The following is a 72,089-nucleotide window of genomic DNA, read 5'->3' as shown; positions in this document are numbered from 1 at the left end:
CGGGGTTTTATTAATGTGGAGATTCTTCTAGAATTTTATTGTGTACTTTTGCACATATTTATTTATTGGATGATCCTCTGGTGATGCATGTCAAGCAAGGAATTCCACAGCTATTGTAAGCGAGCCCAGGTTGTTGGACAGAATCTGAAATTTGAGGTTGATTTTGTTGATGGCGATGTACTGCTGGACGGTACAGCGATGTGAGTAAAGCAGGTGAAGTTATTCACCAAGTCTGCCCAGAGTCCGTCATTTGTGGAGAAGCTTTCTGAGAAGCCATTGCTTCGTGTATATATGCAGTGTGTGGAACAGAAGAGTAATCCAACCGAATTCACAGAGACTGTCCAACACCTTGACACCTTGAAGGATGCCCTTCCTTGGCACAAACAGCATATGGCTCGTTGCTTTTATTACCGTCTCCGCCATGCCTGTGGCTTTTACTCTGAGGTCCATCCATGGTACGACCCTGAACATGTCCAGGGTGTCATGGGAAATGCTGCTTTCAAACTTCTGTGGAATAGGCCCATATACAGCCTCAGAAGAATTCCTGCCAACAAACCTGATCTTGTCCTTTTTGACAATGAATTTATTTATATCATTGAATTTTCTGTCCCCTTTGACAGCAACGTGATTGGCAAGATTCAGGAAAGACATGCTAAATATGCGGACCTCGCCTTTGTAATGTCTCGCTTGCATCCCAAGTACACTGTCGTCAGACACCCTACTGTTCTCGGTGCTCTTGGCGTAGATCAGAAGAGAGTGTCCGGGTTCTCCACCGGGAGCACAACCCTTCTGACACTCTGGGTAATGCAGAAGGCCGCAGTGTTGGGAAGCCTACATATTCTCCGAAAGGTTCTTGGTGGGTTCGACTAGGCAGTGTTTCCTGGGAGAAGTCCTATTCACTGTCTGGGCTGCGTGTAGAGGGGCAAAGGCCCTGAGGTGACGATGAGCCTTACCAGCCTGACTGTGCCAGGATCACCCGAACCCTCTCTGCTGCTTACTATTTTTAATCTGTAAACCATAATAGTCCATTTATCATGCGTATTTCTTCATGCACAATGCATGCTCGAAGCATCCAAACAATCTGATTATTATTACCCCGGATAACCCAAGCTGCCTGTGAAGCGATAGAAGGTTAATGGTTGCATGATTTATCCCACCGGGTACCCATTTTCTGCTGGCTGAACAGACGCAATTTTGAACAAACTCTCTTGCCTAAGGTGAAACCACATGTCGCCACTTACATTCGCGGTAGGATATACCTTGCAATTTGAGAACGTGTGGAACACATTTCTGATGTCCATTGTCTTGAATTTGCTAACATTGCTTCAGTGAACGAATGACCATGCTCACTGCACCGGCAATATTCATTTGGACGATTAGTTAACGCCATTTAGCATTAAACTATATATGCTGCATGCTTATCACGATAATGATATGGTTTAATGTATCAGCTCAGTAACAATGGTGATAATTTGAGACATTTTCCAACGAAAAGAAGATTCAGATGCGAAGTGTTTGTTTGTCGCCATTGTGTCACGTTAACTCCAGACGACATGTAAACGTGACAATGGTGATAATCTGAGACACTTTCCAAACGAAAGAAGATTCAGATGCGAAGTGTTTGTTTGTCGCCATTGTGTCACGTTAACTCCAGACGACATGTAAAAGTACAAACACATAAAGCCAGCTTTTGTTTATTTTTTCTAGAAGAATTCAATGATGAAAGACAATCACACTTATCTGATTCTGAATTCAATATAAGCATTAAAGTACGATACCTGGTCGTGTTTTATGGATGAAGACAACGTCTCTCTATTGACAGATATAGCGTGTTAGGGAACATGCTCACGCTAAGCTGGAACTTTCATTATGCAAATCGTAAAGCACAATATTATTAATTCACTGAAGATGAACGCAATTACTTCATATAAATAGCAATTGGTTTGGTTGCTTTCATTTGAAATTCAGATAAAGGTCAATAAAAGTGAATGGATATGAAATAACACCTCGTGGGGGGTGGAAATAATGGACACTGGAAGAGGCACTAACGGGTCACGCTTGAAAGACTTTATGGAGAAGCAGCCAGGTCATGTTGCCATTCCCACTTTCAGAGGACCATGGGGATCTAGGGGCCTTTGCTTGACCCGTGTCCACACGGAGGTACTAAATTAATCAGCTCTTGAGCCAGTGGGCATATTGTTCCTGTTAAATATTTATCTCTGCCAATTTGTAAAGGTAGAGCTATGCCTGTGGTCTTGCAAGTCGATGCATATCCCGCACATCACTCATGTAAGGATTTGAATGTTTGCTTGAGGTTCGTTAACATTATTTCAGGTATATCGATGCTTTTCAGCTCATTGAAAACGACAAAAAATCTTAAGCTTTAATACCTTGGTGAAACCCACGATATGAGAGTGAGTGAGTATGGTTTTACGTTGCTTTTAGCAATATTCTAGCAATATCACGGCGTGGGACACCATAAATGGACTTCACATATTGTACGCATGTGGGGAATCGAACCCGGGTCTTCAGCGTGACGATCGATCGCTTTAACCACGAGGCTACACCACCGCCCCCTCACGATATGGTGTTGGCAAGGGTGACTACTAACAGGTAGATTCTGTGAGGTTCTTGAACCAAACTTCAGGTATATCGGTGCTTTTCAGCTTATTCGGAGAAGATGAAAACAACACAAATCTTAGGCTTTAAAACCTTATGAAACTCGTCACATGGTGTTGGCAAGTATAAATATTTTCGGGGAGAATGCGAGGTTCGAACCGCGATTGTTATATCCCTTGTGTCTAAGACTCGCCACTGTCCACATTTAAGACTGAAAAACAGCTTTCAGTATTCACCCTTTAAATGGTACCACCAGTGGCTATGTCGTTGGAGACGTTGCAAATTGTTGTGACGAAAGTCGTTTAGTAGTGACAGAAAGCTATGATAGGAATTGTTTCATTGTGTTTTAAATACAGAGCAAAACCTCCACGATATTAATCTCAGAAAATGTTTCGTCTCATTATCCAGATATAGATGTTCTTCACATGAGCTCATAATCGAAAAGGGCATAAATTATAACATTCAAAGAGAAAACAGATAGTGTACATTTTGTACATTAAATGTAATCGAAGATGAGTTCCACGTTTTGCTGGCATGTCCTTACTACACTGATTTAAGGACAACATATCTACCGCAATATTACCATACATATCCTACTGCATATAAATTTTATTTGTTCATGAACTCTAATAATAGAACTTATATTTTCTCAAACATGGTATGCATATCCACCATGCTTTAGTACATAGAAAACAACGCCTGCAAACATTGTAATTGTATGCCATTATTGCTAGCTGACATTGTACCATAGGCCTGTGGCCTCTTCTGTATTGGAATAAAAGACATTTGATTGTATTTCTGTTTTTGGCAGCGACATGCTCGTAGGTGAATGGTAATCCTGGAACACATGCCACACTTGGATGGATTCTCTCACTGTCTGTTGCGCAACGCCATCATGTCACTGCAATATTGATCAACACAGCACGTACCTAGTTCACGCTCTCATTCCAATATTAAGGAAACGGAGTGTCGTGAATTGAATTCTACCCTTCCCTTTCGAAAGCGCATCAAAGATCATAGAAGATCTGTATCGGACAAAACACGGTTGCTCATGTACAACTCCTGATCAATATATTGGTAGTATTCTTTGCTGTTTGTTTACTCTCATGTCGCAGAGATACGAATGTGATTTCCCAAAGGCATTGGCGGTCAATAGAATTAGGGTACCTTCCGTCTGATCTGGATGTTCCCTTTATATGTGACAGATGCGGATAGCTAGCCTTGGCCAAATAACAAAGCTTCAGTATAATACCATTGCTTCTTTGAAATGGGTTTAGACGTGGGAGTGCTAATGACGGATAAAGGTATATGGACTATATATCATCACTTGTTGGTAAAGTAATTAGAGCCTACACCAAAATGTCGCTCTTGTTGTAAAGAAGTTGTTCATCCATATATTGTTGTTCTTCCTCAATATGTCATTGCTAAATGGAGGGCGGTGAGGTAGCCTAGTGGTTAAAGCGCCACTCGTCACGCCCCAAACCCGGGTTCGATTCCCCACATAGGTACAATGTGTGAAGCCCATTTCCCAGTCCCCCCGCTGTGATATAGCTGGAATATTGCTAAACGCGGCGTAAAACTCACTCACGGGAAATTCAGTTTCATGGAGATGACATCCATAAAAATCATTTTGCACATAGTCGACAATCAATGCGTTGGCCTCAGACATGGTAACCCATGAAGATCCGGGTTAGAATTGATCTTCAGTAACCCATGCTTGTCGTAAGAAGCCACTAATGGGATCGGGTTGTCAGAGTCGCTGACTTGGTTGACATATGCCATCGGTTCCCAATTGCGCAGATCGATGCTCATGCCGTAGATCACTGGATTGTCTGGTCCAGACTCGATTATTTACAGACTGCCGCCATATAACTGGAATATGGCTGAGTAAGGCGTAAAACTAAACTCACTCACTCAGACATTGTCTTGTTACCATTATTATCCGGCAAACCCGTATGTTCATTACAATTTATGAATATCATTGTTATATCTTGTTTACAATTTAGCTCAAGAGGCAGGTTTCCATAGAATCGCGTTTAATAATGCAAAGTAATGTAACCCACTTGACTACGTTTATTACAAGGTTGAACTACTGCCGTGTAGCTCGGAACCTTTGATCAACATTTCATGTTGACTGTAGTAACAAGGGACACTAAATGGCTAGATCGAGTCAACCTGACATTTTGAACGGATCATTCAACCAAGCCATAACTGACTCAATTTTAGCACCAATCCAGGAGGGGTCCAGACAATTACATAGTCTTCATTTTCCCTGACTTCCTTCAGATATTCTGGGTCGTTCCATGGTAAAAAAACACAAGCAGGATGAAGACGATAATATAAGCATGGAGCCATTCCATCATGTCGCTAAAGGTGATGTGGTTTATGCAGACGCTAGACACGTTTTTTGGACAGCCATTAATCCATTGTATAATCTACATAGCATGTCTATAGTTTGATGCAAACATACGCAATATATCCTCGGCGTCATTAATGAAAGGTCTATCTATTGGTAACGCTATTTCTTAAAAGTTGTAAAATCTTCGTTTTTGTTTGAAATATATACAACGGAATGTTTTACAAACTTTCTTAACAGTTTGGAAAAACACATCAGGCCGTTGAAATGTCATTATTACGTTCTTAACGTCCGATACATTCTGTTACAAATGGCACGTTTTATTCAGATTGTCAATATGGAAATCCACCTGCCACTTAATGTCAATGATATGTACCTGCAAGTCTTTCGATCCATGGAAAGTGGAGGACAATACACAAGCATTGATGCTTTTTCACTGTCGTTCACTGTTCAGGTACCTGTTTGAAATCGCAGCTTAAAATGAGACGTTTTTGACACTTGCTGAAAGGGGTCAGGCTTTAGGCCTTTTGAAACTCAGCGGCAGGTTGCTGTCCTCTTTAATGTGAGTCAGAGTGCTGTTGGTAAACTGTGGCAGAGATTTTAAGCCAATGGGTCCGTGAAATATGCACGTCGGCCAGGTCGTCCCAGAGTCACAGTCTGAGATGATAGGCACATGATTGAACTGCGTTACGTAACAGATTCCTTAACGCAGAAGATCTTCAGACAGAACACTTCAATGTTAACAATGTAAGGATATCCAGGAGCACCGTTCGTGGAAGATTAGGGGCAGCCGGACTCCGCTGTAGGCGACCTGCTGCTCGTCCGCCACTAACACCACGTCACAGGCAGGCGCGTTTGTGATCGAGCAGACATCATGGCCGCTGGAATCAACGTCAATGGTCTAGTGTGGTTGAAGGGGTCGTTGTCGGCACGGGTACTACAGATATGTACCCCAGGTAAGTTTCTGTATAAAGAAACGTACGTTGGGCATAATGAGAATACAGTAACCTACCCTAGGACGATTCCATTCCCATTGTGTCGTATTGCGTGGGCTTTCTTGGATACATTTGCTTCAGAGTCTGTATGACAGACTAGGGTACCGGGTACGTTTCTGTATTTTGACTTTGTTTAGGGTACATATCTGTATACAGAAACGTACCTGGGGTACATATCTGTAGTACTTGTGACGACAACGACCCCTTAAGCTCTAGTGTGCTCTTCACAGATGAAAGCAGATTCAGTTTGTCCTTCCATGATGGTCGGCAGGGGTTTTATCGTCGCAATGGAGAGCGAATTACAGATGCGGCTGTGGCCACACATAACCGATTTGGCGGGGGATCGGTCATAGATTGGGCAGGGATAACTCCTCCTGGACGTAATCCAACGCACGTGATCGACGGTAATCTTACCGGGACAGCGTTATCGGGACGAGATTCTGGCTCCTATAACAACACCATTCCTGCAATCTATGCATGGTTTTTATGGTCGACCCTATTTACTGCAAGGCCTCATACCTAATTCCTTAGGTAGCAGGGCGTAGAGCAGATGGAGTGGCCAGCATGCTTTTCAGACCTCAACTCAACGAAATTGAGCATGCTTGGAATGAACTCGGTCGACGTGAGTACAAACGTCACCCAGTAGATTCCACCAGCTTTCGTTATGAACTTGATACGGAGCATGAGAACAAGGTGCACCTGTGTTTTCGACGCGCGAGGAGGGTACACAAGCTACTGAATGGCCGCGTGCTTTATGTTGTCATTTCATTTCATGTGTGTGTGTGCGTGTGTGTGTGCGTGTGCGTGTGTGCGCGCGTGTGTGTGTGTGTGCGTGTGTGTGTGTGTGTGTGTGTGTGTGTGTGTGTGTGTGTGTGTGTGTGTGCGCGTGCGTGATAGAAATAAGAATCGGAAGAAAACTCAAAATCTTCCACATCTGGTAAAAGCAGAGTCGATTGAACAACTCCGACTATATCATGAGCATGTGTTTGTTTGTTGTTTAACGCCTCTTTAAGTAATATGACAACTGTCTGTAGGTGGTCTGTAAGTAATACAGTCTGGACCAGACAATCCAATTGTTGATTGTAACTTAAGTTATAACACGTTTCTAAATTTGTTGATAATATGCAAATTTGTGTTAGTTTTACCTGTAAAATGGTATTTTGGATGATGATTAGAGGACCATATTAATAGGATTAGTTGGGAAAAACATAGTTATTTTAATATTTGTTAAAACTGCCTATTTTAATGAAGTAATAAACAAATAAACGCCCCAAACCATTATATTTCTATTTCTGTCAATGATTGTCGTAAGAGGCGACTGACACGATTGGGTGGTCAGGCTCGCTCACTTGGTTGACACATGTCATCGTATACCAATTGCGTAGATCGATGCTCATACTGTTGATCACTGGATTGTCTGGTCCAGACTCGATTATTATTTACAGACCGCCACCATATAGCTGGAATATTGTTGTGTGCGGCGTAAAACTAAACCCACTCACTCACTCACCCACTCATTGTTTACTGTTCAAAGCCGGACTCTAAATGGCGATGTTCTATAAATAATCGATTCTGGACCATGAGGATCGATCTACGCCATTGGGATGCGATGAGATGCATCAACCAAGTGCGGCGTAAAACTAAACTCACTCACTAAACACCGATTTACCTGTAAACATACATGTAGTTAGAAGGTAATTATTGTTATCATCTGAAAAGATAGGTGTATATAGTGTGAAAAGCAATGGATGAATCGCGTGATGAATATGGCCATTAAGTTCATGGACGTCCTTGTCAACACCATCAACCGACTGGTTCAATCACCTAATCGCGGGGGATATTAATAGTTAATCAATGATTCCTACAACACAAACAATGCCTTTAGTGATGAATTGTCGACAGTTTTCGGATAATAAAAGCATCTATATCGCCACACAGGATCTGTGTTGCGTGCAAACAACGACAAGAACAGTCACGTTCTTAGAAATAAAATCGTTCGCGCCCCAGAATATTATCGGTCTGGAATGTATGACGAAACATATTCCATGGAACATATGGGAAAAAACACATTTAAGGGGAATTATATGAATGGATCTATGCAAATCACTGATTAAACCTTTGGTAATGATTATTATTAGGATGAGAAAGCCACAGGGCGTCATGGAAAATGATGCTTTCAAACTTCTGTGGAATAGGCCCATATACAGCCTCAGAAGAATTCCTGCCAACAAACCTGATCTTGTTCTTTTTGATAAAGCCAATGAATTTATTTATATCATTGAATCTTCTGTCCCTTTTGACAACAATGTGATTGGCAAGATTCAGGAAAAGCATGATAAATATGCAGACCTCGCCTTTGAAATGTCTCGCTTGCATTCCAAGTACACTGTCGTCAGGCTCCCCATTGTTCTCGGTGCCCTTGGTTTGGTACCTCCTGATCTCTTGGCGTAGATCAGGAGAGTGCCCGGGTTCTCCACCGGAAGCACAACCCTTCTGACACTCTGGGTAATGCAGAAGGCTGCAGTGTTGGGGAGCCTTCATATTCTCCGGAAAGGTGGGTTCGACTAGGCAGTGTTTCCTGGGAGAAGTCCCATTCGCTGTCTGAGCTGCGTGTAGAGGGGGCAATGGCCCAGAGCTGACGATGAGCCTTACCAGCCTGACTGTGCCAGGATTACCCGAACCCTCTCTGCTGCATACTATCTTTAATCTGTAAAACATAATTATGAAAACTATGCTAATGCAATTGATCATTGGATTGACTGGTCCAGACTCGTCTATTTACACACCTCCGCCGTATAGTTGGATTATTCCTGAGTGGGGCGTTAAACGACAAACAAATAGTAAACTATGCCTTCATAACTACGTAGAAAAACATTATATTTAACATGACAAGGAAATGTTTGTTGTTTTAATGGACTTAAAATTTGGATGTGTTATTCTGTTGTAAAAACATATAGTTTTAATTTGTTAAGTATTACCTGGTTCTATTTCAAGGAATTCCTGGCGTGCCTCCTGTTGATATTGAGGCGATGACACTAAGCTTTATTATCGAATTGGTCAAGTGGCACGAACAAAGCATATGACTAAACATTAAAACAATGCACATGGTTTAAAATTCTTGTCTATAACCCTTTGCTTGCGGGTTAGGTTCATCCTAAATTAGGTAACTGTTTTTCGTAGATATTGACCCATGAATATCCGGATTAGAATTGATCTTCAGGAGCCCATGCTTGTCGTAAGAGGCGACCTACACGATCGGGTAGTCAGGCTCGCTGACTTGGTTGACACACGTCATTGTATCCCAATTTAGTAGATCGATGCTCATGTTGTTGATCACTGGATTTCACTGGATTGTCGATTATTTACAGACCGCCGCCATATAGCTGGAATATTGCTGAGTGTGGCGTAAAACTAAACTCACTCACTCGTAGATATTGTGAACTGCTGTTCGTTATAACCGTATTTCGTTGTACGTATTTTAACTGAAATATACATCAAGAGGCCGGGACTATACAGTTCGTTATATCCGTCATTTCGGTATAAACGTAGTTTACAGTAAAGGCGACAAACATCTTTCCATATTCATAACAAATCTCTCCTGAAAGCACGGTCGTTCGTACAGTTCGGATTAAGAGGTGCCTCGCTGGTTCAGATCCTTGTTTATTCAGTTAAGATCGTTGTTTATTATTTCATGCAATGTTATTTTCTGCTGAATGTGTCTATGCTGATACACCATTCAGAATATCTTATTTTGTCACTATAGTTGTTTTGTATTGTTTTGTTTTGTTTTCGTATTTGTTTTTGGTTTTTGTTGTTGTATTGTTGCTCTTCTGTTTGTTAAGTTTCGGTTTTATGTTTTTGTTTTTTTTGGTTTGGTTGGTTAATGTTGGTGTTTTTGGTGGGGGAATGATGGGGATTTTTTTTCTTTGTGGGGATTAAATGATAATTTCAATTGACAGTGTTACTTTCAGGTCTGTTTGTAATATTTTTCTAGAAAATATATGGGACTTACCTGTAATTAAATATAAAGCACATGCATACTGTTATTCTGTTTCTACTGGAGCTGTATTAAATATAATCCATCTTTAAAGAATGTTTACCGAGATCATGGTATCTACGTGCCAGTTCGTTTCAAGAATTAGTTCATGTACTACGGCCATTTACTATGGATATATCATGTTCACCAAACTCATTCTGTAAAGAGAGTGATGCATAGTAGTCAAACAGGTGTAAAACAAGGAATGGCTTGAGACCAGTGTTGTTCATATTGTTTAATTCATGCCTGTGTTGATTAAACCTAAAGTGATGGGGAAGAAAGACAGACAGAAAGAAAAGGTAAAGACAAGACAGAGTGTGTGTGTTGTGTGGTTTAAGGGGATGCAGAATACCCACAACTAAATATATTTTATTTATCCAGACTGCTATATTTACAGGCCGCTGTTGAATATTGCCGAGAGCGGCGTTACACAACAAGGTGATATAACAGCTACCACAATCGATGATGTGGTTTTAAAATATTTATTTCCATAAATTGTGTTGAGTAAAACTTTCGAGAAAAAATGTTTTATTGTAATTTTAATCCGTTTACCATTTTAGTGAAGATATACTGAGTTCCCGCCGTGTTGATACAATAAGATTTTCTTGTTTTATACGAAGCTAAGTTACGGCTGACGTCTTGGCTAAATACCCCTCACACTTACCCACTCAGTCTTCGACACTTTGGTGCTGCTGTGCGTCTATTGTACCCAATGTTTGTTTTGTCCTGATCGATATCGTTGTACTAGTTTTAGAAACAGGTCAAATCCAACAGTAACACTCCAAGTATAAAGACTTGCACTAGGGGCACCTGCGCTGCGTTCATGCTAACATTGATTTTCAGTTATATGTGGTATCCTCGCGCGAAACAAAACATGTACACAACAGAATACGGTATGTTCTTAAAGTTTTTTGTAATTTATTGAAATAAAGTATGACACACTTACGTTGATCGACTAAAGCATTAAAGGGTTTATCTCCATGGATTGACAATACACTAACGATTTAATGGTGAAAAGAGGATGTATTGATGTATTGTTGTTATGGACATGGCTGTATTGTCGATGCCAATGGGGATTCAAGATGACAGTCGGTCCACTGCATCCTGTGGTATTTGTAAGAGGCGATTACATGGACCGGTGAACAGCGTGGATTGGTTGACTGCACATCAACGTAGGAGAGGGAAGACAGAGGGACAAAGACTGAACGACAGAGGGAGAGAGAGAGAGAGTGAGAACGAGACAGAACGAGAGAGAGAGAGAGGGGGGGGGGAGGGTAGAGGGAGAGTGAGGGAACCCAAAGCAACACTATAAAATAATTAGCGTTAAATAACCTTACGAATTGTTCTTCCAAGGGGGGTGAAAATACGCATCTCATTCGGTCATTTATTACCTGGAAAATGAGTGAGTATGGTTTTACGCCGCTTTTAGCAATGTTCCAGCAATATAACGGCGGGTGACACCAGAAATGGGCTTCACACATTGTGTCCATGTGGGGAATCGAACCAGGTCTTTAGCGCGGTGTACATGTATATATATATATATATATTTGAATATCTCCTGGAGTTAAAGGTAATATAATCACCGATAGGAGTGTGGTCCATATATTTTATTGTTTGAAATCAGAACAAAATGAAACATTGCAGTTGATACTCTCTTAGTATTACATGAGTATTTGTGATAACAAAAAGGCAAATATAATTTTCTTTTGTGTTCTGTGTATCAAATGTGCTTGAATTTTATAATGGGCCATGTCGAAGCATCGAACCCAACTTATACATATATTTAGATATAGATCTTGCCGTGCATTCTGTAGTGGCCACTATTTACGATAAAGCGTTAACGTTTGTGTTCGAACTCTTGAATCAATTGAGGTTGTCAAGGAGACAAATATTGACATCTCATATACCCGTAGCAATACTCAAAATACGCGCTAGCAAATCGATCAAGTTAACAGTGAAGCACAATGCATACTTTAGGGATATATTCAGGGGCTTATTGAGACGTGTGTTTCTTCTTTAAAATACGAAACCGTGTCTTCAGTGAATAGAAAAAAGAGGAGATGTTGATTTTTTCAAAATGTTTTATTTCACAGTGCATGATTTCAAAAATAACATCTTTCGTGACTCGCTCATTCAATAGTGTTATACTGCGTAACGTTTGTTTAATAATTAAATTGATGTTTATAGTGTTAAACATTTTTAAGTTGTTTAACTCAATCTCCAACTCAGTTGAGTGAATATAGTTTTGCGCGTTTAGTAATAGGGTCTATTCCAGCAATGTCAGGACGGGTGACACCAAAAATTAACTTCACACGTTACACTACGAGGGGAATCGAACCCTTGACGTCGTTGCGATGATCGAACGTCTTAACCACAAGACTACTTCATTGAGGACCGATTCGCAAAGATAGCTTGGCGCTGTTCCGTTGACACATTGGTAGAATAAGGTATGACTTAACTCCAGCACTATTACCTGAGCAGATAATATTCAATTTAAATTGTTTTAGCAAATGATATAATAATACTAAGTAAGGTTGCAAACAGAAATTGTCTTCCTGTGAAGATCCCGGTTAGAATTGATCTTCAGTAACCCATGATTGTCGTAAGAGGCGACTAACGGGATCGGGTGGTCAGGCTCGTTGACTTGGTTGACACATGTCATCGGTTCCCAGTTGCGTAGATCGATGCCCATGCTGTTGATTACTGTCTGTTCCCGACTCGATTATTTACCGACCACCGCCATATAGATGGAATATTGCGTTAAACATCAAATGAACCAACAAAACATAAATTGCCGATTTTAGTTTTTGACTTCCCCTTCCAGTTAACGCTTTATCCCATCTGGGGCGGTGGAGTAGCCTGGTGGTCAAAGCGTTCGCTCTTCATTTCTGGTGTCCCCCGCCGTGATATTGCTGGGATATTGCTAAAAGTGGCGTAAAACTAAACTCACTCACTTTACCCCGTCTGCACTGAGGCGAACGCCGGAAGGACCTGTCGCAACTTGAAATGTTCTTAATAACACACGAATTCAAAGGTTCTCAGTGAAGCTTCATCAAGAATATATACTCATGACGTCGATGGCGTTTCTAACAAAAGAAACTCTGACCAATAATTAATAAGTCATGAATGTGACTGCCAATGCGAATAGTCATGAATTCTTTTCACAGAACGTCGTTATGTATTATTCAGAACCAAGGGTGACAAGTGCACGTATATGTGATGAGTATGTAGGAGTGCGTGAGTGAGTGAGTGAATTGGTGAATTGGATTTTACGCCGCTTGTTGCAGTATTCCAGCAAATATCACGGCGGTTGACACATGTCATCGGATCCCAATTGCGCAGATCGATGCTCATGCTGTTGATCACTGGATTGTCTGGTCCAGACTCGATTATTTACAGACCGCCGCCATATAGCTGTAATATTGCTGAGTGCGGCGTAAAACTCAACTCACTCACTCACTACACGTATATTTCGGTACGCATGCTGATGTGTAAGTTTTAAATTTTTTATTAAATGTACTTGGCTTTTTAAGCATACACATTTTTTTACACGGACAAATTGTTTGTACTTCAACGGTAAATAGCAAAACCTCATGTCAATTTTGTTGATCGCTGATCAGGAATAAATATGTGTCAAATGGATAGCGGTTAAAAGGACAGATTCTGTTGTAACACACCCGTCTCCAAATGTCACATTTCACAACAATGAACCGATAACGTACGCTACAAAAATATTTATGAAAATATATATACATCATTTTCTTTCAATATTGTTAAGATAGCTCTGTCAATACTCCAGGTAATGCATAGATATGTAAGTAATTCTTTAAAATACAATTCCTCCCGAATTTCACAAACGGGAAATGATAATACACGCTACAAACTTACAATTTTAAGAAAGTTTGCATCAATTACTAAAGAAAGAAATTCTGAAAGAAAGAAAATACATTTTATTTTTAATCTTATCACAATTGCTGATCCGTGATTATGGGAAGAAATTATGTTTTCGTTTTCATGTCATGTCATGTCATGTCATGTTAGTTACTTACGTTACGTTACGTTATATTACATCATATATTGAGTTATGCTATGTCACGTTATGTTACGTTACGTTACATTACATCATATATTGAGTTATGTTATGTTACGTTTCATTATATTACATCATATATTGAGTTATGTTATGTTATGTTACGTTACATTATATTACATCTTATATTGAGTTATGTTATATTACGTTATGTTACGTTACGTTACATTATATTACATCATATATTGAGTTATGTTATATTACGTTATGTTACGTTCGTTACATTATATTACATCATATATTGAGTTATGTTATATTACGTTAGGATACTCATATGATCAAGCTGACAACTACAACTTTTAAGGTGACTATGTTTGATATGTTATTTGGACAATATATCATGATGTATATAACTTGTATTCATATCCTTATGGCGCTATCCTTTCTGACATGTGAGAGGTGTTTTACATGGTTCGGACTAAAACTTTGTCACTTCCGGTTGACGTCATTGCTCTACAGGAGCACTGGTTGTCTGCAGATAACATAGACAACTTAACAACATTTCATGACACTAAACTAATGGCATACAAAGCTGTTCCTCGTCATCTTTTATGTTCTAGGGGTTCAGGTGGATTAGCCATTTTAATTAATAAGCAGTGTAACTGACATTGTCCTGCATGTAAATACAACGTGTTTTCTGTTTGACTGAATTCATGTATCAATAATCTTCGGATTGATTTCTGGAGGAAATAAAGAATCTCTCAAAAATCTTCGGATTGATTTCTGGAGGAAATAAAGACTCTCTCTCTCTCTCTCTCTCTCTCTCTCTCTCTCTCTCTCTCTCTCTCTCTCTCTCTCTCTCTCTCTCTCTCTCTCTCTCTCTCTCTCTCTCTCTCTCTCTCTCTCTCTCTCTCTCTCTCTCTCTCTCTCTCTCTCTCTCTCTCTCATATATTGAGTGAGTTATGTTATATTACGTTACGCTACGTTTCATTATATTACATCATATATTGAGTTATGCTATGTTACGTTACGTTACGTTTCATTATATTACATCATATATTGAGTTATGTTACATGACGTTACGTTACGTTTCATTATATTACATCATATATTGAGTTATGTTATAGTACGTTACGTTACGTTTCATTATATGACATCATATATTGAGTTATGTTTATATTACGTTACATTACGTTTCATTATATTACATCATATATTGAGTAATGTTATATTACGTTACGTTACGTTTCATTATATTACATCATATATTGAGTAATGTTATATTACGTTACGTTACGTTTCATTATATTACATCATATATTGAGTTATGTTTATATTACGTTACGTTTCATTATATTACATCATATATTGAGTTATGTTGTATTACGTTACGTTACGTTACGTTTTATTATTTTACATCATATATTGAGTTGTGTTACATGACGTTACGTTACGTTTCATTATATTACATCATATATTGAGTTATGTTATATTACGTTACGTTACGTTTCATTATATTACATCATATATTGAGTTATGTTATATTACGTAACGTTACGTTTCATTATATTACATCATATATTGAGTTATGTTATATTACGTTACGTACCAACAGAGCTTACAGAGTCAGATCACACTATACGTTAAGTCGCCCCACCAACAGAGCTTACAGAGTCAGATCACACTATACGTTAAGTCGCCCCACCAACAGAGCTTACAGAGTCAGATCACACTATACGTTAAGTCGCCCCACCAACAGAGCTTACAGAGTCAGATCACACTATACGTTAACTCGCCCCACCAACAGAGCTTACAGAGTCAGATCACACTATACGTTAAGTCGCCCCACCAACAGAGCTTACAGAGTCAGATCACACTATACGTTAAGTCGCCCCACCAACAGAGCTTACAGAGTCAGATCACACTATACGTTAAGTCGCCACACCAACAGAGGTTACAGAGTCAGATCACACTATACGTTAAGTCGCCCCACCAACACAGGTTACAGAGTCAGATTACACTCTAGGTTAAGTCACCCCACCAACAGAGGTTACAGAGAACCCTTGCCTACCCGAATGTGGTGTTAGCTGTCACAACAAGCCATTATAGTACACCGACTCTCATGGACGTTAAGCAGCGGTGGGGTAGCCTAATTGTTAAAGCGTTCGCTCGTCACGTGGGGTTCGAATCCCCACATGGATACATGTCTCAAGTCCATTTCTGGTGTCCGTGATATGGCTGGAATGTTGCTAAGAGCGGCGTAAAACTAAACTCACTCACTCCTAGATGTTATTCAATTTTGTAAGAATCTTGGTACAAGTAATATAGCTAATAATGTGACAAGTGACAAATTTATTTTTTGAATTTGAGGCATCATGGCCCATTGTGCTAAGATATCTTCTTGATAAGTACAGAATGTGTTGTTGACATTTATGAGACAAATTTATCATGGGATGAATAATTGTTATAATAATATGGTGGTACAAAGAGTTCTCCCCACGTCTTATAATGAGGACATAACAGAAGGAAACGAAATTCATCTTCAACAGATCAGTCATTACACTTCGAGCATAACAGTTGGTTATGATCTTTCAAACGGTTTTAAACGTAGCAACTGGACATTTAATTTATGCGATGCACAACGAAATGTATAGTACACTCTTAAGAGTTACCTTGACTAGAACAGCTCCAATACATACTTCTTACAAGTAATACAGTGCGCAAGATATATTGATATACATTGCAAGACTACTTATAACATGATACATTTCCTTTGAGGAACAATGATATCTTCTTTATAGGAACAAAATATGTTGCTGACATTAATGAGACAAATTTATCATGGGATGAATTGCTATAATATAATACACCGGATATATTCTCAGAATAAAGAAGTTGTATATCCATAAAAGTATCAACATTCTTCAACTAATGATGTGTAGGATCATTTATTGCATATACTGGCTTTAAAATTAATCACGTGTGACATTCTATAGCAGATACTATCATCAAGCTTTGCTGTTTTATATTTTATATTTTGGCTTACACAACAGTGACATGTGAAAACATAATTAATGCCTGTTTAACCTTTATTAATTTGATTTTGTTAGTTACAATTGCATCTGCGAAGACAGAACATCCAGAAAAAATATGGTTGAACAATAATGGCAACTCTCATGTGCGAACTGGCAGGTCCAAAGGGTGGCTGGACCAGTTCGATGTGCATCCATGTTAAAACTATTGATCCCTTGGTCGTCAACCGAGTACAGCGTTTCTAGATTCCGGACACCCCGATATATCTGGCAGATCGATTAAGTGGTATAGAAATGCTTTCACCAACCTAGTTACTACGTCAAAATCATACCTTATTGATTGCCAGCACCACACAGATGTTGTTGAGTCACAACGTGTGTAGTGACCCTTGAATCGATGAACGCAGTGTTAAATAGGTGGGGAATACAAAGGGCCCTCGTTACCCTGGAAACCAGGGACTTCAAAACTTTCCGTTCAGTAATGACTGGGACCTTTTTGAATACAGAGAGAGAGAGAGAGTTTTTTTATTCAGTAAAGGGGCCTCAGGCCCATTATACATCAGGTGTACAGAATATACAATTATTGGAGCACCGTACAACATCATGAGAGCTGCACAATTATACATTTGTGGGTACGAAGGCTGAAAGAAATTTATTTCGTTTTTTCATGGCAAAGAATAGATATTTTGCAAGACAATTTATAGTATAAGTATTCTTTGATGTAAACAACTGGGCTAATTTCACTTCAGATGGATATATGTGATAATATTTAGGGAGGATATCATTTCTTAATTTCCCATAAAAAGGGCATTCCAGGCAAAAGTGATATTCATTTTCTATGTTAGGTATGATACAAAGCGGGCACAGGCGATCTTCCTTTTAAGACCTAAATGTCTACCGTACTCTATCATCAAATTGTGGTTTGAGCAACGAAATCTACTTAAGAAGATTCGAAACTGTTTTACACTAACACTATCGATATAGAATTCGAAAGCTATACCTTCTTTGAGCCTGCGATAAAAATCCAATTTCGAAACAAGTATAATGCATGAGATGACCACAACTGGTTATCTATATCAATACATCTTTGCTTAAATAATGATATGAAGGTAGAGATATTTCCAACACTTTGACTGGCCCACACATTGCCAAAACCATAACTGTACAAAAGAGATTTCACCTTAAAAGCCCAACAATCTATACCTTTTTCAGCAAGACAATACTGATACTCATATACCTTATTTAAGATTACATTCTCAACTTGAGACAGGAGGCGAACCCAATATTTAACAATCTTAATGTACTGATTTACCTTTAATGAATGACGACCAATCTCAGCACGAGCTGCAATATTTGGCGTGTATCTTGAGAGACCCAAAACCTGTTTACAGAACCTATCGTGTACATTCAATACAGATGGCGACGGGTGGAAACCCCAGACTTCACTTCCGTATAGTAACAATGGCAAAACCTTGACATCAAATATGTGGAGCAAAACATTAATTGGTAGATTATAAAATTCTTAACCGATGATTTGAAAATATTCAACACCTTCCATGCTTGTTCAGCCAAAGTTTTCTGTGTAATATACCATGATCCAGAGGAAGAGAAGTGAACACCCAAGTATTTATATGATGCGACAATTTCAAGCAACTGTCCATTCAAATGGAACTTTTCATAATGTCTTAGTCGACCAGCCTTCCTGAATACAATAACTTTACTTTTATCAAGATTTATTTTCAATTTCCACTTGTTGCAATACGAAACTAGCTTGTCTAGCCTCTTTGCAGACCTATAACTGTAAAGTCAAAAGCGCAATATCATCAGCAAACAATAGGATGAACAGCTCAACTAAGTCTAGATTGATACCCTCTGACCATCAGCAGATAGACAATCAACAATATCGTTGACAAAGAAGGAAAAGAGAAAGGAGATAACTGGCATCCCTGACGAACTCCTGATAAACAATCAAAAACGGTGTGTAACCATCTCTCAACGACACACAAGCTTTTTAACATTTTGGTACATTTTACGCCACTTTCAGCAATATTCCAGCAATATCACGGCGTAAGGGGACACAAGAAATGGGCTTCACATATGTGGTGCTAAATGGGTAGTACCTCTTAGAGACACACGACGTGTCTGTCGAGGAACACAGGGTTTTTGGGGAACATGTTCCGTCATCAGTTTTTCTTTCTTCATTTATCTTGAGATGTAACAATCCAACCCTAAACTGAATAATTAGGATTATGATTTGTTTATGTTAGTAAATAGAAAAGTATTTGTCTGGTTGAAGACGACTCTTAGAAGTTTCATACAAATCGCATCTTTAACTATTTTCTAGAATGGAATACCTTTCTTTGGTAAAATATATTTATAGATTCTTCTTGAAATACTTTCAAAAATTGTTTAACATCACGAAGTGTTTCGGTTGACCATACAAAGCCGTAGCCATGAGAAAAGAACAGCTTTCTTATGTGCAATGTCCATGTTAGACTCCACTTTACTAATGTCATCTACACGTACAAGCATATTATAGGGGCAGTGGGGTAGCCTTGTGGTTAACGCGTCTGCTCGTGATGGTGATGACCTACGTTCGAATCAACATGGGTGCAATGTTTGAAGCCCATTTCTGGTGTTCCCCGCCGTGAATATTTCAAACAATATTTCAAGCATCTAATTTGGGAATTAAGGTATAACGGGTATATGCCGCACTCGACACAAACCATCTAAGTGGGTGTTGATTGACCAACCATTAAGCATGTGTTACAGGCTAAAAGATACAGCTTTTCGAAACAATCGTAACGCAGGACCCTCTATATTTCTGATCCATTTAACAAACGTGGTTGGATTTGGTCATGAAATAAAAAAAATTAAATTCTTTGTAAAAACCCATTCTTTTTCCGAGATAGACATCAAATTAATTTAGGCCTTCTGTAAATGAACGAGTGTTAGTGAGTTTAGTTTTAAGCCGCACTCAGCATTACTTCAGCTATATGGCGGCGGTCTGTAAATAATTGAGTCTGGAACAGACAATCCAGTGATCAATGCGATGTTAAACCCGAAACACTTTTCTTGTTCATTGTATGGGTGAATATTACATCAAGTTATGTATTAATCTTACAGCATTACCACATTTATCATGTATGGAAATTCAAAGGCAAGTGTTAACGATCGCTTTACCAGTTTGCACACCGCCTCTGTGGTGTAGTGGTTAGAGCGTCCGCCCGGGCAGTGGAGGATCGCGGGTTCGATCCCGCGTCATGCCAAAAGACGTTAAAATATGGTACTTGTTGGTCCCTGCCTGGCGCTCGGTATTAATGGGTACAACAAGGACTGTTCGGCACGGAGTCAGAATAATGAGTGGGGTATTCATGGTTAACTGCGGCATGATATCTCAGTGAGCTAGCACTATATAACCAGCTTAAGTCTGGGCTAGTACAAGCAGCCACACACACACGCATGCACGTTGCCATAAGAGCGAAATATAAGTACGACGTTAAACCCATTTCACCTCACCTCTACCAGTGTGCTCGGCGTTATATCCGGCGTCAGACAGGGGTGTCTATTGTCTCCGCCATCCTTCTGTATAGACATTAACGATTTCGCTGAAAAAATCAAAGGCTCAACTGTGGTATTGGATTGCACGCAATCACGTTGGGTACATAACTTTATCCTGAGGACATTGCATTGGCGGCACAGGACGACTTACCTTGGCGGTGGATCTTGGATTGTGTTGACAGTTGGTGTAGACGATTCCCACTCTATGAACATGAAAAATAATGTTGTAATTACCGCCCTTGTTTAATTAATAGATCTGTAGCATTTCTAAACTTGGTGACAGTATTATTGACAACAACAGTTCATCTTTGTCATTTCGGTTGTGCAATATCGTTTTAGTTTAAACGATACTTCTCATGATCATTTCTGCCACTCCTTTGAGAATATCGTGGGCGATGGGGTGAGTGGGTGAATTAGGTTTTACGCCGCACCCAGCAATATCCCAGCTATATGGTGGCGGTCTGTAAATAATCGAATCTGGACAAGACAATCCAGTGAGCAAAAGCATGAACATCGATCCAAGCAATTCAGAATCTGAGATACAATGACTTGTGTCAACCAAGTCTGGCCACCCGATCCCGTTAGTCGCCTCTTACGACAAGCATGGGTTGCTGAAGACGTTCACGGGATGATCACGGGTTGTACAATATCGTGGGCGATGGTATTGTTGAAATGTTAGCATTTCTCTTTACACTAAAGTCGGATTTGCCTTTCAGACCGAATGTTTGTATTTAGATTATCGTTAGCTTTGACGTATTTAGACAACAGAATTTCCTTGTCTTTGCGATCTCACATTCGTTAGTAAATCATACACCTGAAAAAAGTGAAGCAACCCTAACTATGTTGACCGTTAACACAACTGTGTTCAAATTGCTTGTGTATGAAGATACGTATTATGATGATATTCATTTAAGAAAACAATGCAAGTATACTTGATGGAAAGTGTCTCCCAAACACACAGTGTTGAGCATGTCCAGAATCAAACCTACGAAGTTTCACAAGTAGTGCAGTTCTTGCACTGGTATCGGATGGACTTGGTCAAGAACACATTGGTCTGATGAAAGCCGATTTCTTCTTCATGTAACGGATTGATGCTTGAGAAATACATCATTTGCAGCGGAAAATATTCAATCAACTGGCATTGGTGGAGGTTCCGGCATGGTGTAGGGATGTTTCTCATGACTGTAAACTTGACTTGGACGTGGGAATTTGACGAGTGATCCAGGAAAAGCTGGATTCAGTTGTTGTCCTACATTTCAATAATCATCCTCTTGCTACAAGACCTGTATTTATGGATGACAACTCTTGACCACGACGTTTTCGTGCAGTGACAGCTTTTATTCAGAATGATGCAGTCACTCGTCTTTGCGTGACCCGCCGACCGCCTCCGTGGTGTAGTGGTTAGAGCGTCCGCCCGGAGTGCGGAAGGTCGCGGGTTCGATCCCCGACCGGGTCATACCAAAAGACGTTAAAATATGGTACTTGTTGGTCCCTGCCTGGCGCTCGGCATTAATGGGTACAACAAGGACTGGTCGGCTCGGAGTCAGTATAATGTGTCTGAGTGGGGTATTCATGCTTCACTGCGGCATGGTATCTCAGTGGGCTAGCACTATAAAACCAGCTTCAGTCTGGGCTAGTACAAACAGCCGCACATACACATACACACGCATGCACGTCGTCATATGAGCCAAATATTCTCAAGCACGACGTTAAACCCAATTCCACCACCACCACCACCGTGACCCCGAGTCCACGCCTGAACCCCTTCAAGCACATTTGGGACTTAACGGGCGACGGATACAAACAAGAGTACCACCTGTTCAAAATCTGCGTGAGTTGAAAGCAGCTTTGCACCAAGAATGGCGACAGTTTCCTCTGCACCGGATACGGTGACTGACGTGGGGCGGGCGACGTAAGGTACAGGCAGGTATCCAAGCACCTAGAGGTTACACCAGATATTGATTGTACAACGTTCTCAGGTTACAAATAAACGTTTTTGTTTCATCACATACACGCCATGTTACCCGATCCTTCTGTTTCCATCCTTGAACCAGACAAGCAGTCTCGTCAAACCTGAAACACAAGTGTGGTAAATGATGGCTTTATATATGCACAGGTCATGACCAGCTGTTTTATCACCAGAACTGCCCTGTGAAGATTCGGGTTAGAATTGATCTTCATTAACCCATGCTTGTTGTAAGAGGCTACTAAGGGATCGGTGGTCAGGCTCGCTGACTTGGTTGACACATGTCATCTTATTCCAATTGCGTAGGTTGATGCTCATGATGGTGATCACTGGGTTGTCTGGTCCAGACTCTATTTTTACAGACTGACGCCATATACCGGGAATATTGCTGAGTGTGGCGTTAAACAACAAACCAATCAACCAATCACCAAAATATACACTGAATAGCTCACTTACCAATTCACAGAAGAACCAGCTGTAATTTGACTTCAACAAGCTGTGATGAAAGATATCAGAACAAACAGGACAAAGACAAACAGTTGTAGACCAATGTTTATTGAAATGAAAACGTACGGCAAATTTATCAACAGGTACAAATTAAACAGGTCAGATATCAAAATCAAGTATGCTTGTACCCAGTTGACTGGATAGATGTACATGAAGTTGGTGAGTTGGGTCTTCACAACTATGGGATGGAAGTGACATAAGATCGGCTTCAGTCATGTACCAAAGATGAATCAAACCTATACTCATGGCTTCATCCACAAGCACACCAGTACCTACCATACCGGACCCTTGCTGTTATCTCAGTCTGTGGTTGTCTTAAGACATACATCATCACCACCCTTCAGCTTACAAACACACCACTGGGAGGTCAACATTTTACCAGGCTTGTCCAGAATTACCTCAATGCTTCGATCACAAATGTTACTTTTAAATGAAATTTCATTCACACAAAGATTAAAGTATGAGTTATTCATAACAGAACTGCACTTGGAATGGCCTTGTGTACAGCATTGTATTTTGTCAACATCATATCATTACAACCTGTAACCAATCATCTCTGGGTCACATATCACGGCAATCTGTTACCAATCATCTCTGGGTCAACATGCAAGCTGTTGATAGCAAGAGAAAGTTTCAATGAATCAGGATACGATCACACATAATGAACCAGGTGAGTTCGTGACAAACTGATTTAGCAGACATCTTACAACACACAAGTTTCTGGGGACTATGTCCTACCCCTGAACCATGCTGTGTAGAGAAGAATACAAAGTATTACACCTGTTCTCCATTAGTATCCATACATGGCACTGTTAAACCATCTGACCATAATTGAGATACCTGATATTTCTGGGTAACTATTTACAAAATGAAAAGAGATGATGATGATAGTACATACATCCTATCATTGCTATTATACATATTAGCAAAATGTATTTGTAGTTGTCCATACTGAAAAAATATGTTTACTTTCATCAGCCCGCCATCTTTATTGTTAATTCATTATAATTTCCACTTTCACACAAATAGGGATATGACCATTCAGTATGTGATATTCACTGAAGATTTTCATCATTAACTTGCATCAAACCCTTTTAGCAGTTATATGTGAATACACATTATGTTATTGTCACTGAAAACCAATGTTATCAAAACATAAAAGCAAATATGATGTGGTGAAATGTCCAATAGAAATTATTGTTTATCTCTGTACAACGTGATTTGTGATGGCGCAAACATTTTTTCTTCTCAACTGCACTTATTGCCAGTGCTAGTCTAGTCTTGTTACCTCAGGATTCATTCCCAGACTCTCCCCCAGACTTGGCACTGCCTTCATCACCACTTCCTCTTTTTGAACCCTTCTCTGATCCTGAACGAGACCTTGAGCCAGATCTTGATCTTGATCGTGATCGTGACCTTGACTTTGATCTTGATCTTGAACGTGACCTGGAGCCTGATCTTGATCTTGATCCAGATCGTGACCTAGATCCAGATTTTGATCGTGAACGTGACCTTGAACCAGATCTAGATCTTGAGCCAGATCGAGACCTAGATCGTGACCTAGATCCTGATCGTGACCTGGATCCCGATCGAGATCGAGATCCTGAACGAGATCGAGATCCCGACCGTGACCGTGACCCAGACCTAGAGCGAGAACGTGATCTTGATCGTGAACCAGAACCGGATCTGGAACCAGAACGGGACCGTGATCGTGATTTTGATCCAGAGCCTGACCTTGACCTTGACCTTGAGCCAGACTTTGATCTGGACCTGGACCTATCTGAGCCAGACCCTGACTTGCCTCCTCCACCACTGTCACTGTCAGAGAGAATGCGTCTTCTCTTTCCACCACCACCCTCACCACTGCCACTACCACTGTCAAACGGAAAAGAATATGATAAGATTGTTTCAGAAAAAGATATCTCATTTTTCTTTCAGAATAGTTCACAGCACGATGTTTTCGTCACAGTGAAATAATGTAAACAGAATAATTTCAGTGGCTCAGGTGCTTATCGTTCCAATTACTAAGCATTACATAAAAGTCAGATTTAACCTGTTTACCTGAGATTATTGTACAGGAAAATGAAATGTAGCTTCCTGTCTGCATAGTATTTGATCATTTCATCAGATATATAAACTATGCTTTAGTTTTAATACCACATATACTGATATTGGTTTTCTATAATGAGTACGTGATTCAATTTAAATTTCCTGTTCTTTAACATGAGCTTAAAGATCTTAATGGTCATTAATGTTGACAATGTTTACATGCTTTCTTTGAAAACAGCAAAAGACATTACTACACTATTCTGTGATGACATCCTGCAATTTCCAGTGACGCTCAATAACTTATGAAATACTTCATTGAGTATGAAAGCTAATCATTTCCTCAACATTATTAAAGATTTCCTGGATATAGGTTTGTATTCAGACAGTCAGAGAAGTATATAATAATTTTAACATATGAAGTGTTATGCAAATTGTGAACATGAGTCTGCTTGAGTTTTTAACTCATCTATAGACTTTGAATATACTCACATCCGATTATACTCAGGTATTATATCATATCAACTGACCTGTCATCAATCTGGAGTTTCTTGCCCCCTTCAGAATCAGAGCCCTCACTGGACGAGATTATGGCCTTAGAAACGATCTTCTTCCTCTGCTTGGCTGTCAAACCGTCTTCATCTTCATCAACTTTCTTCTTCTTGTCCCTCCTCTTGGATTCCTTGGGCTCCCTCTGCTTCCTCTTCCGTGGTTTGCGTTCCTTCTTCCCGCCTTCATCTCCAGAATCATCAGAGTCTCTGTTGTGTTTGGATCTGAAAGAGACAGAATGTTGACATTTAACAAATGGCTTTTAAAACATATCAGTTGTACCAATGAGTCTGTCTCTTTAAACAAGTATGAGATAAAAGCTATATCCTAGAATGGCTCTGACAGCTGACATGAGGTATCAGCAATACCAATGTGTCTCTTAAAAGAAGCTTGAGATATTCCCTGTATCACAGTGGTTCTTACAGATGACATAAGGCATAAACTATACCACTGTGTGTGGCTCTTACAACAAGCATGACGTATCCACGATATCTCCTTGCCTGCTACTTAAAGCAAGAGGTATCAGCGCCACACTCAATTCCGACCACAAGCATCAGCTACCCATTTCATAAAAGTTGCTTGTTCTCCAAACAGATGAGGCATCACAGAACACTGTCATGCCTAGTCATAAAGACAAAATACATCACCATCCTTAATAACGGCTAGGCTGAAGATCCCACTGTGTTCTTTTTAAGCCAAACGCAGGACTGTATACTTGACAATGAAATCATAAGCTTTTCCTCACCGTCTCTTGTTCTTCTTCTTCCTCCTATTCTCCTGGTCCTCTTCTCCCTCTGAGCCACTGCTAGCATGTCGCTTCTTCTTCCTCTTGCGGGGCATTTCATCCTCACTTCCATCCGAGATGATGTCGCCATCATAATTCCTCTTGGATTTCTAGACAGCAGAGAAGATATTTTTTAAAATATGAACATGAAGGTTGGGTCATTTATCATAGCGACTGGGGGTTGTCAAATATGTTACATGAAATGGGGAGGTTGTAAGGCCAATCAAGATGGCTCACCCACTATCTTCCCATAATGACCAGCCAGAATGAGGACCCCTTGACTTTCATGCATAACATTAACACTGTTTACTAAGGCAGGCATTTACCACCTAGATGAGGGGTATGGCTCAGACAAACAAAGAATGTGACCCATGAAGATCCTGGTTAGAACCTTCAGTAACCCATGCTTGTCGTAAGAGGCAACTTATGGGATCAGATGGTCAAGCTCGCTGACTTGTTGGAACATGTCATCGTATCCCAATTGCATAGATCGATGCTCATGCTGTTGATCACTGGATTAAGAGACTGATTATTTACAGACCGCCGCCATAAAGCTGGAATGTGGTGCAGCGTAAAACTAAACTCACGAAGTATGTTCATCTTTAACAACAAACTAGCAAAGAAAAGAGGCAGTATCATGAAACCTTGTCAATATGGATTCAACATGGTTCCTAACAGTGTTCTTGTCAAATAATTTAAATCTAGGAACTCTCACCATCATAAATTTTGACATGTTTAACATTTCACAAAGTTCTTGATTTCATGAACAACACAACATCATATCATTAATTGTACAAGCAGAAAATGAGCTGTTTAACCCCACACTCAAACTACTATACTGTGTCAAGTAGTGAAGACATCCAGAGTTACCTACCCTGCCTCCACCTTTCTTTGGTTTCTCTTCCATCTCTGGCTCTGCAGCAATCTTCTTGGCCTTCTCCACAAACACAGCTCTCTGTTCAAACAGACGGCGCTCCACCTCCTCACGCATACGCTGCTTCTCATCCTGTAACACCACAACGAGGGTTGGTCAACATGTAAAAATGAAACATCATAGAAATAACAATCAATTTCTTTTAGCATGGAAACGGAACAAATCCAAGTGAAATAATCCAGCTGAACAAACTTCTTGATTTACAATGTGTACAGCTGAACATCCTATTTATCACTGTTTATAACACATAGTTTATATGATTAAAGCTTGGGACTTATGTTGTCTTGACTAACAGGGTGACACTGGGCCCAAAAAGAAGCATAATAAAATCTGCAAGTGTCAAACCAGTTTTCAAAATATGTGCCTGCACACAAATTTCATATCGGGCTCATGGTTTCGTATTTGTACAGGTCCCTTATGGCCTGAGTTAAATTTACATGTCAAAGATCCGGAAGAGTTTAGTCAGGGTCTGCAGCTTCAACAGTCTGTCAGTCCTGAAGACCGCTTAGCAATTTCTTTTATTTCAGTGTTCATAACCCTACAGCTGCCAGGCCTTAAACAGTTGTGGACATACCTCCTCCTGCCTCTGTCGGAGTCTGAGGGCCTCTCGCTCTTCCTCCTGCTTCTTCCTCAAGTCTCTTTCTTCCTCGTCTATCTTCCTTGCTCGAGCCACATGATACTGAGCCTGACTCAGCAGATCAGAGCATTGTCTGGAAACATCAGACACAAACTTTAAATATTGCAAGATCAATATATATATTTGAGTGAGTGGGTGTTTTATGCCCCACTCAGAAATATTCCAGCTATATGGTGGCGGTCTGTAAATAATTAAGTCTGGACCAGACTATCCAGTGATCAACAGCATGAGCATTGATCTACGCAATTGGGAAACCACCTCAGAAAAGGTAATGTCAAAGACAATATTTCTGTCCTGAGAAGTAATTAAAAGCATGTCCTGCATAATAACCCCACAAAATTCAATTCAATGTAAAAGTAGCCAAGAAAAGGTTGTGTTTGGTTAAAGCTAACCCCAATATTCCTGGGGTAACACAGCAACCTGTAAATAAACTGGACACACAAACCAGTGATTGACGTTCCACACAGAAGGGTGCAATGACACAAAAATAAACCAAGTCACATCGCCTTCCAATACACTGCATACAGTCGTCTAAGATGAGGTGGCCAGGGTCCCGTTGTACAAAACGATCTTAGCGCTGAGGTGACCGTAACTCCCATACCTTAGGATAGACTCATGGTAGTCTTAGTGCTAAGGTGACCGTAACTCCCATACCTTAGGATAGACTCATGGTAGTCTTAGCGTTAAGGTTGTTTTGTACAACAGCACCTAGGAACCTTTTCTACCCAGAATACCCCAGGGATCATTAGGGTCTGGGTGACGCATTACAAAGCTATCTTAGCTTTAAGGTGATCGTAACTCCCACACATTAACATAGACCTAAGACAGTCATACTCTAAGGTGGCTTTGTACAACAGCACCCTGATCACATTTCCCTTCGCCAAAGAACCGGGTTTGATTCCCCACATGGGTACAATGTGTGAAGCCCATTTCTGGTGTCCCCCGCCTGTGATGTTGCTGGAATATTGCTAAAAGTGACGTAAAACCAAACTCACTCACTCACACATTTCCCTGACAGGTAAACCTGGGTCGCTACCTCAAGGGGGATAATCTTTGTCCGACCTCTGTAACCATCTTGACTCACCTTGCTTCAGCTGCAGCCTGGTTCAGATCAAACTTCATCCTGTCTCCAAACTGCCCCAAGTAGCTGAAATACCTGCGAGTAAAAGATTTCATGGGTCAGTGACAGTCACTTTTGTACAAAGACATGACATCAACCACGTCACGAAACCTGCCTGTCTGATCTACTACGTCTCCACTGACACTGAGCATGCATCTCAAGAGAAGTTCTACACAAGGTCAATCAGAAGCAGGATCAAACTGGAAGTGAAAGAGAATCTGTAATAGACTCAGTAACGTCGATATTGGAAGAGCCAATGGAGACAGCTCTTTACCCAACATCGTACCGATAATTTGTATTTTTCTGAACCATGGCAATTTCCACATTGAACCAAGAGTTGAAAACAGTTCTCTGGTTTGTTTGTTGTCGGCAGTACTCCAGCTATCTGATTCCGCTAGCCATTATAAGGACAGTAGATAACAGATTCTGGACGAGACAAGCAACATCTCACGTCAACCAAGTCTGGCCGACTAACCATTCTTGTTGCATCTTGTCACTTGGGACCAGGTTTGGAGTTTACAGACTCACCTGTGAGCCAGCTCAAGGTCACGGACAGCACTGAGGACAGTCTTGAGGTTGCTCTTCTCATCCTTAAGGATCTGTGTTGCCAGCCTCTGCTGCACCAGCGAGATGTTAAACAGTAGAACGGTGTCGTGGGGAGCCACATGGCGGGCCTGAACACACAAACACAGAGTTGTCAGCATTACAGAAGAGTGTGAAATGATGTTTAGCCGATTTACTACAGATATACATCTGCAGCTGAACATGCAACAAACAATGAACAGATTCACAGACAATGACTCTCTTAGTATTAAGAATATACTCTTAACCTAAAATGCTGTCATCTAGGTGCCAGTGAGATGTTTTATAACAACTCCTCACAATTTTCTTGCTATATCAGGTTGGCACTACTCAAATCTGGGACAGTCAATCCTGTGCAGGTAGATCACGAAATAAGCTAAACAAGAAAACATGGTCATCAATATCCCCTGCCACAGTGTTCTGTTCCTATTTGGTTCCTGTTTTTGAACTCCACAACGACATTCATGTCCTCAAAACACATACCAAATTTGGTTTCCCTATTTAAAACGGTTTCTGAGAAAATCTGTCCCCATTGGAGATACCATACACTAAGTAAAAAAACTCTTAACAAGGGCCATAACTCTGTAACAAATTGTAACACAGTTTCCGTTTTCCAACTCCACCAAGTTATCCATGTCCTGAAAACTCATACCAAATTTGGTTTCCCTATCTGTAACAGTCTTCGGGAAAATCTGTCCCCATCATCTCGGATGGATGGGCGGACGAAGCTCAACCCAATATCCCATGACATGCACTATGTACATACTAGTATATTCGTTTAAAGCGAGTGAGTGAGTGAGTTTCGTTTTACGCCGCTTTTGGCAATATTCTAGTAACATCACGGCTGGGGACACCAGAAATGGGCTTCACACATTGCGTGACGAGCGAACGCTTTAACAACTAGGCTACCCCGCCGGCCCTATTCGTTTAAAGTACACTTTGAGAAAAAAAAGTCCAGCTGCTCAGCTACATCCTCTAACTGTGTATACCATAAAAACATCAAATCTATCTTTAATAAGTTGATGAGTTAGCCAATAGGTCAGTTAATCCATAAGGCCAGTTGTACAGTATCTGAAACAACAGTGGACAAGACCATGTGGGACTAGGAGTCTGGCAATTCGAGTAGTAATTCAACAAAGACTTTAAGTGTTGGTTTGATGTGGTAGGAAAGCCTGAAGAGATGTCGGTCTCAGACCCACAAGCACAATGCTTAAAGCTTAGATTCAACCAACAAAATAAACATAACTAAAACCCAATTGTCATTTATTTATGACATGTAATATACATCGCTGATTATGAAAAACCAAATAAACAAAATTATAAGCGTACAATCACAAATCAAAAGTGCGATATTTTGTACTTGGGTTTACTACCCTCGAAACGAAGCACCCAGGATACCGAACCCAGTCAGAGCGGGTGGGCATGCACTTAAGTGAAACGAAGGCTTTCCTTGGCTGGTTCTTTTGCTGATACTCTCAGGGTTCTTTGTGTGTGTATAGGCATCCCGGTTCAAGCCGCACGAACCTATTCACTGCGCATGCACTATGTGCGCAGCTCAGCACAGCTGTTTTCACCCCAGCTGGGTTTTTTTTCACTGAATCGTTTGAACTCCGGTTTTGCGGGATTGTTTTCATCGTGTTATTTTTTAACTTTATAAGTTGAATTTGCATTTCTTTTTTAAAGTGTTACTGTAAGTCCATACCGAAATGTATCAGAATCTGCAAAGTTGTGTTTTGAGTTGCATGTAAGCTTTTAAACCTGGAAGCATAATATGTGCAAAGCTAATCATTCAATCTCAAAATGTTGGGTTTCTTGCATGCCCAAGGGACAAAACTCTGCACAGTTAACTGCATGCTGATGAAATTGGTTGTTGCATAAAGCCGCACTCAGCAATATTCCAGGTAAATGGCGGCGGTCTGTAAATAATCGAGTCTGGTCCAGACAATCCAGTGATCAACAACATGAGCATATGAGCATCGATCAAAGCAAATGGGATACGATGACATGTGTCAACCAAGTAAGCAAGCCTGTCCACCTGATCCCGTTAGTCGCCTCTTACGACAAGCATGGGTTACTGAAGACCAACTCTAACCCGGGTCTTCACGGGTCACATGCTGTACCTTTGATATTCGAGCATTATTAATTTTTTTTTTTGCTAAAAGGACCTGAAGGCGGAAAGGAAGATACTGAGACCAGTCGATCACTGATATACAATCTTACCTTCAAGAGCACCTGTTTACATTCTGCCAGTTTTCCACACTTGAAGTAGGCTCGAGCTAGGTACACCATCACTTCTACATTGTGGTGTTTGAAGAACTTCTTCAGTGCATTCTCGTACTGAAACAAACAGTTACACTTCAGCACACAAATGGTACATTCAAGCATTTCATCTGGGCACAGGACTCATGGTTAATTTAAAACATTTTTTTAATCCAAATCATATAATCAATAATACATATTAGATGGTAAAATTACATGAGTTCACATTAGGGACCGTACACAATTTATGACTAGGGGGGTGATGATGATTTTTATGGCGAAGCATGTACAATGTGAATGTCACCCCACACCCCACCAAATTTATGCACTAAGTAAGTGCCCCCTCCCGGCATGTCATGTACAAAATCACCCACCTACCCCCACCCCCAACTCCCTTAAAGTTATCATCAATCCCTAGCCATGTGAACAGTCCCTTAACAACATGTATAAGTGAGCCAGCTGTAATAATAGTGCATATTTACAATGTGCACATATCCACGCTCGTAAACATGCTTCAGGCGCTAATACATTATTACCCCAGATAACCCAAGCTGCCTAGAAGTTTAACAGTCATATGACCTATCTCACCGGGTACCCATTTTCTGCTGGGTGAACAGAGGCAATTTTGAACAAACTAAGGTGAGATGACATGTATCACATGTGCTTCGTTGTGGGGCAGGACTGAAGTCCTAGAAACTCTCAGGAGTCAAGCTGCCAAACACCGAGAGCCCTCCGCACCCACCGTTGCTTAACTTCAACTGATTTGTGACCTGAACTCTATGCACAGGACCACACAGCACCACAGCATATAATTCCAATGTGGCTTTTGATACAGAGAGAGCTGACATGACCATTCCTGAGGCAGGTTCATATAGTTTAACTAATGTACAGCATTTGAGAATTAACATGTATTTAACCATGATAAAAGGGCATGTTTTACTATAGTTTTACTATACTTCATTGAATGCAATGTTAATATAGTGTGTTTAATACCTCTGAATAAAAGAATATACATCCTAATCATGCTAATAAAATGACAATTAGAAAAACAATTTTATCAAATTTGCATAACAATGGCACTTAATTTAGAATCATAGATAAATCCCTCAGATATACAAATGTGCATGACAAACAGTGGTGCCTAATAATTAATTCTGAGATGACTAAAAATGCAATATGTCAAGATACAATGGAGAGCACTTTCTTAAAGAAAGATAGGGACACTGTATTTTTCACATGAATTTCACTATTTCAGTTTATCCTCACCATCTGCACAGCTGCAACATACTGCTTCTGTTCCACGTAGATGTGAGCGATGTTGAGCCATACATCGCAGAAGTCGGCTGTGGCCTCGCGGACCTGGGCGAACACGTCCCTAGACTCATTGATACAACCCTTGTGTGCCAGCACACAACCTGAAACATAAAACACTCCCTGTTACAATGTCGCTAACCCACAGTCTGAAACATAAAACACTCCTTGTTACAATGTCGCTAACCCACAGTCTGAAACATAAAACACTACCCCTGTTACAATGTCGCTAACCCACAGTCTGAAACATAAAACACTCCCTGTTACAATGTCGCTAACCCACAGTCTGAAACATAAAACACTCCTTGTTACAATGTCGCTAACCCACAGTCTGAAACATAAAACACTAGCCCTGTTACAATGTCGCTAACCCACAGTCTGAAACTTAAAACACTCCCTGTTACAATGTCGCTAACCCACAGTCTGAAACATAAAACACTCCTTGTTACAATGTCGCTAACCCACAGTCTGAAACATAAAACACTCCCTGTTACAATGTCGCTAACCCACAGTCTGAAACATAAAACACTAGCCCTGTTACAATGTCGCTAACAAACAGCCTGAAACATAAAACACTCCTTGTTACAATGTCGCTAACCCACAGTCTGAAACATAAAACACTCCCTGTTACAATGTCGCTAACCCACAGTCTGAAACATAAAACACTCCTTGTTACACAATGTCGCTAACCCACAGTCTGAAACATAAAACACTCCTTGTTACAATGTCGCTAACCCACAGTCTGAAACATAAAACACTAGCCCTGTTACAATGTCGCTAACAAACAGCCTGAAACATAAAACACTCCTTGTTACAATGTCGCTTACCCACAGTCTGAAACATAAAACACTAGCCCTGTTACAATGTCGCTAACCCACAGTCTGAAACATAAAACACTCCTTGTTACAATGTCGCTAACCCACAGTCTGAAACATAAAACACTAGCCCTGTTACAATGTCGCTAACCCACAGTCTGAAACATAAAACACTCCCTGTTACAATGTCGCTAACCCACAGTCTGAAACATAAAACACTCCTTGTTACAATGTCGCTAACCCACAGTCTGAAACATAAAACACTAGCCCTGTTACAATGTCGCTAACCCACAGTCTGAAACTTAAAACACTCCCTGTTACAATGTCGCTAACCCACAGTCTGAAACATAAAACACTCCTTGTTACAATGTCGCTAACCCACAGTCTGAAACATAAAACACTCCCTGTTACAATGTCGCTAACCCACAGTCTGAAACATAAAACACTAGCCCTGTTACAATGTCGCTAACAAACAGCCTGAAACATAAAACACTCCTTGTTACAATGTCGCTAACCCACAGTCTGAAACATAAAACACTCCCTGTTACAATGTCGCTAACCCACAGTCTGAAACATAAAACACTCCTTGTTACAATGTCGCTAACCCACAGTCTGAAACATAAAACACTCCTTGTTACAATGTCGCTAACCCACAGTCTGAAACATAAAACACTAGCCCTGTTACAATGTCGCTAACAAACAGCCTGAAACATAAAACACTCCTTGTTACAATGTCGCTTACCCACAGTCTGAAACATAAAACACTAGCCCTGTTACAATGTCGCTAACAAACAGCCTGAAACATAAAACACTCCTTGTTACAATGTCGCTAACCCACAGTCTGAAACATAAAACACTCACTGTTACAATGTCGCTAACCCACAGACTGAAACATAAAACACTCCCTGTCATATGACGACGTGCATGCGTGTGTATGTGCGGCTGCTTGTACTAGGCCAGACTGAAGCTGGTTTTATAGTGCTAGCCCACTGAGATACCATGCCACAGTGAAGCATGAATACCCCACTCAGACACATTATACTGACTCCGAGCCGACCAGTCCTTGTTGTACCCATTAATGCCGAGCGCCAGGCAGGGACCAACAAGTACCATATTTTAACGTCTTTTTGGTAAGACGCGGTCAGGGGATCGAACCCGCGACCTTCCGCTCTCCCGGACGGACGCTCTAACCACTACACCACAGAGGCGGTAGATGGCATTGGAAACATTGTATTGAAATTATCTTCAGTCTCTCTAACGCCATTGTTAGCTAAGTTGTTTAACATCTCCATTCGCAATAAAACTTTCCCTTCATCTTGGAAACTAGCCTCCATAATTCCGCTACATTAGAAAGGCGATGAGCACAACTGTTCAAACAATAGGTCAATTGCGCTAACTAGCTGTGTCGCTAAGGCTTTTGGAAAAATGCGTTTTAAAATACGTCTTCAACTTCTTTAGAGATAACAATATTCTGTCAAACTTACAATCTACATTTATGCCTAGCGATTCTACAGTAAATCAATTAACTTATCTTTATAACTTCATCGCAGGTGCAGTAGATCAAGGAAAGGAAATTAGAGCCATATTTTGCAATATAAGTAAAGCCTTTGATAGAATTTGGCATAGGGGCATTATTCATAAACTTCATGCTTACGGTATAAAGGGGTGAACTCTTGGAATGGTTTGAAAGTTATCTAGATAGTAGAATGCAGAGAGTGGTAATAAATGGATACAGTTCAAATATTAAATTTATGGAAGCTGGCGTGCCCCAAGGTTCTGTTTTAGGACCGCTTTTGTTCATCATCTATATTAATGACATTGTGGAGGTATAGATAGTAACATCCATGTTTTTGCGGATGATACATTGATATATATGCTATAATAGATGATCATATTACAGTGGACGCAATTATAAACAATGATTTGGCAAAAATTTCAGATTGGGCTAAAAAGTGGCAAGTTAGCTTTAATCCTAGTAAGACTGAGAGTGTGACTTTCACTCGAAAAACGCAAATCTATGTCAGACCAAACTTATTCATGAATGGTGAAATTATTAAAGTGGATAGACCCGTGAAGATCCGGGGTAGAATAGGTCTTCAGCAACCCATGTGCTTGCCATAAAAAGGCGACTATCTTGTCGTAAGAGGCGACTAACGGGATCGGGTGGTCAGTTTCGCTGACTTGGTTGACACATGCCATCGGTTCCCAATTGCGCAGATCGATGCTCATACTGTTGATCACTGGATTGTCTGGTCCAGACTCGATTATTTACAGACCGCCGCCATATAGCTGGAATATTGCTGAGTGCGGCGTAAAACTAAACTCACTCACTCACTTAAAGTGGATAACCATAAACACTTAGGTATAACACTTCAAACCGATTGTTCTTGGAAAGTTCATATAGGTGACATGAAAAACAAAATTAGTCCAATGATCAATTGTCTGAGAAGTTTTAAATATCGTTTATCTCTCTTAGTAAAGTACAGATTCTAGTAACATGTATATCGATGTTCGATGTATATCGATGATATTGATGATCTATTGCGTACAAGTATGCTTGAACTTTTGTAAATACTCAATACATTTGTTCGATGGGACTCAACTCAAAAAGTACTAGAATCTGTACTTTACTAAGAAAGTGTAATCCCAAATATAACATATGTTACATTTCATCACTTTGTAAAATGGCATTGTGTATTTCATCGTTTATCTCGGAAAACGCTTAATACTTTATACAACTCCTTTATCTTACCACTTTTTGATTACTGCTGTCATATATGGGATAATTGTACGATTGAACAGGCGATTTTACTGGAAAATTTACATTTCGACGCCTTAAGAACTTTAAGCTGTGTGGTTCGTGGCACCAGTCACGATAAAATATACAGGGAAACTAATTATAGCACACTGAAAGAAAGACGACATCACTCTAAACTCATAAATTTCTATAAAATGTATCATCGTCTGACTCCTGATTATCTGAACGATCTTGTACCAGGTAGAGTACTTGAACAAAGTAACTATAATCTTAGAAATAGTACTTCCATCCAAACTATTAATTGTAGAACGCAAAGATATTATCAAACATTTTTACCAAGCGTGATTATGTCGAGGAATTTATTGCCCGATGGAGCTGTTGACGTTATTTTCCTGAATCAATTTAAAAGCTTGATAAACACAACAGAAACTCACAATTACTTTGATATGAATTTTGGAACTAGATTTTGTCAAATCATTCAATGTCGCCTCAAGCTCAGCTGTAGTGATCTAAATGCAGACAGATATAATCGACATATATCAGACACACCCAGGTGTTCATGTGGTTATTATAACGCAGATGTTATTCACTACCTTTTCACATGTCGGAACTATAAAAATTTAAGAACAACTGTGTATTTTTATATTCAAGGATACGATGTTAAAACTACTTCATATGGTAACGGCGCATTGAATAACTCAACTAAGAGTGACATGCTCAACTAATAGTGAAATGCGGCAGCCCATTTCGTTGCTAGGCATAAGCAACACCACAACAAACATATATGTTACTCAATCATATATCTGTTATTGTATTATTCATTTGTTGTCAATAATTTCATTTATGTATCCAGCGATTTGAACAATGTACTGGAGCGGTGTTAATATAAGCCACTGGGCTTGTTCGCCTATCCAGGTTTCTGCTTTGGCGAAATAAAAATATGATTAAACCAAAAAACTCCCTGTTACAATGTCGCTAACCCACAAACATAAATACAACGGGGAGGTGGGGTAGCCTTGTGGTAAAAGTGTTTGCTCAGCATGCCAGGACCTGTGTTTGATACCCCACATGGGTACAATGTGTGAAGCCCATTTCTGGTGTCCCCCGCCATCATATTGTTTGAATGTTGCTAAAAGAAGTACCAGTATAGCATGTAAAAATATAAGTGTTTGGTTTGACTTCGCACAAAGATTACATAAGCCTGACTCATCAACATAATCATTTGAATGGTTTAGGAGTAGGCTGACCTCTAACACGTCTAATAAAGAACTCTGAAGATCAATCTTGCTTGGACAATACACCACATAGAGCTCCATACACCTTTCACACAGACGGCAGCATCAGTTCAGTCTGTATTTCCTTGTTTTTGGAGACTGAGTTAAGAGCGAATATATTGCCAGTATATATACTGAAAATTATGTCACAAAGTAGAGTGTACATGAAATCATAAAACAATGGGAAAATTCTGTGTCTGTTATGGTTTTCATATATTTCCCCAGGGGACAAGATAGCAAGAAAACTATCATCATTTGTTGGTTGATTATCAACTGTTGTGATTCCTAACACAAAAATACCACTTCTTGCCAACACTGTATTCAGATATGACTTATTAAACATACATGTACTTTAAAAATATTTGACATGAAATCATTGTTTGGTGCCAAATGCAATCAACTGTGGTTCATTCTCTTGGTAGAAATACCAACAGCAGTAAAAATCAACTTTTTCAAAGTATGCATGCTATTGGAATATCTAAAATTATTTCGTAAATAACTTTAATGTTCAGGCCTTAAAAGGAATAATTTGACAGCTTAATGATTTCTTTTTATCCAAAAGAATACAAGTTATCAAACATTATATTCTACAGACACATTTCAGTTATCCAAATTCCACAGATCTTAAGCACACTATCCTTGATGATAGTATTCACTGTATCAAGCTATCAACACAGTTATACTTAATCCATTAAACCAACATAGTTCTTGAGAGTCTGATTGAGCAGAAGCCATTCTGACCAGTGTTTTCACAAAGTCTTCTCAATCAACACCAACTCCATGGGCAAATGAATTAATCCCTTAAAACAACATCACCTGCACAAATTAAACACAACTGGCTTCGGTGGTCATCTGGATAACAATTAACATCAAGCTAATCAAAGATGAATCAACATCTCTATTGAACACAACACTTACAAGATCAAAGAATATACAGAGAGTGAAGACAAAAACAACAAATCCTTGTCAGGTGTATAAAAGCCACCACAAACCAAAGTGTCATCAGTTCTTGCTACTACAAGCTCAAGTCAGTTCTCAAGTATCACAGCAAAAGGAACATATCCAATACAAGATGGCTTTTGTACCCAGTGATGTGTTTTCTCCTGCTGCTCTCACTGTCAACAATCTGCTGGAACTTCCAACATCCTCAGAAGGTGAGACTTGGTCATTGTATCAATCATCCACTACATTTCAGTTCATTCTTAATCCACTAAACTGAACCAAGTTTCAACAAGATTCACATATATAGCTGTTAATACACCATGTCTACACAATTTGCTGTAGAGTATTTCAAACTCGGCACCCTCTAAATCATACATATTTTAGACCATGTTCAGTTTAATGCTGTGCATTAACCGACCAAATGATTCAATAAATAGTTCATCATGTTTATCATAAAATGTTTTGTTATTTTAGCTTCAATCTTCGGCCAGCAATCAGCATCCCCAACCTACCCCAGTCATGACCTGATGACAGACTACAGAACTGACCAGACCCTGCTGTTCCTGAGTGATCCAGTCTCACCTCCATACCAGCAACTTTCCAAACCTGCTACCCAGTTCACGCTACCATCAGTGACTCCAACACCTCGTCAAGACCTCCAGATCTCACCCTGCTCCACCCAGATACCCCATCAACCCTTCTTCTCAGACCTCCGCCAGATGATAGCTTCAGAATGCAGTTCCACCTCGCTAATTCCCAGCAGCCTCTTCCAGACCATGATGCCGAGTCAGCAACAAGATGTCGCATCACGAGAAATGTCCATTCTTGCAAGGTATGTTAATGGCACATCATCATCAACATTTTGAAATGCTGGATTAATGTCTTCCATATAAAATGATGTCCAAAAAAATAACCTGAATGTCCTAGAATAAAGTCATATATCCTCCATCTCACGGTTCGCTATTTGCAGGTTTCGTCGCATTGAACCATGTGCTGAACATCAAGTGAAGGAGCTGTCCAGCTTGTTCCGCCATCACTCTGCCAGCATCGAGATAGAACGTGTCCAGATGTTGTCATCAGGGTGTACTCAAGACTACAGGGACTGGCTCAACAACCAGTTTGACCAACAAAGACATCAGGTATGAAGAACATAAACATCCAATCCTCTTCTAGAATGACCTGTGAAGATCCGGGTTAGAATAGAATTCAGTAACCCTTACTTATCCTTAGAACAGGTCGGTCAGGCTCACTGACTTAATTGCCATATGTCATGACTCATCACATCCCTATTTGGTTGATCGATGCTGTTGATCACTGGATTGTCTGGTTCAGACTCAATTATTTAAAGACCGCTGCCATATAGCTGGAATAAAGCTGAGTGCAGCGTAAAACTAAACTCACTCACGCCCGAAAACATTTTAGATGATACAACTGATGTCTTTTTAAACCTAGTCATGTTTTGCTTCCAGGTCATGGACAGAGTAGAGAGGAGCCTGCAGCTTCTAGAGGACAAGTCTGTGTTGGAGAAGCGAGACCGGGATATCACCTCTGGTATTCGTCGTCGAGCTCCACTCTCGCGACGTGCCATCAAACTGATGGAGACCTGGTACCACTCCCATCAAGATCATCCCTACCCATCTGCTACTGTCATTGAAGCCTTGTCCCGATCTGGAGATGTCACCACTGAGCAGGTCAGGAAGTGGTTTGCCAACAAGCGTATTCGCAACTGCAACACCCGATCCCTCACCGAGATCGCCAAGAGGAAACACCAGGCCAAGTTCTTAATCAAATCCTCAAGCATAGCTTATTCTCAACAATATGGACAACTTTGAGTATCAACTAGCATGAGATCCGCATGCTGTGATGATGAAAAGACCATGAACTTGATGACACTGCCTTTACTGTGTCAATATTCAACTGTGATACATTACCAAGTGCTACACACATAGACCCACTACAAGTGCTACAGGTTGTGAGGACAAGCGGCTCATACCGACACTATCATGATGAAATTGGTGTATTTTGATAAGATTGTATGGTGAATGATACATTCCTTTCAACTAGTGCTATAGTTGTGATGTATAACTGATATATTATGTTGGCTGAAAATAAATCATTGAACCTTCCACGATGTCTTCTTATCTCTGGGATACAGTTTGACAATATTGCACAAAAATTCCTAGCACATGCTGCACCACACTTCATCAAGCATGCAGAATAACTAGCATTTACTTTTGCTTTCATATATAAACAGGCTTTGACTGATATGGTAATAATTACATATATTCTCAAAAAAAAACATCCATGAAAAATCTCAGGACAGCCCAACAGGTAACCCCAACATCACTCAGTATCAATACTTATACCTTGCAGTCCTAATATTGAAGACTATCGTCCTCGTGGTTTGGTAGACTGTCAGTTTTACCTGAAGTCATGGCGATGCATACTGTAGAAATGATCCCTAAAAGTATGACCAAATATTCAGTAAATGACACATCCAGTTTAAGCGCAATGAATTGTCTACTCTTAGCAACTATTCAATAAAGGGTCTATCCTGATTGTTGACAATCATATTTGGATATATACACAACTTGTATTCATATTTGAACCTGAATGTGAGGCAATTAGGAATATCCCCTGGTCTGTGGATACTTGGTGTCTCAAATCGGTACACTACAAACAGCAACATTTGCATAATTTGTCGGAAAAAAAACAACAAATCATGGTACTGTTTTCACTACTTTACGATAACATTACAAAGGCTCCCCACACGATATGATAGAGTTAAACAAAATTTAAAATGAATTGCTAAATATATAAAGGTAGCAATTTTCCAAACTAAAGGGAGATAACTCTAACATGAAGTTGTGTAACTCTTGCTGATATACACAAGAGTTTAAAATTCTTCCATAAAAACTGTTTTCTGACATAATGTATGTTTTGATAATAACTAGGGCTGCAACATATACACTAGGAGGTGAGTATGATGTTTTGCCAATATATAGTATCAAATATGAATATCTGTTAATTAATATATTTTGTTCAATATCAACAAATTAAAATAACAACATGTCATTTAATTGAATGAGTTGAAACATGCAAAGGATATTTTCTATGAACCAAAAGAAAAGCAATACATTGCGAACAATGACAGTGCCGTAAGCGGTCTTGGCAAAATAACACAAGTTGTGATTATGCATGACTTGGATATATTCCATTTTGTATATCTTACATAGATTAAGAACAAACTAGTTCCAAGTAAAAACACTCTTAGAATATTTGTAACTATTGATGTTACTGAAACAGTTGTCATGTATTCTTGAAATCAATATAGATCAACATTTATTTCAAAACAATCCTGGTAGAGAAATGCTGTAACACCATGAATAATGAGATCTAATATAGCATGCAGTTACTTCCCTTCACAATATTTAACTGTGCATCTTAAAGGTCACATGCAACCAAAAAAATCAAACATAATTAAAACACAATTATCACTTATTCATGACATATAATATACATTGCTGGTTATGAAAAAACATATAAACAAAATTATAAGCGTACAATCGCAAATCAAAAGTGCAATATTGTCTACTTCAGTTTACTTCCCAAGAAACGAAGCAGCCGGGATACCGAACCCAGTCAGAGCGGGTGGGTGTGCACTCAAGTGTAACTGCTGGTTCATTTGCAGATGCCCTCACGGCTCATTGTGTGTGTATATATAGAGATGTTGGGTTTTGTAAATACATGCTCATTTTTTGTGTATAACATTTTGCAATCAACAGACATCATAACATGTCATGTGTTCAAGTATCACACCTGCCTGTCTGTGTAATTACATAATGTGACAGAGACCGAACTCGGGCCATAAATCAATCCTTTTTGTTTATGGTGTATAGCCTGATTGGTGTTAAGTTCAAATTGCATGTGGTCAGTGATAACAGCTGTGTATTGAATATTGTCATTAGCAGACAGGCAGGCCGACACACAGGTGTCAATAAAACAAGACATTGAGTTTAGTCTGTGACAACGACATATCTATATCACAGTTGGAAATTCTGTCAACACTAAATAATGGCATTGCTTTTAAGTATCGAACTGAGAAAGTGACTCGGTAAGAAGAACGTGTGGTGAAAAAGACAAATGAAATTATATAAACAGTTAATTTACTGTCATAACATATATAAAGCTCACGCCTGTGAGATATCAACAAAACGTTAGAAAAATAGCTCACACCAAAGCCTTCGCCGAGCATTCACCGGACAACCGCTTCCGTGCTGCGCGAACCTACTTCACTGCGCACGTGCTATAAGCGCAGCCCAGCTGTTGAAACCCGTTTTCCCCAGAAAAGTCGGGGGAAAATTAGTGAAACGTTTGAACTCCAATTTCGCGCGTTTTTTTTCATCACGTTATTTTTCAACTTTATAAGTTGAATTTGCATTTTTGATGATTTGTTTTGGTAAGTCCATACCGAAAGGTATCAGAATCTGCAAAGTTGTGTTTTACGTTGCATGTGACCTTTAAGTTATGGGAATGATGGTAGTAGTATTTTAAGCTTGTTGTGTTGTGCACTACTGACTGACTGACTGAGTTTGGTTTTACGCCTCTTTTAGCAATATTCTAGCAATATCACGGCGGGGGACACCAGAAATGGGCTTCACACATTGTACCCATGTGGGGATTCGAACCTGGGTCTTCGGCGTGACGAGCCAAAACTTTAACCATTAGGCTACCCCACCGCCCCGTGTTGTGCACTAGTTTGGTCATGACAACATTGGTGAAGAATAACAATTAGACAAGACTTTTATGAATTCAACTGTATTGTTGTATCCTTGTGTATTCGGTTTTCGGTCATGTAAGGATTGTTGACCAACGTAACATAAATTGCATGAATAAATCGATAATAAGCAAACCTACCTCGTTTGTTTGTTATTCATATTCAAATATCTGACGGATTAACCTCGTGTTTCAACCGCACAGCAGGCCTCATAGTTCGCTACGCAAAGATCCTGAATGCGGAAGTGACGTCATCTGTTTTCGTTCACTTCATTGGTTCTCCGTAAAACAGAAATGTAATAGCAGTATTCGTGCTATGCTGATAGTTAAATAATATAAAGTTGATAAACATCCAGTCCAAAATGAATATTTGTAATAGTTCCAATAATAATTATTAGAAACTATGGTCGTAATAACTTCATGTCAAAAAGTTAATCATGATAAGACTTTGCTATTTATATCACATGTCCAGGCATGTTTCATTCCTGCGGTTCGCGCTGACAAAGGCACCAAATCTCATCAGAAGATCTCACTACACATACGGAGGTGCACAGCTTGAGATGGACCCAATGACAGCAAGCAGGATGAGTACACTTGGCCCATGACACAGAAATATTCATTGCAGTTCCGAAAATTAAATGAGTATTTTGGAAAATCGTAATAAGAGATGACCCTATCCAGTTTCAATATATATTTTTTTACGACGGCAACGCCACGTGATATGTCATGTGATAATGATACGTCATACCATAAACAAGCAGACGATGCTATACTGAAACGGTGGAGCTGACGATATTTTAGATATAGCATTTTGATTACATGAAAATTTATGCATTAGTAAACTCGGTTCTAAAACGTAACATTTATATGTGTTTGCAATCATGTACCTTACTAAATTTCACACGAAGCATTTTGTTAGTCAGAGCTGAAGCAGTCGACATCCTGATAAAATTAACCTGTCTGGTGACGTAATATCTCGCTAATAACCGCGAGAAATGAACACGCAAAAGGCGAACCGAAAACAGATGTTGAACGAAAACAGATGACTCGAGGATACTGAATTCCAGTACTTTTTCATACACTGAAATTAACATTAAGTGTGTATTTGCCTCATAAAATAGCTGGACATTGCAATCAGCTGTTTTTCCAATCTGTGGGTGGTGTAATTTTGAAAATACTTTTCGTGATCAAAAGCACAGTTAAAACAAAAGGGAAAACAATTAGGAGACAGTTTTAGGGAGACTATATCTCTTACAACTATCTTTCATTTCAAGGAGAGTTTGTGGTGAAGTGGAGCAATCTGCCCACACATGATTTTGACAAACTTAATATAAAGAATATTGAAGGAAATCTTGAATAAATTATTACAATGCATTACTGAGGTACGTCCACATATACAATGAACACTTACATGATACAGAAATGAAATGATGAAGGTACTCCAAGTTTGCATAGTTGACTATTTCCGAGTTTAGTTGCTTATGATAATGTCTACACATTGAACAACAAAACAGATGCATGATGGTGAGGCCAAATATAAAAAAAACCTTGTGGTTATACCTCTCTAAAATTTAGGGTAGGTAGGTTGGATTTTTTTAATACATTTTTTTAGAAGTAATGTACGAACTAATAGCACATTTATCAATGTGTGATTGTTTATTCAATCAAGCTTGCAGCCATCATATCAACTTTCTTTATCAGACTGGTGCCAGGGAAACACCAAGGTATCTGAAATCTTATTTTATTCATACCGCTTAAAAAATAGGATAGGCACCAGAATTCAAGGGTCAGTTGGGTAATCGGAACCACCACATATTTCTTTTAGGCCTGATCAAATGGTAGTCAAAGCCTGTATTCTAGAATAACCTGTAAAATGTTAATCTGTTTGATATTAAGAGCAATGTCTGTGTTTTAAGGTATTTACATGAGCACAACTCATATATGCATTGTTTTATACTGTGATTGTACAACAATGTAAAGGAAATAGATATTAGAACAAATTAATAAAGGTGAAAACATATCTGCTATTTTAACACAAACAGCTGGTTGTCTGGGCCAACATTTTCGAAGCAATCTAAGCACTAAGATAGTCTTAAGTGCCACACATTAACATTAACTTACGACTATCTTAGCGCAAAGAGAGCTTCGAAAATCTAGGCCCTGGTTGTTAGGCATGAATATATTGGTTTTTTCTTGATAGTATACACTTTACATATCGCATATACAATGTACACTGGTTAACTTGACTTCCTATCTGAAGAGTTACCATGTTGAGCAGCACAAGCTACTTCAAATTGGATGAAGATATAAAGTTACCAGTATTGTTCTTATCAAGCAAGGTTTTATGCAGGGGGCAAATTCTAAGGTTGAAAACAAGACAGCAACCAAAAAACACTATAGTAGTGGCAAAACTTACAATATTAAAGTATTACGTATCAACTCAATTAGCTATCCAAAGATAAATATAATTAGGCTGTAAACATGGTAGAGGCTAAATTTAACATGATAAGGAAAGAATCCAGATTTCCTTAATCTAACCAACACAGCAGCTGAGGTACAAAAACACCTGTGCTTGTTTCTGATTAATCACACCTGCATTAATCCCTTTGATCCCATGTCTCTGTGATTGGTTCTTCTGCATTTGTTTTAAACACTATCACAACACCTATCACCTCTAACAACATTGTTAAGCATCAACTAAAACAAGAGGTGAGTGTGGCCTCTGGTCTGTTAAACCTGACCAACAGCCAATCAGAAATCACTGATTGAGTTTATTCAATATACTGCTAGTAATACCCAAGATATAAGCTTGGTCACAGCTAATCAATGTGTAGTTTTAAGGGAAGCCATGGATCAAAGAGACCTTGCAGCCAGTGAAGCTGAAGGTGATGAAGCCAGAGAGGTGAGTAGAGTATATAAGTGTACAGATGGAAGGTGAGCACATCTCACTCACTGAGTCACCCACTAGCCAGTTACTTCAGAACCAGAACACTGAGCTGTTCTCAAATCCAAGATGGCTGACGACATTATTCCTGTTGATGAAGCCACAATCACTTCTAGCATTGGTAAGCTGAATTCTCTCCACTTGTTGCACATAGCACCACATCCAGTTCCTGAATACCAAATTGTGCTAAAAAATGATAGTTTCAATTCTTCAAATAGTCCTTGTTTGATGTCTATGCCAGATCTATAGCTGTGATTACAGTAAATATCATAATGTCTATTTCAGGAGCTCCTCAGCACACATCAACTCCTCTCCCCAAGAGACGTGCAGTGCCATCCCTGACAATACCAGTGCCTGATACAAACCATCATGTGCCAACTCTCTCCAGCCTCCACCCGATGTCATCCCCGTCCTACCGCCACCCAACCTGCATCTCCAGTCCCTACAGCTTCTTCCCTTCCTGTTCTGCCATGTACTACACTCCCAGCTTCGGACCAGGTACCTGCACAGGTTCCAGCTACAATATACCACCATGTCCATCATTCCTGCCACCGAGTCCATCCTTCCCACCACCGAGTCCATGCTTCCTGCCACCAAGTCCATCCTTTGTAACCTCAACTCATCCTGTTGGGTTTTCCAGCATACCAGCCGTACTACCTCCCACACAACCAAGGACAAGTACATACTCAGTTGCATTCAAGCAAATGTTATTTCCTACCACCCAGAGTCCACCAGCTCAAGGAGTGACACCCCCACTGCAACTTCCAAGATCAGTGGACAACAGTCCAATCACAGAGACTCGTCCACTTGACTTCAAACTGCAGTCTTGCCCCAAGCCTGACACTGGTAAAGCTTTGGATGACACTATCTCCAAGACCTTTGGAACAGATCCAGAGACAAAGACTAAAAACAGTCTTTCCCTTGATCTTCAATCAGCTCTTGAGGACAGACTTGAGTCACTCAAGTCAAGGTTCCCAACAGAGGTAAAGGAACTATCCAGCTTCCTTGCCTTCCATTCCTCATCTATTCAGAAGGAACATCAGCAGTGTTTACAAGATGGATTCTTCCCAACGGACTATCACAATTGGCTGACAAACAGATACAATGATCAACTGCACCTGGTGTTCACAAGCATCGATAAAAGTCTGAACATCCTGCAGAACCAATGCAAGATGATGGCCAGCAGAAACCTCAGTCCTGAATCAATCATCTTGATGGAGAAGTGGTACCACGAGCATCTCAACAATCCCTATCCCACTCGAACAGAAGCTGAAGACATGGCCAACAAGGGGGGAATTATCCTTTCTCAAGTACGAAAGTGGTTTTCCAACAAAAGACACAGGACCAGGAAACCCAGATCTGTCAAAGCTGTAGTTGCTGCCAAACAGTGTGAAGAGTTCCTGTCTGGGATATTTCAGATGTGAAATACCAAGAGTCCTATCACCTGAATAAGTTATACTACATATGAAGTCTGTATGAACACCGACCCCAGGGGTTCAAAGGACATCCCAAAGTATGACAACCTTCCATGTAAACAGTGCTATTATATTTATATTTATATTTATATGTGGAGTCTGCAATATAACGTCTGAGACTCTGGTTGTGCTACTGGGAAGACGTCTGTGTTTAAGAGGACAGCCAAAGTATGGAATCATCCCTATTTCAATACATAGTGCTATATTTCAGATTTGTTTTGTGGGTACAAATATTGTTTGACAAATAAATCATGTTCTGTCAATAAATAGTTATGTCTTTCATTTGTCTTGGTTTACAATATACATAATTCAGAAACTGGTAAATGAATGCAACAGACATGTTCACATACATGGAATCATCTCCTTCAATGCGTGAGTGAAAGATGTTGAGGTGGTTGTCTTACACTGCAGGCCAACAATATCATTATCCTAAGAAGAAAGTCCATCCCTGATTGTTTCACATGACCTTGAACACCATGTATGCCCGGTGCATGCTATACATCGCCCAAGCAGGGTATAAATGTTTGTGAGAGAGAATAAATCATTTATACGCCGCCCCATGGAAAAAGCATGCATCCATGGCAGTCAGTGAACTGTGAACCAGTGGTTCAGATCGACCAGTTAGTACCATGTCAATATAAGAATTTTAATATATGATTGAATTTCAGTTTGTTTTAAGATAAATTCACTGTAGCATTATGATTTGGGGTATACAGGGTTTTATGCATTCCTCGTTCGGTTCTAAAACATGGGCTGCCTAAGACCCTGTATACCCCTCATCACAATGCTACAACATATCTTGTAGTCTGTGCATAACCAAGTATTGACCAGACGTGCAAGAGACACCACTGGTTGATAGCATGAGCAAATGATCAATGTGGACAGGGTACTCTGACACAGTCATTCAGGTCACAACTCATTACATACCCATTTAATACAGTGAACCTAGGCCGATTCTGTATTGTACTCTGATTTCTGTATCACATGGCTGCATCTTTTTCCATATATTTTCCAGGCCTCGGATCCTTCCAGATTTAGGACACTTATTTAGGTTCCCTTTTAACTAAATCTATAAATTTGTGACATTATAGTATCAGAACCTGACAATTTATTGATGTCAGGTGGAGGACTGACTGACTGAGTTTGGTTTTATGCTGCTTTTAGCAATATTCCAGCAACATCACGGAGGGGAACACCAGAAATGGGCTTCACACATTGTACCCATGTGGGGATTTGAACCCGGGTCTTCGGCGTCAGGTGGAGGAAACCTCAAGGTTGGATTAAAGAGTTAGATTAAGACAGTCTGTGTCGTAAAAATGGTACATCATAAAGTGCATTTGGACCGTATGTATTGAACACGAAAAAACAACAATTGTTCTGGGAACTCACTCTTTCTCTCGTAAAATGACCTTCTTCTTCAACAGATAAGGCCCAAATCAGACAAGGCCCACCAGCATTATTCTCATGAGGAATATGGAGATACATGCAGTGCTACTCACCAATGCCATTAGCAGCCCAGATGTTGCGAGCGTCATTCCTCATGACTTGCTTGTACATCGCCAGTGCTCGGTCTTGGTGCCGCTTTTCCTGGAGTCAACATAGATTGAGTTTCAGTTCCGTAGTGACATCATGTACATAGCATATCTTGGACAGTGGGGTATTATTCCAGCTTTATGTTAGTGGTCATTCAGACCACATGAGCCAGTGATTGACATCATGAGCATTATTAATTTAATCCATGTACTTGAAATGCAGTTACATGTAATAAACCAGGTCACTTTGTCATCTCTTACGACAAGCATACACCAAGTCCTGAACCACCCTAATCAATGACAAGGCTGGTTGGTTGGTTGTTTAACGCTGTACTCAGCAATATTCCAGCTATATGGCAGCGGTCTGTAAATAATCAAGTCTGGGCCAGACAAGCCACTGATCAACAACATAATCATCGCTCTACACAATTAGAATTGACGTGTCAACCAAGTCAGAGGTGAGGTGAGGTGAGGTGAAATTGGGTTTAACGTCGTGCTTGAGAATATTTCGCTCATATGACGACGTGCATGCGTGTGTATGTGTATGTGCGGCTGCTTGTACTAGCCCAGACTGAAGCTGGTTTTATAGTGCTTGCCCACTGAGATACCATGCAGCAGTGAAGCATGAACACCCCACTCAGACACATTATACTGACTCTGAGCCGACCAGTCCTTGCTGTACCCATTAATGCCAAGCGCCAGGCAGGGACCAACAAGTACCATATTTTAACATCTTTTGGTATGACGCGGTCAGGGATCGAACCCGCCACCTTCAGCTCTCCGGGCAGACGCTCTAACCACTACACCACGGAGGCGGTCTCCAAGTCAGAGAGTCTGACCACCCGATTCTGATCGCTTCTTAAGACAAGCATGGGCTACTGAAAATCAATTCTAACACGGATCATCACAGGTCTTCAGTGACAAGGAAGAGTTACAGGCGATCTAAACACTATGTTAAGGTTATGGGTCCTACCTTCTCCTTATCTCTCATCGGTTGATGAAGAGTCTGCAACCACACGTTGCCAAGGGCGATCAGAGAGTAGGCATCATCCTTTGTACCAGGACGTTGCAGGATACGCTCAAACTTCTTCTGTCCAGGACCCCACTCTTGTTTCGCCAAATGGAGGTTGCCGATCAACGACCAAGCATCAGGATGATCCTGAATGAGATTAACAGTTCTTACTATCAACATCAGGGAATAAACCAAGTCAGTAATCATGTCCATCTACTCCACACAGCATCTCTTTCAAAAAGCACTACTTCATAAAATAATTCATCACAACCGTACTTGTTTCTGATTCTTGATCACAACCGTACTTGTATCACATGTTTCAGATTCTTGTTCAGATGTATATTTGGTTGTTTTCTTGTTTAACGCCACACTCAGCAATATTCAAGCTATATGGCGGTGGTCTGTAAATAATCGAGTCTGGACCAGTGGTCAACAGCATGAGCATCGATCTACACAACTGGGATACGATTACATGTGTCAACCAAGTCAGCAAGTCTGACCACCTGATCCCATCAGACAAGCATGGGTTACTGAAGATCATTTCTAACCCTGATCTTCACGTGTATGTTAAGCTGCATACAACTGCTGCTATCTTTCAGAGGCAAGTATAAGTTAAACATGTAAATACTGAAAATACTGTGGATGATCAACTATTACAAAAAGAGCACCATGTAGTTTTAGTTCCAACATGTTTAAACTTCATGACTGTTTTAGAATCAATACCAAAACTGGAACTAATGAAATGAAAATGAAACAAGAAGACAAAGTCATCAATATCCCCCGCAATGGCAAAATACTCTTCATGATTATGTCTACGAGTTATGATTATGTCAAATATTTAGGTGTTAAATGTAATTTTTTTAGAGTAAAATTGATATTTTATACTTATCCTGACTCATGCTCTTTTGCTTGTCTTCTTCTTCTTGCTTGAACATAGTGGAACACTTGTATCTCCTTATTTGAAGCTCCCTTCAAAATAAAATCACTAATTGGTACTCACCACGAGTTGCTCCCCTTTGTTTCCCCTGGCGGGAAAGGTGTAAGCCACCCTCTGGCCATGTGCTCCACTCTCTCCTGATTTAGCGAGCCCAACACTTGAATTTACAGGAAATCCAAAGTGTTATGTGGGGGGGATGGATGGGAGGGCTAACCTCATGAGTCAGGATAAGTATAAAATATCAATTTTACTCTAAAAATTACATATTTTTCCTTATCCTGACTCATGCTCTTTTGCTTGTAGCATCCTACAGGCGGAGGTGGGTAACAGAATACTTTGGATTTATAATTAGTGATTTTGTATAGATATACTGTAATATCCCCTCACGGAACTTCATGAAGGCTTAGATTTAGGATGTTTCCTGTATAAAGAAAACCATAGGTTATATAAAGCCATTAAAGGGAATTACATTATGAATATATTGAACAATACATATAAATTATATATATATATATAGGTGACTCTGATAGAGGCACTGAAATTGACTATACCAAAGTATATGCTTAAGGTTGAATACTTAAGCTGAACATATATACATAGCCCTAAAACTCCGTGGGAGTTATAAGCTAGATGAGTATGTATAAAATACATATTAATCTTGTGAGGATAATATTTTAAGCCCTCTGAGGGACTGTCAGTTGCTGGCGAGGACCAGTGGTCGAAATGGTGAATGCCAGAGACATCTTCTGTAGTGATGTCTCTCAGGTAGTGATTAGCAAATACCATGTTAGATTTCCAATAGCATCCTTCCATAATCGTGTTCAAGGAACAGTTACCGTGTAGAGGCGAGGGTAGAGGCCAGTGCCCTGATCTCATGTGGATTTGATGCTGTTGGTGGGTCCAAGCCTGCTGCCTTGTAGGCCGCGGAGAATGACAGTCCTTATCCAAATAGATATTGTGGTCCGTGACACTTCTGTTTGATTAAGTAGGCGATAAGGGGATGAATAAGCGTTTGAGAAATCTTCTCCTTGTTTTGGATGGAATCGTAAAATAAACTTTGGCTCTTACGGACACAGTGATAGGTCTTGTGTATCTTGTGATCGAGAATAGAGGATAAGCGCCGGGATGTGGAATAATCTGTCTGGTTGACCTGGCAGTTGATTTTTCGCGATGAAATCCCATCTTAATCCGAGGAGTGCTGTGTTATGATTGTCATCAAACTGTATCCTCTCGTAATCCAGGCGTGAATTTCAGACATTCTTGCTGCTGTGGCTAGCGATAGCAGAAACAGTGTTTTCTGTGAGAGAAATTCAAAGTTTGTCGATTCCAAAGGTTCATAGACCTCACTTTCGTGAGGTGTTGTAACACTACATTCAGATCCCAAGCTGGAAGTGGAACTTCGCTTTTGGTCCTCAATCGGGCTTCGTAGTAAGGCCAGTAACTCTGGAGATCTTGTCAATTTGACACCCGTTCTCATGGTGATTACAGAACTAAAGCGGCAAGATATGTTGATATCGTTGAACCTTTTAAATGTTTGTTTTGGTAGGTAACACAAATAGTCTGCCACTTGAGGTTGTGAAGCCTCTCTTGCTGTAAACCCTTTCTTTGTTGCATAATTTTGAAACTGTGCCACTTGTCGTCATTACAAGTTCGAGTTGAGTAGCGTAAAGGCAAAGCGTGACTGCTTTTGCCGCCCTGGCAGAATATCCTCTCTTGTTTAAACACATTTGTATACAGTCCATACGTGTAGTTGGAACATTGCTGGGTTTCCGTGCACTTGTTTGGTGTGAGGATGAATTAACAGGTTTTGGCGCTTGGGTAGCTCCAGTGTTGGTTGACCGATTTCTTGAATTAGTATGGGAAACCACGTTCTGGCCCGACCAGTAGAGTAGCGACCAAAGTGAGTTGTAGGCTCTGTGTTTGTCTGATTTTCTGTAATACTTGAGGTATTATTGCTGGCTGGCGGAAGCGTCGCGTTGAGGCCTTCCATGATAGACTTAAATCCGTTGCCCAAGCTTGGGGTCTGGGACTGGTGACCACGAATGTCGGTAGCTGATTGTTGAATCGGCGTGGCGAATAATAGGTCTATTAGCGGCTCCTAATTGCTTGATTATCTGTGCAAAATTTCCCTGTTGATCATCCACTCTGTCGGTGATGGTAGATGAGGCGAGAGAAGCGTCTGCTAGTATATTTCTGGCTCGGGAATGTGCACTGCTCTGACATGTAGATTTAGATCTTGTATTAAATCGAACAGTTGAAAGCTTAGGTTCAAAAGGTTCATCGATCTCGTTGAGCCTTGCTTGTTTATGTAGAAACGCCACTGTCGAATTGTCTGTATGGATCATTAAGTAGCATTTTTTTGTAGAAATGTGCTCCAATGTAGAATGGCGTTGATTACAGCTTTCATTTCTAGACTGTTTATATGGAGTTTGCATTCTTGCTGATTCCATAATCCTGATATCGTGTGGTTGGTGAGATGAGCTCCCCAACCTTGGAGTAACAGCGTCTACATACAGATGGGTTTTGTATTCCTGCTCTGCTAAACAAATCCCTTCGCAGACATTCGATTTCTTGGTCCACCATAGTAGATGCGGTCTGAGATGTTTGGTGGTAGACTGAATGGTTGTACATCGTTGAGATGTCGTTGATGAGACCTGTAGGGGCGTAACTGTAATCTGCCTGTGACAGTCATGTCTTGGGCTGATGTGAGAAGACCTAGTAGGCTCTGCCATTGTCGCGAGTAGTAGCGGAGAGAGTAGAGCTGGTGGAATGGTCTGCTGTATCTTGAATAGCGGTCTTCTGGTACCATAATCACGGTTGCGATTTGTGATGAATCGAATACCTAGGAACTGCAGGTCTTGCGCGATGGTACTAGGTCCGACTTGCGTAAGTTTACTAACCAACCTAGTTGTGTTAGTAGCTTTATGATGTAATTTAACTGTAGTTTGAGGCGCGGTGGATCTTGATCTACTTGTATCCACGTCGTCGAGGTAAAGCGCTCGCGTAGCCCTTGCCCGATGTAGAAATTTGATAATCGGTTTAGTTATCCTCGTGAATAGCCAGGGGCTGATGATATTCGAATGGGAATTACTTTCCACTGGTAATGTAGCCCTTCTAGAGTAAATCGTAGGTATTTCCTGGAATCGGGATGAATGGGGATGTGCAGGTAGGCATCCTGTAGATCTATGCTGCCCATGTAGTCCATAGGGCCGAATCATCTGGCGTAACTGAGGGTAAATGTATCATCTTGAAACCCGATGGTTTCGTAGATAGTTCTTGTTGAAAAAGCTCATGTTGTAGATGAGTCTGTATTTCTCCGTGGAGTTTTCTTGGGAACTAGGAAAACTGGGGAGTAGAAACCTGGTTCGGCGTTTGCTTGATCTATTACTTCTATGGCCTGTTTGGATAGGAGTGATGAAACAGCCTCTCTTATCTTTGGTAGTTGTTGCGCTTGTAAATCGAACTTGGGGGTTTGATTGTCAGCGGAGGCTTAGCCTGTAGAGGGATCTGAAATCCGTGTTGAAGAATGTTGGAGGCGTAAGGGTCTTGCAATATTCCCCAGTTTTCCCAGTGTAGTTGGAAGCGTCCACCCACTTGAGCTGGCTGTACTGGAGCGGCTGGGGTGGAAGACTCCAGTCGTTCGAACCTGTGTTTCAGCGTCTATAATTGCGGGAACCTCTGGGTGTCCTGCCTCTTCCTGATCCTCCTCTATAGTTGCCATATGGGCGACGAAAGAATCTTACCTCTAGAGCTGGCTATCTTCCTGTCTCTTGCTCTTTGTAGGCCCGTGAACTTAGATCTGCCTGAGTATCTTTGTGAAGTCTGGCGAATGGCGGCTGGCTAGTGTGTCCATCGATCTAATCATAAGGACTTCCCTGGAATCCTTAGAGACTTCCTTGGCGACTTTGTCGATTTCTCCGTCAAAGATGGATGTTGTCGACCACGGGGCTGTATAAAGTGGGGCTGTAAAGTTCTCCCCAATTACAGGAGGCGAGGAGGCCTTGACGGACGAGCTAAGGTCAGTGCTGCTGAAACAGATGTAAGATGATCCGTTAAAACTGCTGATCTTTCTTTTGCATAAGTAAGGCAGAATAAATCATTCTATCATCTTCCGTCGTGGAATCCGGAATCTAGTAATAAGAGTCTCATTGATCGTCCTAGATCTATTTAACCCAAAGAACATCGTCTCGTCATGGTTTCTATATGAGCCAACTTGCGATCATCCATCTTGTAAATCTTGTTCTTTACATAAGCTGATGATCTTATAGTTCTCATCGATGTCCTGGGCCTTGTAGAAGGAGTCCATGTTATCGTGGAGAACTTCTTGGCTTGAAAGTTGGGCAGATGTGGTGTCTGAACTTTCGTAGCTTTCTGGAAAGCTGCATCTAGATTCTGTGGCACTGCATAATCGGGTCGATCGGGGTAGAGTGATTGCATCTGGATCATCTTCCTTCATCAAATCGTCTGCGCTGTATTGCCACTTTTAGATGGTGATGTGAGATCTAGGTTATTGACCATCAATACCGTATCTCTGCATCAGAAAATATGATTCCTCCATCATCCTCAAAACCATCATCATTAACAAATTGTAGATGCTCTTAGGGACTGCGTGTAGCTGTCTGTATATCTGATGAGGTTTGTGGCGATCTAGTTGACTTGTCGCCGCTCTATGTGGAGATCTGGCGGGTGATCGACCTGGTGATGAAGCGAAGTGGAGATCGTCTATGGGATGATCTTCGGAGACTTGTGAGGTGAATGTTGATAGCTTGCGAAGCTCTTCGGCAGTCCCTCGATGTTCTTCTAGATGATGAGGATCTGGAATCATATGTCCTTCGCGAATGCCTTAGCGAAGCTTCATTCGTCGGTCGGGGGATCGATGATATGACCTTCGCGAAGGCCTCCGTGATGTCTGATGGTCTGAGTCCATATCTAGAGATGAAATCGAAGATGGTGATGATCTCTCCGCCTTCGCGAAGGCCTTCGCGAAGAGCTGTACATCTAGGTCCTTCGTCAAGGTGGTGCGGGACTTCCTTGAAAGGTGACATCGTCTTGGCTGCTTTCGTTGGCGGGGGTGCCTCTGGGGTGCTGTCTCGTTGGAGCCTTCCCGAAAACTTCGGACCCTGCTTGCGCGGTTTGTAGTGGTCCTCCATGATGTTCATAATCTGCGCATCATGTCTTCTGGGATGATCTGTGCCGAAATTAAATTAAATCTTTTCTGCGATGGGGTTCACATCAATGGCGTCTGGCGTCGGTGTAGAGAGCATCAGGCTGCATGGTGATCTCTGCAGAAGTCACAGTCGCTGACACGGTCGCTTCTTCTGCGTAAGTCGGGGATGATTATCGGCTGATCATCGTAGAGGCCCAATTCTGCTGCTGGAGCGATCTCGGCTGAAAGTTCTTGCTGTCTTCGTGGAATTTCCCTTTGGAAGTCTGCGCTGCCCTGGAGTGTCCTCAATCTGCGTTGAGGCGGCGATGAGGCCCTCTTAGACTTGGTCTGCAATGGCCGGGATGTCTGGGGAGGCGGTCGTTTCTTCGAGTAGCGGACTGCGTCCCGCGTTCCTCTACCGAAGGGTCTCTAGCAGAACACCAGGCGGGAGAGATTCGATCGCTAGCAGCTGACTGGATGGAATATCTGGACTCTCTGCCATGTTTTGCCCTTGTTTGCGTGATCTATCTGCAGCGTCTTAAAGGCACAAAAGATGATATTTATTAAATGCAGAATGAGATAAATTAATGCAGTAACTGCAAGCGTGAATTAAGCGCACACGCAGTAGAACAACTAGGGCATATTACATGTGGATCGGAGGCAGAAAAAGCGTAATCTACAAATCGTACAGATTTTCATCAGCGTAAAGCTAGCTGAACAATCACGAATACCGTGAATAAACAGTAGAAATCGATAATTAATCAATACAAATAGTAAAGGATACTAGCTATACCTCTATAGAAACCTATGAGAGGTAAAAACTAAGAGATTATCAAAGGATATGGTGTGTAAGGAGACACGAGGCGCTCTCACATCCTGCTCACTGGGCGAAGAAGGAGAGAGTGAAGCACATGGCCAGAGGGTGGCGACACCTTTCCCGCCAGGGGAAACAAAGGGGAGCAACTCGTGGTGAGTACCAATTAGTGATTTTATTTTGAAGGGAGCTTCAAATAAGGAGATACAAGTGTTCCACTATGTTCGCAAGAAGAAGAAGACAAGCAAAAGAGCATGAGTCAGGATAAGGAAAAATATATTTAATTCAGAATTCCAAAACTACCAAAAGGAACCAGTACACCACCAGATCCATGTATGTGCCAAGTTTGGTGAAGAAATATTGAACGGTTTTAGAGTTTTGCTCCGGAAAAGACAAATGTGCACGGATGGACACACGCACGCACAGACGGAGTCCATTTTAATACCCCCTGCAAAACGCTTTGCGGGGGATAATAATATTTGTGCCATTCACTGTCACCTAATTAATCTGTAGAATCAACATCAAAACCTGCTGGAACTGAGATGAAAATGCATTTACACTGGGTCATTCACCTGATTAATCTGTAAGGCTTCCTTAAACCAATCTGATGCCTCGTAGATCTGACCTCTGTCTCGAGCCATGCAGCCCAGTCGCAAATAACCTGTCAAAAGAAACGCACAACATAGTGATAAAATGCAAAGTTGAAATCAATGAGTTTGCTATATATTCAGAAATTGGAAATTTTAATATAAATTGTATATTTATATATTTATCCTATCTCACGACTTGCACCTCTCTCTCTTGCTTCGACTTTTAGTGGAATGGCTGTAAACTTTTTTCCATAGGCCTCCTTGTCCATTCGCCCTTGCACTCCATGCTGCTCTCCTTAATTAGCTTCCGAGTTCCTAATAAAGCTTGCAGCATGCTCCACTAATTGCCCACGTGACTACCTTGAATGATCATTCTCATCTTGGAGCCAACGTTGTAATCTGAGTAGTGGGGAGGCCAGGCGGGCATCCATCGCGTGAGATAGGATAAGTATATAAATATACAACTTATATTAAAATTTCCAAATTTTTAAACTTATCCTATCTCACGACTTGCACTTATCCCACGGTTGGACGGCGGGCCGCAGATTACCCTTCTCTCTGGACAGTGCGAACAGCTGGTCTTGGAGCTGTGTGGACTGATGACAACCGTAAGATAGCGATGTAGAAGGGAGGCCTGTTACGCATGCACGCAACTCCTATGCTTGTAGTGGGTTCTCCGGAACCCCTGGGCTTACTAAGCACAACGACTCCCAGGGAGATGGGTGCTCCCGAGCGATGTGGTGTTCGGCCACAACCTTGTACAAGACAAGGGACGCAACACGGCAAGTAAGCCTCGCATCACCACGATTTACAAGGTACCCCCGTAATTAAAGTCTAGAATCGGGCCAGCTCCTGCTTCAAGAAGGCCCCCCAGACACCGACCGAGGCGGGTGAAAGAGAAACACAACTCGGCATCTCCAAGGTTTAACATTCAGTTCCGGGCAGCATCAAATTGACCCTCATTCCTTTGCCTAAGCTTAGTCAAAGGATGTGCCCGGCAACTTTGGAGGCAGAACGCAACGAAATCCACTGGAATTCGGGGGAGTGTCACACTTCACTGACGTAATTGCTCCGTAAATGTCGAACACCTCTGCATCGTCATACTGATTGTGCCTCAGGTCCGTAGGGCCATGCTAGGTGGCCATATTCCGATGCCTTGGTATGGAGGCCAAGTGAAGTAGTTCTTAAACCCATATAATGAGAACAAAAGGTTGAGATCCAGTTCAACTGAGTATATACAAGGAAGCAGTAACGCGAATGCGGAACCGTCCCTCATCTGCGTCCCTGGACATCCGTGACAGACAGGTCTCACAGGTAATGTGAAGAGAAGACTGTATCAGAACGCCAGAAGCAACCTTCCATGATAGCGGTCAAGGAGCAGTTGCTATGGAGGGCCATCGTCGAGGCTAGTGCACGAGTGTCATGAGGATTGGAAGCGGCTGGAGGAGGCAACCCGGCAAAGGTGTAGGCACGCAGGATCGTGGCACGCATCCAGAAGGCCAATGTGGTCCAGGAAACCTCAGTTCTTGAACTGTTCGACAAGGGTATGAAGAGGCGCTTCTATAGCCATCAACGATCCTTGGTAGGCAGCAAGGTAAACGTGTAGAGCCCTAACAGGGCAGAGTGTCAAATCTTCATTACCATCAGGCCCAAGAATGGTGGACAACGGGGGGAATGGTAAACATCCGGTCCGGTTGCCCTGGCAGTTAGTTTTTCGCAATGAAGTCCCAGCCGAGATCCAGGAAAGCTTTGCCATGCTTCTTCCGCTCGAACCACACACGATTGACATCAAGCGCATGCAGTTCAGATATAAGAGCAGCGGTAGTTTACCAGGAAGAATGTCTTGAATGTCACTTGTTCGAGGGTCCTTGTCTTCTAAAGGTTCATAATCTGTAGAAATCATATGATGAAGGACAACGGACAGATCCCAGGAAAGAGGTCTAAACTTCCTGGATTGGTCAGAGAGTCTATAGGAGCGTAGTAGACTCTGCAACTTGGGAACAGTGGAAATCTTCGTGCCCATGGTGGTAGCCAAAACCAAGTTAATGGCCCCTAAGTAGGTAGCTAACGTAGTACCCTTGAGTTTCTTAGTAATACGATCGGATCCTGTTGAGCCTGGATGCAATTGTCTATGTAGCTTTCGAAGGTGATCCCTTGAAAGTGGAGGAAGCTCATTATGGGCTTGGTAATTCAGGTAAAAAGCCTTGGGGCCGTGGAAATTCCAAATGGTAGGACTTTCCATTGGTAGTGATTCCCGTTGAACACAAAGCGAAGGTACTTCCGGTGTTCTGAATTTGTATCGGAACGTGAAGATAAGCATTCTGAAGATCTAGGCTGATGAGGAAGTCTCCCTTCTTCAAGATGGCGCGTAGAAGGTTGATCGACACCATCCTGAAGTGAGGCGGTGGAAGCAGGAATCGGGCATTGAACAACTTCATATTGAAGATGAGCCGGAGTTTGTTGGAATTTTTCTTTGGAACGAAGAAGATGTGGGAGTAGAATCCTGGAGTGACGGGCAATGGAGCTCGGAGCTCTATCGCAAGTTTGTCTAATAGCGTACCTATTGTGAATTGCAGAGTCTGAAGCTGGTCCACAGGATATGAGCGATGAGCTGGATGCGACATCAGAGATGGACTGCCAATAACGGGTAGCTGATCGCCGTGAAGTAGCAGGTTGGTGACGTACGGATCTTTGAGGATGGTCCAATTCGTGGCGAAGATCTGCAATCTCCCGCCTACCGGAGTATGATCTGGATGATGATAGTGTCGATCTAAGGTCCCCTGGTAGTGTAGATGGGACAGGCAACAAAGAATTATTGATCACAACCACCCGCGAGTGATCTGACGGAGGTGATTGATGAGTACGTAATAGATGCCGAACGTCCTCAGATAAGTAAGAAACTGATGAAGCGTCCATAAAATCCTCTTGAACCACAGACGTCGCTCTCTTGCGTGAAGGTACGATTTTCTGTTGCTGTAACTTGATACGCTTGGCGGGAGTGGGATCCGACTCTGTTGATTTCCTGTCCCTATCGGCGATTCTCCGGGAGCAAACACGAAGGTAGGCCTTAAAATCCTCATCTTTTAGTGAATTATACTTGCCACATCGTTTGTTCCAGTTACATTGTCCAATACAGTCACTGCAAAACAAGTGAGGGTCGAGGGATGAATAATTTGTCTTGTATTGAGCACAAACTTTCCTTGACTGATTATCAGTTTACCCCATGATGTTAAGGTGAAATAATGTCCCTAATGTCCACACAGTCGTGCGACAAGAAAGAAAATGATCATTCAAGGTAGTCACGTGGGCAATTAGTGGAGCATGCTGCAAGCTTTATTAGGAACTAGGAAGCTAATTAAGGAGAACAGCATGGAGTGCACGGGCGAATGGACAAGGAGGTCTATGGAAAAAAGTTTACAGTCGTTCAACTAAAATTCGAAGCAAGAGAGAGAGGTGCAAATCATGAGATAGGATAAGTTTAAAAATTTGGTGACACCATTGTCATGAAAGACTTTCAACAGTATCATACACATTCTGACCCAAGTTTGTTAGTTTCTTTACACTTGCAACCCGTGAATATCTGGGTTAGAATTAATCCCCAGTAACCCATGCTTATCATAAGAGGCGACTAAGAGGAAGTCAGGCTTGCTGACTTGGTTGACACGTCATCGTATCCCATTTGCTTTGATCAATGCTCATGTTGTTGATCACTGGATTGTCTGGTCCAGACTCGATTATTTACAGACCGCCATGTAGCTGGAATATTGCTGAGTGCGGCATAAAACTAAATTCACTCACTATTTCCACTTGTAGTCCTCAAGATTCCAGCAATATCACACCAGCCTCTCAATAATCAAATCTTGGGCAGATAAATCAATGGACTTCATGAGATCATCCTTGGAGCTGGGGTACAAAAATATACAGTCACAATATCTGACCAATCCACTTAGCCACCACTTACAAGCAATAGCCACCACTTACAAGCAATAGCCATGTTAGTCATCATTCACTTACAGTCCACATAATTAGGATGTTCTCGGAGGATGTTCCTGTAGAGTTTGTCTGCCTTGTCATACTCGTTCAGGGCCTCATACAGTCGAGCCAGGTTGTATGTGGTTGTCACAGAGATCGCGCTGTAGTACGTTTCATCATGTTGAGCCTCATTCCGAGATCTCTCTAAGGATGCTTCATAATATTTCTGTATGAAAGGAGAGTAGATTTCGACATAACGATTAATGACACAAATTCATATACATAAGAATTGTTAGAAAAGAATAAGTTCTCTGAATACCAAAGCAGAAAGAAGTGGAAGCACTTTCTGAAATAACTATGCAATATCTTGGTGTGAGACACCGGAAATGGGCTTCACACATTTTAGGAAGGAAATCGAAAGGTCTTAGGCATCCTTCCCACCCATCTTGTTTTTTATAAATTCCGTAACTAAATAAAGATTGAATTAATCACCTCTTTCCATACCATACAAGTGCCAATATCCTTTTCAGACATTTTTTTAATCATTCAATTCTAGCAAAGTATCTGAAGAGGAGAGCACAGTAGTATATAAAATAGACTAAAACAAAGTTCCACATCAGTTGCGATAGTTACCTTAGCCTCCTGGTAGTTGCCGAAGTCTGAAATGCAGAGCAGCAACATTGTTGAGGATCTCAGGAGGTACATCAGCCTGAACTTTCTCTTTCAGGATACGTGTTGCTGTTCCATATGCTGACAATGCACCCTGGGAGGCAGACATCATATTTACTGGTTTTCATGGTTAGAAAAGTCAGAAATGTCTACTCTTTCAAATAATAAGCTGTTATGGTTTCCCTCTCAATTGTGCAAGCATACCTTTGAAATGATTCACATACTGACTCCATTAATGAAATTTTTAGTTGATTGCGAGTGGGTTAAACAAATTTTAAACTATATCTCTGTGTGTCAGATAATATGAATAAAGCCATATGTGATGGAAGTGAGATGCTTTGGTGAGTACCTGACTGAACCAAGCAGCACTAGGAAAGTAAACAATAGTTATTTTCGTTCAACACACATAGGTTGGATAGGATAGAAGATTAACCCCTAACCTTCTGCTTTCCCATCAGTTACTATTCACTAGCCTTTAACTTTCTCATTAGACATTATGCACTAGCCTTGCTATCTCATCAGACACTACGCACTAGCCTTCTGCTATCTCATCAGACACTACGCACTAGCCTTCTGCTATCTCATCAGACACTACGCACTAGCCTTCTGCTTTCTCATCAGACACTACGCACTAGCCTTCTGCTTTCTCATCAGACACTACGCACTAGCCTTCTGCTTTCTCATCAGACACTATCAACTATCCTTTGGCCTTCTCATCAGATACTATCCTCTATCCTTTGGGTTTCTCATCAGACACTATCCACTATCATTTGGCCTTCTCATCAGACACTCTCCACTATCATTTGGCTTTTTCATCGGAAACTATCCACTATCCTTTGGCTTTCTCATCAGACACTATCCACTACCCATTGGCTTTCTCATCAGACACTATCCACTATTCTTAGGCTTTATCATCAGACTATCCACTAACCTACTGCTTTCTCATTAGATACTATCCACTATCCTTTTGGTTTCTCATCAGACACTATCAACTATCCTTTGGCTTTCTAATCAGATACTATCCTCTTTCTTTGGCTTTCTCATCAGACACTGTCCACTGATCCTTTCGCTTTCTCATCAGACACTATCCACTAACCTGTTTTCTCATCAGAACCTATCCACTATCCTTTGGCTTTCTAATCAGACACTATCACTATCCTTTGACTTTCTCATCAGACACTATCCACTATCCTTTGGCTTTCTCATCAAACACTATACATTATCCTTTGGGTTTTTTTCATCAAACACTATCCACTATCCTTTTGCTTTATCAGACACTATCCACTATCCTTTGGCTTTCTCATCGGACACTATCCTTTGGCTTTCTCATCAGACACTATCCACTAACCTGTTTTATCATCAGACTCTATCCACTACCCGTTGGCTTCCTCATCACACACTATGCACTATCCTTTGGCTTTCTCATCAAGCAGTATCCACTATCCTTTTGCTTTATCAGACACTATCCACTATCTTTTGACTTTCTCATCAGACACTATCCACTATGCTTAGGCTTTATCATCAGACACTATCCACTAGCCTTCTGCTTCCTCACAAGAAACTAGTCACTATCCTAGGCTTTCTCATCAGACACTATCCACTATCCTTTGGCTTTCTCATCAAACACTATCCACTATCCTTTGGTTTTCTCATCAAACACTATCCTTAGACTTTCTAATCAGACACTATACACTAACCTGTTTTCTCATCAGACACTATCCACTATCCTTTGACTTTCTCATCAAGCAGTTTTTCTCATCAGACACTGTCCACTATCTTTGGCTTTCTCATCAGACACTATCCATTATCCTTTGGCTTTCTCATTACTCATTAGGCCACAGAGGTGGTGGAGAAACGATTAGGATGATGGTTATTAACTGACCTGTACGTCTGACTGTTCAAGAATCTGTGCCAGCTCAATCCAAGCTTCGACATCATCCGGGAACTGTTCAGTCACCTTCTTCAAGTGTTGCTGAGAAGAAGAGTACAATGTTTATATTACTATGACAGAAAACAGAATCAAAGATTACACATGGATATTAGTTACCTTGACTGTGACTCTAGTTTAATATTGTTGTTGATGGTATCTATTCATTTTCAAGCAACATCATTTGTGAAACTAGTAAGGATGTACTGAAAGCTTGTTGGGATATTGGCTGAACTAATAACAGTTAGGATATCCTCATGAGAAGGTTGATTTCAATTCTAACTACAAATCCCCCCTTTCACTTACTTGGGTAAAGTCACTGATGCAAACACACAATTACAATGACTACCCTATGTACTGATGTCACCTCTTCCTGGCCTTCAGTACACTTAAAGGAAACTTGCTAGACAGACTGTAAATTTTGCAGCATTGAGTGATATAGGACTATATTCTTGCAACAACACAAAGCTTTCTATGGTATTTGATGGGGCATCTTTCTTTAAAAGTGTCACTTCTTACATCAATATTATTCACAACTCACTTTTGCCGTATCTCTGCGATCAGACTCTGGGGAGTTGGCATACAGTGACCCCAGGATCTTCATGGTCTCATAGTTACCGGGCTGGGCCTTCAGCACCTTCTCAAAACACTGGGAGGCCTAGGAACATATCAAGGTCTTAAAACCTCTCCCTCCATGCAGCAACCTCCATATCAATACATCAGATCATTATAATTAAAATTTTGCTTCTTATATCTAACAATTCAAACCAGTGTTCGGATTTACACCTGAAATGGTGTTATTAGGTCCTATATATAGCCCACAGGTCACAGGGGTGACTAACTGGATCGGGTGGTCAGGCTTGCTGACTTGGTTGATACATGTTATCGGTTCCCAATTGCGTAGATCAGTGTTGATGCTGTTGATAACTGGATTGTCTGGTGCAGACTTGATTATTTACAGACCGCTGCCATATAGCTCGAATACTGCTGCGAGCGGAAGAAAAGTAAACTCACTCACAGATCACAAATAAGGTGAAGAGACAAGTTAAGCAAATTTGACCATGGGGAGTTGCTGGAAGGGTGGGACAAGTTCTGAAATAACTAAAGGTTATCAGTGTAGACATCACTACAACACCAGTGTGTGCCAAACACTTTTAAGGGTACTCGCCCAAACATGTATGTCAAGCTATTTTCAGTTGATTTTAGTCTTAGTATAAGCTAATATCACTAGACTTGAGACCGCCTCCGTGGTGTAGTGGCTAGAGCGTCCGCCCAGAGAGCGGAAGGTCGCGGGGTTCGATCCCCGATCGCGTCATACCAAAAGATGTTAAAATATGGTACTTGTTGGTCCCTGCCTGGCGCTCAGCATTAATGGATACAACAAGGAATGGTCGGCTCGGAGTCAGTATAATGTGTCTGAGTGGGGTATTCATGCTTCACTGTGGCATGGTATCTCAGTGGGCTAGCACTATAAAACCAGCTTCAGTCTGGGCTAGTACAAGCAGCCGCACATACACATACACACGCATGCACGTCGTCATATGAGCGAAATATTCTCAAGCACGACGTAAAACCCAATTTCACCTCACCTCACTAGACTTGAAGGACTTTGACTACACCTGTGCCAAGTTCCACAAAGTAAACATAGGGCTAATACCATCGTAGCTCCCATGCTTTAACATAGACTTACGACAGTCGTAGCGCTAAAGTGATCGTAACTCCCATGCTTTAATACAGACCTACGACAATTGTAGCGCTAAGATCACTTTGTAAAAAAGGACCTCTGGCTTCAGAAAGTTTACATACTGCAGCTAATATACAAAGACATGAACAAGAATGGGAATAGATGCAAAGCTCACATTGTCGTTATCTCCTCTGTAGATGTACATCTGACCAAGTCCAAAGAACGGCAGCACAAAGTTGCCAGGGGAGAACTGTGTTGACTGGTAGTAATACTGGAAGGCCTGGTCATAGTCGCCCTGAAACATCCACAAGACACATCTCAAACACACACAGTGTACAAAGCCTGCCTACTGTATAATCACTGGCTACAACCACACCCTTCTCTTAAAGGATAAAACTCACCATCTAAAACACAAGGTTACACTTTACCCACTTTCACAGAGAAACTGGTTTATAGGTTAATTACATATCTGGCCCAGATAGATCACAGACAAACATTACTGACTGACTGACTGACTGACTGAGTTTGGTTTTAAGCCGCTTTTAGCAATATTCCAGCAACATCACGGCGGGGGACACCAGAAATGGGCTTCACACATTGTGCCCATGTGGGGATTCGAACCCGGGTCTTCGGCGTGACGAGTCAACACTTTAACCATTAGGCTACCCCACCGCCCCGACAAGCATTACTAGCATATTCCTTTAGACTCGTATCTTTCTAACTCATAAGCCTTAAGTCTTTAAATTTCATATGGTGAAACAGTAAATTTCAATGCAATATATCCATTACATGATAACAGACAATGTAACATTTAGGTCCCAGAAGAGTCCAGATAACGGATAAGATTTCTAAGATCTCCAGAACTAATCGGTAATACTTTGTTTTGGCATGAATCACAGCATGCACTGACCTGTACATGGAAGGCTCTGGCCAGCTGGTAACAACTCTCAGCTCTCATGGCCTCATTCTCTGTGTTGTGAAAGGCATGCAGTGCCAGGTGCTGAACTTTCTGGTAATCCTGTCACAGACAATAAGCACCTATAATACCACTTGTTGAACAAACCTAGCTATAATACTGTCTTAAAGGCATTCATATTACAGTAACTGACATCCAAACCTTTTCCCCTTATATGCATCAATTCTAAATTCCTTTCAAAGAGTCACCATCTAGCTATCTCTGACGTGATGTCAGTAGCTCACCATACTGAGAGTCTGATTGATAAAGAGCAGTCTGCTTGAAATAAATGTTCAAGTCCCTCGACAAAAGTTTGGGTTGACACCATTCCCCCTTTGGTACTTATAAATCCTGAGCCTGGTTGTTATTCAATAACAGTTTTATTCACTTTTAGCAAATATCGAGTCAATTGTGATAAATATCTTTGTTTACAGTCACATAGCATCTCTACAGGAAGATAACTCAAAGGTATGTATGTCACAATCAAACAGCGCCTTACGTCACCAGCCCATCAATGCCCCAAGGTTCACTATCAAAGATACTTCCAATAAAACTGTAATGACTTCGTTACCTTCTTGTAGAAAAAATGGTTGGCAAGGTGGTTGAGGACCATGGGGTTGGTGGAATCAATGGTGTAGGCCTTGGAGAGCAGCTGTACACCATTCTTGATTGAATCCTGGGTCTTGGCATTCAGTTCCAGAATAGCCAGGCCAACCAACGCACCTACACAGTTGGCGTCTAGCATCAGGGCTCGCTCAAAAGCCATTCTACAACAGAGAGAAAGAAATGAATCACATGAATACAATTTAATAGCATTAATTATGAAAAAAGTATATGAAAAGAACTGCCATGGATGAGTGTTGTTCAACACTTAACTTATTTCAATACTGACCTTGCTTTTTCCAACCTGGTGAGTTTGACAAAGCAGTGCCCCATGCCCAGTCTTACTGAGGCAGGGCAGTTGGGGTTTGTTCTCAGGGCTTTCTTGTAATACGCCAGGGCACCTCGATAGTCTTTCTTGTTGAAGGCAATGCAGGCTTTGCCCAGCAGTGAGGGGATGTTGTTACTTGACTGGAAATTACAAACAATATAGTGAACTGTCACTTTGCTCAATGTAGGGTTTCTATATCTATCACAAACAGAAAATGACTACGCCAGTTTTAGTTTACTATAATTGAAAACAGAATGATTTATCAAAACACTTTGTTGCACTTTACTTGCGATGAATGCCCAATGCCCAAATAGTCGAGTCTGGACCAGACAATCCAGTGATCAATAGCATGAACATCAATCTACGCAATTGGGATATGATGACATGTGTCAACCAAGTCAGCAAGCATGACCACCGGACCCCGTTTGTCGCTCCTTACGATTGTGACCTGTGGGCTATATGTAAGACCAAATACCACCATTTCCGGTGTACATCTGAGGACTGGTTTAAATAGTTAGATATAAGAAGCAAAATTCTAATTATAACCCTGTTAGTCGCTACAATAAGCATGGGTTACTGAAAATCAGTTCTAACCCAGATCTTCACAGGTTAACATTTCAGTGGAAGCATTTGCAAAGATGTGTACCTGGTTCAGCACGAAGTTGAACTGTGCATCTGCCTGATCCATCTTGTCCCCTTCCAGCAGACAGAAGTAAGCTCGGCCCAACAAGTGGTTCTGGAAGGAAGAATCATCACATATAAAATGTACCATCAAATCTCAAATTGTTGGTTAATGCCATGCTCAACTATATTCCACTATATTATGGCCAGTAAGGTTTTGGCTGATAATCCAGTGATTGATAATATGAACAAAAGCCATGCCTTTAGGAAACAATGACAATCTACCTAACCATGAAGCCAGAAAAATATTCCAATAAGACCAGCTGTGGGTGGGGAACAATTTTACGCCAGACTCCTATCAAGAATATAAGACAATAAAATATGTCTAAAGACAAGATAGGTTTAAACGACTTGACTTCTTCCATTCCAGTGGCTAAGTATTTTACAAAAAACATGCATCAACTGACTTACAGTATAACTCAGAATTCAGAGTCACGTACAGAATTATCAGAAGGCTTCCTTAATTGTGATTATATTATCTCAAAAACTAATTTCAACAAAAAACAGATAATGCCAATACATAAACCACGATTGTCTCAAGAGTGTTTTGTTTAGAACATACCTGATCGTACATAATGATTTTATCAGCTGTTGTGTACAAGAGAGTGGCTTTGGTGAACAGTTCTCTCTTGTCATCCTTGTTTTTCTCTCTATGGGCCATCTGTACGTAATACGCAGCAAGGGTGTCAAGTGCTCGCATCTGGTCACGCTCAAAGTTGTGGTAGTCAAGGCTGGCATCTGTACGTGAAGCCTCCAAAATCTTGACAAAATCCTCAACATATGCCTGTTTGTAGTATTCCAGCTGAAAAAGAATGCTTCCTAGTTACAATCATTTTACAGGTTTTGCAGTTATAAGGATAGGTACCACAACCACTGAATTTCGTATTCGGTTTATCTCAACAGGTAATGACATGATAGATAATATTTAGAAAAAGGAAACAATCCTACCACTGTTTTGTGTTTTATATTAGTTATAGGAACTAGACAAATACATTTTAGGTGTCTGAAACAATTTCAAAACTGTCACTAAAATCTGTACTTCCTTTCAAAAATGCTTTTACAATATAAAATCTTATTTACTTTTATACAATGTTGGCTTGTGGACTGGCAATGAACCTAATCATCATGATCAAGCGAATCTGTTTATGATTTTTGTCAGTGTTAACACCCTGATCATGGGAATATTCACACTATTCCAAAGAAATGATTCTGTCAGACGGGAATGAAAACACTTTACTTACAGCCAATGTGACCCAGAGATGAAGTGGTGCCATTTCCTGGCGGAGAATACTGAGAACCTCATCTCCTTCAGGTAGTTGGTCCAGGTCCAATTCAATTACCTGAAATTATGGAAGTATTACCATGAAAAGAAATATTGGTGCAATGATACAACACAACTCTGATGAGTGGCCATCGATATGATACAAAATATATGAGGACATCAATACATGATCATAATAAACAGTGATTATAAGGTTTCCAAACAAGAACAATAATCCTATTCAAACATGCTAAACAGGAATAAATGTCAGCATGGAAAATCATTCACATCCAAGAAAAGAATGCTGTTTGAGTACAATTTGATTTCCTTGGTCACAATTAGTGCTGGTTATCTCTCATAATATGCAAATCGATAATCAGAGCTCAGCAATTGATCAATAATCAACTGCAATCATAAATGTTGCAATGAACACATACGTACAGAGGAGCACTGAATAGTCTAATTTTCATGTCATCAAATATTTTGCATGATCAAGACAAACATGCAAAAATATGTTTCTGCCATGCAAAAGTGCAACCAACAAAGCCTAGAAAGTTCATAGAATACGTTGGGGAAATATATCAAACATTTTACACCTCTCAATTCCCATATTAAATAAATCTAGTGGCGGATGTATCATATGTAGGGTACAGAGCAGCCTGAAGTCGCAATATGGATGATACAAGACACAAAACTACGGAGTGAAAGTGTACACCAAGGCTGGATCAGAACAAAGTTTAATTTGACACTTTGAAATAACGATACTGCTTCACAAGGGATGCTCTATACACTGACAGTCATGTAACATCAGCTTGGAAAAAAAGTTTCAAAACAAAAACAAGTCGGGTATTATTGCTAACTCCGCACATGTTGACTAACGAAATTTCACGCACATGCCCGTAAGCGAATCATCCTGAAATATAAGTGATATTGAGTTACCTCTTAGAAAATAAAATATATGAAACTCAAATCATTCATCAAGCTTAAAATAAACTTATCTATCCGAAATTATCGATGTTAAAGTCACACGAACCTCGTCCGTATCCCGCAAGGGGATCTCAATCGACCCGGACGCCATCTTCCATTCATTGACCAGTCGGTTAACCGAAATATCAATAACTGTTTAATGTAGTCATTTCAACGTACATGTATCACACTATAATATTTTTATCTTAATATTGAAGTAAACTATAACTCTGAGACAGTATATGATGACTTGTGTATCCAAAAGAGAACATGATATTATGGACCGTATAACAGTAATACTACATAATGAGACCTCCCTAAAAGCGGGAGAGGTTAAAGGGAGACAATGGAAATACAATGACAATGTAGATTTATGTCCCTTGGTATGAACAAATCGCCCCGAAAATAAAGGGAGAACGAAATAACACAGACCTAAGCATAGGTTATAAACATAAAGTCACAATAAGAATTCATTACTTTCTATTGAAAACATCGAAAGGGATTTATGGAAACGCAATATCACTTGTTATATGGAAACAATTTGTTGTGAATATTGAGCTGTATAAGCTTTGTACGCTTGCTGGGGTCAGAGACCATATAATAATCTTTTATATGGTCTCTGCTGGGGTGTTGGTTGGTAAAAATTTAATAAGTGAACATAGGTTTACACCCTGTAATAGCAATATTCCAGCAATATCAAGGCG

General features: G+C 40.7%; 1 protein-coding gene, 1 long non-coding RNA gene and 1 pseudogene across 2 annotated transcripts; 1 reads left to right on the top strand and 2 right to left on the bottom strand.

The window, feature by feature from the left end:
* Positions 1–23,134: 23,134 nt before the first annotated feature.
* LOC124281785 (RNA polymerase-associated protein CTR9 homolog) lies at positions 23,135–71,556 on the bottom strand. The gene is given in 25 exon segments (XM_046717762.1): positions 23,135–24,977; positions 25,679–25,921; positions 26,443–26,591; positions 27,356–27,487; positions 27,990–28,125; positions 29,137–29,208; positions 29,701–29,846; positions 31,975–32,091; positions 33,280–33,428; positions 49,808–49,895; positions 50,814–50,999; positions 58,322–58,410; positions 62,354–62,537; positions 62,945–62,965; positions 62,967–63,074; positions 64,863–64,952; positions 65,449–65,565; positions 66,767–66,886; positions 67,502–67,609; positions 68,118–68,313; positions 68,439–68,617; positions 69,124–69,213; positions 69,721–69,960; positions 70,400–70,498; positions 71,453–71,556. Coding segments are annotated over 25 exon segments (3,690 nt in total). The 5' UTR covers positions 71,498–71,556; the 3' UTR covers positions 23,135–24,391.
* Positions 41,456–41,590, bottom strand: LOC124281898 (annotated as a pseudogene).
* On the top strand, positions 50,636–60,734 carry LOC124281786. Its single transcript, XR_006899979.1, has 3 exons — positions 50,636–50,656; positions 53,362–53,364; positions 60,486–60,734. It is a non-coding gene; the product is annotated as an uncharacterized LOC124281786 (long non-coding RNA).
* Positions 71,557–72,089: the final 533 nt, after the last annotated feature.

The sequence above is a fragment of the Haliotis rubra genome, unplaced genomic scaffold (assembly GCF_003918875.1).
Source record: "Haliotis rubra isolate DU_JTF1 unplaced genomic scaffold, ASM391887v1 Scf29, whole genome shotgun sequence".
Classification (NCBI taxonomy): domain Eukaryota; kingdom Metazoa; phylum Mollusca; class Gastropoda; order Lepetellida; family Haliotidae; genus Haliotis; species Haliotis rubra.
Note: the sequence above shows the minus strand (reverse complement) of the source record. Positions and strands in the feature narration are given on the sequence as shown.